Source organism: Manis pentadactyla, chromosome 6 (assembly GCF_030020395.1).
Source record: "Manis pentadactyla isolate mManPen7 chromosome 6, mManPen7.hap1, whole genome shotgun sequence".
In the NCBI taxonomy this organism is placed as follows: Eukaryota; Metazoa; Chordata; class Mammalia; order Pholidota; family Manidae; genus Manis; species Manis pentadactyla.
In genome coordinates this window covers 85,839,790-85,911,878 of record NC_080024.1, presented here as the reverse complement: position 1 = coordinate 85,911,878, position 72,089 = coordinate 85,839,790, and positions in this window count along the sequence as shown.

Genomic DNA, 72,089 nt, shown 5'->3' with positions numbered 1-72,089 from the left:
AAGGGATGGACGTGGACAGGTGGGAACGGAGGAAAATGTCAGGCGGAGCGGGGGCGAATGTGCACATTACCTTTGGCATGCATAAAGCAGAAGGGGGGCACGGGGAGGGACGTACGACACAGAGAAGACAACAAGGGATTCTACAGCATCTTAACATGCTCATGGACAGTGACTGCAATGAGGTATGTGGGGGCATCTCATTGTGGGGGGCAGTTTACTAAACTACATGAGACTCACGTAGATGAAGACTAATGATAAATAAATAAATAAATAACAGATATACCAGTGAGTAATGAACTAACTAAATATATTCATACATCCGGACATACAGAAATAAACACTAGAATACAGCAGCCCAGTTTAAAAAAGACCTGTGCACCCGTATAATTATCACAGCACTGTCCACAACAACAGACAAGGTAGGTGTCTATCAGAGGATGAAAAGTGGAATATTATTCTGCCATATGCAGAAACCAATCCTACCATGTGCAACAACATGGAGGGAGGTAGAGGGTATCATGCTCAGCGAAATAAGCCACGCAGAGAAAGACAAGTGTCAACTGATTTCACTCACCTGTGGAGTACCAGAAAAAAGAAAAGGAGTGATAGAAAAGGACAGTAGCAGCCGCACCGAACCCAAGAATGGACTCACACTTACCAAAGGGAATGGGACTGAGGAGGATGGCTTAGGAGGGAAGGGAGAGAGGGAAAATGGGGCATTATGAGTGGCACACAGGGTGTGGCCCGGCGGCAAGCTTAGGTAGGTCCGTATAACATAGCGATGATCAGCAGCACTTCTACAGCATATTCCTGGGCTGTTGGACAGCGACTCTTACGGGCTACGTGCTGGGGACTTGACAGTGGGGGTAGTCTTAGGAACCATAATGTTGTTCATGTAACTTTGAAGTAGTGACAACAAAATGAAAAGGAACACACAGTACCTTGGCTCTGGATTCCATTTAGCCTGATGCTGTCAAGTTGGTCAGTGTCCACCTCACCCGAATCACACCTGCTCCTCTCAGCATACACATTATGTCTCTAGGACAGAGGCACCACTGTGACATCGTGGAATCTCCAGGCAACAGTGCTGCGCTTACAAACTCCACCCACGGGGGGGGGGGGGCAGTGCCCAGCCTTGCGGAGCTGCATCATCTTAGCAAACATTAGAGTTACTTACCTACATACATACACATATATATATATAGATATAAATATCTATATATATATATATATGTATAATGATATCACTCATCATTACAGTATCAGAACAAACAAAAAACTGAAGAAGGAAACAGCAGCAGTCTCAGAAAACCCAAGAATGGACTAAAAGTTAACAGAGGGAAAGAGACTGAGGTGTATGGGTGGGAATGGAGGGATTAGGGAGGGGCGAAGTAAGGACACATTAGAAGAAGAATATATAATGTGGGAGGGGTGTCACAGACAGGGCGGAAAAACACAGAAAAGACAAGTAGGGATTCTACAGTATCTTACAATGCTCATGGACAGTGACTGCAATGGGGTATCTGGGGGCACGTGCGTGATGGGGGGAGTCTAGTAAACATAATGGAACTCATCTAATTGTGCATTAATGACAGAAACATCCATGGATAGATAGGTAGACAGATAATGAATGAATGAATGAATGAAAGAATGAATGAATGGATGCATGGATGGATGAATACATACATACACACATACATACATACAAACATACATACATAAGGAATGCAGCAACCCAGTTCTAGAAAGACATCTGCACCCCTAAATTTATGGCAGCACTATTCACAATAACCAGTCTACAATTACATAAGGAACATTAAGGTTACTAGACTGCCCAGATCATCAAGTCGCCCCCCAGACCCCATTACACTCACTGTTCACCAGCATAGTAAGAATCACTGCTTGAATTCTCTGAACTATACTGCCTTCCCTATAGAATTCCCCCCCCACATTATGTGAGCTAATCGTAATGCCCCCTTACCAGCCTGCAACCATCCTTCACAACCAGCCTTCTCAGTCCCTTAACCATTCCTACGTTGGTGATGGGGGGAGTGTAATAAACATGATGTGATCCACATAATTGTAGATTCATGATAAAAAAATAAATGAATAAACAGATGAATGAATGAATGAGACATTGCCGCCCCCAGTTTAAAAGCGACACGTGCATCCCTATGATTACCACAGCACTGTTCTCAATAGCCAAGCTCAGTGTCCATCAGTAGATGAACAATGGAATATTATTCAGTCATAGGAAAACAAATCACACCATTTGCAGAAACACGGATGGTGTGAGAGGGCATCATACTCAGTGTAATAAGGCAGGCAGGTGGAGAAACACAAGGATCAAATGATATCACTCGCCTGTGCAGGAGGGGAACCAAGAGACATCCGAAGAAGAAAAACGGCACCACAAGAGTGGACTCACAGTTACCAAACGGAAAGGGATGGACGTGGACAGGTGGGAACGGAGGAAAATGTCAGGCGGAGCGGGGGCGAATGTGCACATTACCTTTGGCATGCCTAAAGCAGAAGGGGGGCACGGGGAGGGACGTACGACACAGAGAAGACAACAAGGGATTCTACAGCATCTTAACATGCTCATGGACAGTGACTGCAATGAGGTATGTGGGGGCATCTCATTGTGGGGGGCAGTTTACTAAACTACATGAGACTCACGTAGATGAAGACTAATGATAAATAAATAAATAAATAACAGATATACCAGTGAGTAATGAACTAACTAAATATATTCATACATCCGGACATACAGAAATAAACACTAGAATACAGCAGCCCAGTTTAAAAAAGACCTGTGCACCCGTATAATTATCACAGCACTGTCCACAACAACAGACAAGGTAGGTGTCTATCAGAGGATGAAAAGTGGAATATTATTCTGCCATATGCAGAAACCAATCCTACCATGTGCAACAACATGGAGGGAGGTAGAGGGTATCATGCTCAGCGAAATAAGCCACGCAGAGAAAGACAAGTGTCAACTGATTTCACTCACCTGTGGAGTACCAGAAAAAAGAAAAGGAGTGATAGAAAAGGACAGTAGCAGCCGCACCGAACCCAAGAATGGACTCACACTTACCAAAGGGAATGGGACTGAGGAGGATGGCTTAGGAGGGAAGGGAGAGAGGGAAAATGGGGCATTATGAGTGGCACACAGGGTGTGGCCCGGCGGCAAGCTTAGGTAGGTCCGTATAACATAGCGATGATCAGCAGCACTTCTACAGCATATTCCTGGGCTGTTGGACAGCGACTCTTACGGGCTACGTGCTGGGGACTTGACAGTGGGGGTAGTCTTAGGAACCATAATGTTGTTCATGTAACTTTGAAGTAGTGACAACAAAATGAAAAGGAACACACAGTACCTTGGCTCTGGATTCCATTTAGCCTGATGCTGTCAAGTTGGTCAGTGTCCACCTCACCCGAATCACACCTGCTCCTCTCAGCATACACATTATGTCTCTAGGACAGAGGCACCACTGTGACATCGTGGAATCTCCAGGCAACAGTGCTGCGCTTACAAACTCCACCCACGGGGGGGGGGGGGCAGTGCCCAGCCTTGCGGAGCTGCATCATCTTAGCAAACATTAGAGTTACTTACCTACATACATACACATATATATATATAGATATAAATATCTATATATATATATATATATGTATAATGATATCACTCATCATTACAGTATCAGAACAAACAAAAAACTGAAGAAGGAAACAGCAGCAGTCTCAGAAAACCCAAGAATGGACTAAAAGTTAACACAGGGAAAGAGACTGAGGTGTATGGGTGGGAATGGAGGGATTAGGGAGGGGCGAAGTAAGGACACATTAGAAGAAGAATATATAATGTGGGAGGGGTGTCACAGACAGGGCGGAAAAACACAGAAAAGACAAGTAGGGATTCTACAGTATCTTACAATGCTCATGGACAGTGACTGCAATGGGGTATCTGGGGGCACGTGCGTGATGGGGGGAGTCTAGTAAACATAATGGAACTCATCTAATTGTGCATTAATGACAGAAACATCCATGGATAGATAGGTAGACAGATAATGAATGAATGAATGAATGAAAGAATGAATGAATGGATGCATGGATGGATGAATACATACATACACACATACATACATACAAACATACATACATAAGGAATGCAGCAACCCAGTTCTAGAAAGACATCTGCACCCCTAAATTTATGGCAGCACTATTCACAATAACCAGTCTACAATTACATAAGGAACATTAAGGTTACTAGACTGCCCAGATCATCAAGTCGCCCCCCAGACCCCATTACACTCACTGTTCACCAGCATAGTAAGAATCACTGCTTGAATTCTCTGAACTATACTGCCTTCCCTATAGAATTCCCCCCCCACATTATGTGAGCTAATCGTAATGCCCCCTTACCAGCCTGCAACCATCCTTCACAACCAGCCTTCTCAGTCCCTTAACCATTCCTACGTTGGTGATGGGGGGAGTGTAATAAACATGATGTGATCCACATAATTGTAGATTCATGATAAAAAAATAAATGAATAAACAGATGAATGAATGAATGAGACATTGCCGCCCCCAGTTTAAAAGCGACACGTGCATCCCTATGATTACCACAGCACTGTTCTCAATAGCCAAGCTCAGTGTCCATCAGTAGATGAACAATGGAATATTATTCAGTCATAGGAAAACAAATCACACCATTTGCAGAAACACGGATGGTGTGAGAGGGCATCATACTCAGTGTAATAAGGCAGGCAGGTGGAGAAACACAAGGATCAAATGATATCACTCGCCTGTGCAGGAGGGGAACCAAGAGACATCCGAAGAAGAAAAACGGCACCACAAGAGTGGACTCACAGTTACCAAACGGAAAGGGATGGACGTGGACAGGTGGGAACGGAGGAAAATGTCAGGCGGAGCGGGGGCGAATGTGCACATTACCTTTGGCATGCATAAAGCAGAAGGGGGGCACGGGGAGGGACGTACGACACAGAGAAGACAACAAGGGATTCTACAGCATCTTAACATGCTCATGGACAGTGACTGCAATGAGGTATGTGGGGGCATCTCATTGTGGGGGGCAGTTTACTAAACTACATGAGACTCACGTAGATGAAGACTAATGATAAATAAATAAATAAATAACAGATATACCAGTGAGTAATGAACTAACTAAATATATTCATACATCCGGACATACAGAAATAAACACTAGAATACAGCAGCCCAGTTTAAAAAAGACCTGTGCACCCGTATAATTATCACAGCACTGTCCACAACAACAGACAAGGTAAGTGTCTATCAGAGGATGAAAAGTGGAATATTATTCTGCCATATGCAGAAACCAATCCTACCATGTGCAACAACATGGAGGGAGGTAGAGGGTATCATGCTCAGCGAAATAAGCCACGCAGAGAAAGACAAGTGTCAACTGATTTCACTCACCTGTGGAGTACCAGAAAAAAGAAAAGGAGTGATAGAAAAGGACAGTAGCAGCCGCACCGAACCCAAGAATGGACTCACACTTACCAAAGGGAATGGGACTGAGGAGGATGGCTTAGGAGGGAAGGGAGAGAGGGAAAATGGGGCATTATGAGTGGCACACAGGGTGTGGCCCGGCGGCAAGCTTAGGTAGGTCCGTATAACATAGCGATGATCAGCAGCACTTCTACAGCATATTCCTGGGCTGTTGGACAGCGACTCTTACGGGCTACGTGCTGGGGACTTGACAGTGGGGGTAGTCTTAGGAACCATAATGTTGTTCATGTAACTTTGAAGTAGTGACAACAAAATGAAAAGGAACACACAGTACCTTGGCTCTGGATTCCATTTAGCCTGATGCTGTCAAGTTGGTCAGTGTCCACCTCACCCGAATCACACCTGCTCCTCTCAGCATACACATTATGTCTCTAGGACAGAGGCACCACTGTGACATCGTGGAATCTCCAGGCAACAGTGCTGCGCTTACAAACTCCACCCACGGGGGGGGGGGGGGCAGTGCCCAGCCTTGCGGAGCTGCATCATCTTAGCAAACATTAGAGTTACTTACCTACATACATACACATATATATATATAGATATAAATATCTATATATATATATATATATGTATAATGATATCACTCATCATTACAGTATCAGAACAAACAAAAAACTGAAGAAGGAAACAGCAGCAGTCTCAGAAAACCCAAGAATGGACTAAAAGTTAACAGAGGGAAAGAGACTGAGGTGTATGGGTGGGAATGGAGGGATTAGGGAGGGGCGAAGTAAGGACACATTAGAAGAAGAATATATAATGTGGGAGGGGTGTCACAGACAGGGCGGAAAAACACAGAAAAGACAAGTAGGGATTCTACAGTATCTTACAATGCTCATGGACAGTGACTGCAATGGGGTATCTGGGGGCACGTGCGTGATGGGGGGAGTCTAGTAAACATAATGGAACTCATCTAATTGTGCATTAATGACAGAAACATCCATGGATAGATAGGTAGACAGATAATGAATGAATGAATGAATGAAAGAATGAATGAATGGATGCATGGATGGATGAATACATACATACACACATACATACATACAAACATACATACATAAGGAATGCAGCAACCCAGTTCTAGAAAGACATCTGCACCCCTAAATTTATGGCAGCACTATTCACAATAACCAGTCTACAATTACATAAGGAACATTAAGGTTACTAGACTGCCCAGATCATCAAGTCGCCCCCCAGACCCCATTACACTCACTGTTCACCAGCATAGTAAGAATCACTGCTTGAATTCTCTGAACTATACTGCCTTCCCTATAGAATTCCCCCCCCACATTATGTGAGCTAATCGTAATGCCCCCTTACCAGCCTGCAACCATCCTTCACAACCAGCCTTCTCAGTCCCTTAACCATTCCTACGTTGGTGATGGGGGGAGTGTAATAAACATGATGTGATCCACATAATTGTAGATTCATGATAAAAAAATAAATGAATAAACAGATGAATGAATGAATGAGACATTGCCGCCCCCAGTTTAAAAGCGACACGTGCATCCCTATGATTACCACAGCACTGTTCTCAATAGCCAAGCTCAGTGTCCATCAGTAGATGAACAATGGAATATTATTCAGTCATAGGAAAACAAATCACACCATTTGCAGAAACACGGATGGTGTGAGAGGGCATCATACTCAGTGTAATAAGGCAGGCAGGTGGAGAAACACAAGGATCAAATGATATCACTCGCCTGTGCAGGAGGGGAACCAAGAGACATCCGAAGAAGAAAAACGGCACCACAAGAGTGGACTCACAGTTACCAAACGGAAAGGGATGGACGTGGACAGGTGGGAACGGAGGAAAATGTCAGGCGGAGCGGGGGCGAATGTGCACATTACCTTTGGCATGCATAAAGCAGAAGGGGGGCACGGGGAGGGACGTACGACACAGAGAAGACAACAAGGGATTCTACAGCATCTTAACATGCTCATGGACAGTGACTGCAATGAGGTATGTGGGGGCATCTCATTGTGGGGGGCAGTTTACTAAACTACATGAGACTCACGTAGATGAAGACTAATGATAAATAAATAAATAAATAACAGATATACCAGTGAGTAATGAACTAACTAAATATATTCATACATCCGGACATACAGAAATAAACACTAGAATACAGCAGCCCAGTTTAAAAAAGACCTGTGCACCCGTATAATTATCACAGCACTGTCCACAACAACAGACAAGGTAAGTGTCTATCAGAGGATGAAAAGTGGAATATTATTCTGCCATATGCAGAAACCAATCCTACCATGTGCAACAACATGGAGGGAGGTAGAGGGTATCATGCTCAGCGAAATAAGCCACGCAGAGAAAGACAAGTGTCAACTGATTTCACTCACCTGTGGAGTACCAGAAAAAAGAAAAGGAGTGATAGAAAAGGACAGTAGCAGCCGCACCGAACCCAAGAATGGACTCACACTTACCAAAGGGAATGGGACTGAGGAGGATGGCTTAGGAGGGAAGGGAGAGAGGGAAAATGGGGCATTATGAGTGGCACACAGGGTGTGGCCCGGCGGCAAGCTTAGGTAGGTCCGTATAACATAGCGATGATCAGCAGCACTTCTACAGCATATTCCTGGGCTGTTGGACAGCGACTCTTACGGGCTACGTGCTGGGGACTTGACAGTGGGGGTAGTCTTAGGAACCATAATGTTGTTCATGTAACTTTGAAGTAGTGACAACAAAATGAAAAGGAACACACAGTACCTTGGCTCTGGATTCCATTTAGCCTGATGCTGTCAAGTTGGTCAGTGTCCACCTCACCCGAATCACACCTGCTCCTCTCAGCATACACATTATGTCTCTAGGACAGAGGCACCACTGTGACATCGTGGAATCTCCAGGCAACAGTGCTGCGCTTACAAACTCCACCCACGGGGGGGGGGGGGGCAGTGCCCAGCCTTGCGGAGCTGCATCATCTTAGCAAACATTAGAGTTACTTACCTACATACATACACATATATATATATAGATATAAATATCTATATATATATATATATGTATAATGATATCACTCATCATTACAGTATCAGAACAAACAAAAAACTGAAGAAGGAAACAGCAGCAGTCTCAGAAAACCCAAGAATGGACTAAAAGTTAACAGAGGGAAAGAGACTGAGGTGTATGGGTGGGAATGGAGGGATTAGGGAGGGGCGAAGTAAGGACACATTAGAAGAAGAATATATAATGTGGGAGGGGTGTCACAGACAGGGCGGAAAAACACAGAAAAGACAAGTAGGGATTCTACAGTATCTTACAATGCTCATGGACAGTGACTGCAATGGGGTATCTGGGGGCACGTGCGTGATGGGGGGAGTCTAGTAAACATAATGGAACTCATCTAATTGTGCATTAATGACAGAAACATCCATGGATAGATAGGTAGACAGATAATGAATGAATGAATGAATGAAAGAATGAATGAATGGATGCATGGATGGATGAATACATACATACACACATACATACATACAAACATACATACATAAGGAATGCAGCAACCCAGTTCTAGAAAGACATCTGCACCCCTAAATTTATGGCAGCACTATTCACAATAACCAGTCTACAATTACATAAGGAACATTAAGGTTACTAGACTGCCCAGATCATCAAGTCGCCCCCCAGACCCCATTACACTCACTGTTCACCAGCATAGTAAGAATCACTGCTTGAATTCTCTGAACTATACTGCCTTCCCTATAGAATTCCCCCCCCACATTATGTGAGCTAATCGTAATGCCCCCTTACCAGCCTGCAACCATCCTTCACAACCAGCCTTCTCAGTCCCTTAACCATTCCTACGTTGGTGATGGGGGGAGTGTAATAAACATGATGTGATCCACATAATTGTAGATTCATGATAAAAAAATAAATGAATAAACAGATGAATGAATGAATGAGACATTGCCGCCCCCAGTTTAAAAGCGACACGTGCATCCCTATGATTACCACAGCACTGTTCTCAATAGCCAAGCTCAGTGTCCATCAGTAGATGAACAATGGAATATTATTCAGTCATAGGAAAACAAATCACACCATTTGCAGAAACACGGATGGTGTGAGAGGGCATCATACTCAGTGTAATAAGGCAGGCAGGTGGAGAAACACAAGGATCAAATGATATCACTCGCCTGTGCAGGAGGGGAACCAAGAGACATCCGAAGAAGAAAAACGGCACCACAAGAGTGGACTCACAGTTACCAAACGGAAAGGGATGGACGTGGACAGGTGGGAACGGAGGAAAATGTCAGGCGGAGCGGGGGCGAATGTGCACATTACCTTTGGCATGCATAAAGCAGAAGGGGGGCACGGGGAGGGACGTACGACACAGAGAAGACAACAAGGGATTCTACAGCATCTTAACATGCTCATGGACAGTGACTGCAATGAGGTATGTGGGGGCATCTCATTGTGGGGGGCAGTTTACTAAACTACATGAGACTCACGTAGATGAAGACTAATGATAAATAAATAAATAAATAACAGATATACCAGTGAGTAATGAACTAACTAAATATATTCATACATCCGGACATACAGAAATAAACACTAGAATACAGCAGCCCAGTTTAAAAAAGACCTGTGCACCCGTATAATTATCACAGCACTGTCCACAACAACAGACAAGGTAGGTGTCTATCAGAGGATGAAAAGTGGAATATTATTCTGCCATATGCAGAAACCAATCCTACCATGTGCAACAACATGGAGGGAGGTAGAGGGTATCATGCTCAGCGAAATAAGCCACGCAGAGAAAGACAAGTGTCAACTGATTTCACTCACCTGTGGAGTACCAGAAAAAAGAAAAGGAGTGATAGAAAAGGACAGTAGCAGCCGCACCGAACCCAAGAATGGACTCACACTTACCAAAGGGAATGGGACTGAGGAGGATGGCTTAGGAGGGAAGGGAGAGAGGGAAAATGGGGCATTATGAGTGGCACACAGGGTGTGGCCCGGCGGCAAGCTTAGGTAGGTCCGTATAACATAGCGATGATCAGCAGCACTTCTACAGCATATTCCTGGGCTGTTGGACAGCGACTCTTACGGGCTACGTGCTGGGGACTTGACAGTGGGGGTAGTCTTAGGAACCATAATGTTGTTCATGTAACTTTGAAGTAGTGACAACAAAATGAAAAGGAACACACAGTACCTTGGCTCTGGATTCCATTTAGCCTGATGCTGTCAAGTTGGTCAGTGTCCACCTCACCCGAATCACACCTGCTCCTCTCAGCATACACATTATGTCTCTAGGACAGAGGCAACACTGTGACATCGTGGAATCTCCAGGCAACAGTGCTGCGCTTACAAACTCCACCCACGGGGGGGGGGGGGCAGTGCCCAGCCTTGCGGAGCTGCATCATCTTAGCAAACATTAGAGTTACTTACCTACATACATACACATATATATATATAGATATAAATATCTATATATATATATATATATGTATAATGATATCACTCATCATTACAGTATCAGAACAAACAAAAAACTGAAGAAGGAAACAGCAGCAGTCTCAGAAAACCCAAGAATGGACTAAAAGTTAACACAGGGAAAGAGACTGAGGTGTATGGGTGGGAATGGAGGGATTAGGGAGGGGCGAAGTAAGGACACATTAGAAGAAGAATATATAATGTGGGAGGGGTGTCACAGACAGGGCGGAAAAACACAGAAAAGACAAGTAGGGATTCTACAGTATCTTACAATGCTCATGGACAGTGACTGCAATGGGGTATCTGGGGGCACGTGCGTGATGGGGGGAGTCTAGTAAACATAATGGAACTCATCTAATTGTGCATTAATGACAGAAACATCCATGGATAGATAGGTAGACAGATAATGAATGAATGAATGAATGAAAGAATGAATGAATGGATGCATGGATGGATGAATACATACATACACACATACATACATACAAACATACATACATAAGGAATGCAGCAACCCAGTTCTAGAAAGACATCTGCACCCCTAAATTTATGGCAGCACTATTCACAATAACCAGTCTACAATTACATAAGGAACATTAAGGTTACTAGACTGCCCAGATCATCAAGTCGCCCCCCAGACCCCATTACACTCACTGTTCACCAGCATAGTAAGAATCACTGCTTGAATTCTCTGAACTATACTGCCTTCCCTATAGAATTCCCCCCCCACATTATGTGAGCTAATCGTAATGCCCCCTTACCAGCCTGCAACCATCCTTCACAACCAGCCTTCTCAGTCCCTTAACCATTCCTACGTTGGTGATGGGGGGAGTGTAATAAACATGATGTGATCCACATAATTGTAGATTCATGATAAAAAAATAAATGAATAAACAGATGAATGAATGAATGAGACATTGCCGCCCCCAGTTTAAAAGCGACACGTGCATCCCTATGATTACCACAGCACTGTTCTCAATAGCCAAGCTCAGTGTCCATCAGTAGATGAACAATGGAATATTATTCAGTCATAGGAAAACAAATCACACCATTTGCAGAAACACGGATGGTGTGAGAGGGCATCATACTCAGTGTAATAAGGCAGGCAGGTGGAGAAACACAAGGATCAAATGATATCACTCGCCTGTGCAGGAGGGGAACCAAGAGACATCCGAAGAAGAAAAACGGCACCACAAGAGTGGACTCACAGTTACCAAACGGAAAGGGATGGACGTGGACAGGTGGGAACGGAGGAAAATGTCAGGCGGAGCGGGGGCGAATGTGCACATTACCTTTGGCATGCATAAAGCAGAAGGGGGGCACGGGGAGGGACGTACGACACAGAGAAGACAACAAGGGATTCTACAGCATCTTAACATGCTCATGGACAGTGACTGCAATGAGGTATGTGGGGGCATCTCATTGTGGGGGGCAGTTTACTAAACTACATGAGACTCACGTAGATGAAGACTAATGATAAATAAATAAATAAATAACAGATATACCAGTGAGTAATGAACTAACTAAATATATTCATACATCCGGACATACAGAAATAAACACTAGAATACAGCAGCCCAGTTTAAAAAAGACCTGTGCACCCGTATAATTATCACAGCACTGTCCACAACAACAGACAAGGTAAGTGTCTATCAGAGGATGAAAAGTGGAATATTATTCTGCCATATGCAGAAACCAATCCTACCATGTGCAACAACATGGAGGGAGGTAGAGGGTATCATGCTCAGCGAAATAAGCCACGCAGAGAAAGACAAGTGTCAACTGATTTCACTCACCTGTGGAGTACCAGAAAAAAGAAAAGGAGTGATAGAAAAGGACAGTAGCAGCCGCACCGAACCCAAGAATGGACTCACACTTACCAAAGGGAATGGGACTGAGGAGGATGGCTTAGGAGGGAAGGGAGAGAGGGAAAATGGGGCATTATGAGTGGCACACAGGGTGTGGCCCGGCGGCAAGCTTAGGTAGGTCCGTATAACATAGCGATGATCAGCAGCACTTCTACAGCATATTCCTGGGCTGTTGGACAGCGACTCTTACGGGCTACGTGCTGGGGACTTGACAGTGGGGGTAGTCTTAGGAACCATAATGTTGTTCATGTAACTTTGAAGTAGTGACAACAAAATGAAAAGGAACACACAGTACCTTGGCTCTGGATTCCATTTAGCCTGATGCTGTCAAGTTGGTCAGTGTCCACCTCACCCGAATCACACCTGCTCCTCTCAGCATACACATTATGTCTCTAGGACAGAGGCACCACTGTGACATCGTGGAATCTCCAGGCAACAGTGCTGCGCTTACAAACTCCACCCACGGGGGGGGGGGCAGTGCCCAGCCATGCGGAGCTGCATCATCTTAGCAAACATTAGAGTTACTTACCTACATACATACACATATATATATATAGATATAAATATCTATATATATATATATATATATGTATAATGATATCACTCATCATTACAGTATCAGAACAAACAAAAAACTGAAGAAGGAAACAGCAGCAGTCTCAGAAAACCCAAGAATGGACTAAAAGTTAACAGAGGGAAAGAGACTGAGGTGTATGGGTGGGAATGGAGGGATTAGGGAGGGGCGAAGTAAGGACACATTAGAAGAAGAATATATAATGTGGGAGGGGTGTCACAGACAGGGCGGAAAAACACAGAAAAGACAAGTAGGGATTCTACAGTATCTTACAATGCTCATGGACAGTGACTGCAATGGGGTATCTGGGGGCACGTGCGTGATGGGGGGAGTCTAGTAAACATAATGGAACTCATCTAATTGTGCATTAATGACAGAAACATCCATGGATAGATAGGTAGACAGATAATGAATGAATGAATGAATGAAAGAATGAATGAATGGATGCATGGATGGATGAATACATACATACACACATACATACATACAAACATACATACATAAGGAATGCAGCAACCCAGTTCTAGAAAGACATCTGCACCCCTAAATTTATGGCAGCACTATTCACAATAACCAGTCTACAATTACATAAGGAACATTAAGGTTACTAGACTGCCCAGATCATCAAGTCGCCCCCCAGACCCCATTACACTCACTGTTCACCAGCATAGTAAGAATCACTGCTTGAATTCTCTGAACTATACTGCCTTCCCTATAGAATTCCCCCCCCACATTATGTGAGCTAATCGTAATGCCCCCTTACCAGCCTGCAACCATCCTTCACAACCAGCCTTCTCAGTCCCTTAACCATTCCTACGTTGGTGATGGGGGGAGTGTAATAAACATGATGTGATCCACATAATTGTAGATTCATGATAAAAAAATAAATGAATAAACAGATGAATGAATGAATGAGACATTGCCGCCCCCAGTTTAAAAGCGACACGTGCATCCCTATGATTACCACAGCACTGTTCTCAATAGCCAAGCTCAGTGTCCATCAGTAGATGAACAATGGAATATTATTCAGTCATAGGAAAACAAATCACACCATTTGCAGAAACACGGATGGTGTGAGAGGGCATCATACTCAGTGTAATAAGGCAGGCAGGTGGAGAAACACAAGGATCAAATGATATCACTCGCCTGTGCAGGAGGGGAACCAAGAGACATCCGAAGAAGAAAAACGGCACCACAAGAGTGGACTCACAGTTACCAAACGGAAAGGGATGGACGTGGACAGGTGGGAACGGAGGAAAATGTCAGGCGGAGCGGGGGCGAATGTGCACATTACCTTTGGCATGCATAAAGCAGAAGGGGGGCACGGGGAGGGACGTACGACACAGAGAAGACAACAAGGGATTCTACAGCATCTTAACATGCTCATGGACAGTGACTGCAATGAGGTATGTGGGGGCATCTCATTGTGGGGGGCAGTTTACTAAACTACATGAGACTCACGTAGATGAAGACTAATGATAAATAAATAAATAAATAACAGATATACCAGTGAGTAATGAACTAACTAAATATATTCATACATCCGGACATACAGAAATAAACACTAGAATACAGCAGCCCAGTTTAAAAAAGACCTGTGCACCCGTATAATTATCACAGCACTGTCCACAACAACAGACAAGGTAGGTGTCTATCAGAGGATGAAAAGTGGAATATTATTCTGCCATATGCAGAAACCAATCCTACCATGTGCAACAACATGGAGGGAGGTAGAGGGTATCATGCTCAGCGAAATAAGCCACGCAGAGAAAGACAAGTGTCAACTGATTTCACTCACCTGTGGAGTACCAGAAAAAAGAAAAGGAGTGATAGAAAAGGACAGTAGCAGCCGCACCGAACCCAAGAATGGACTCACACTTACCAAAGGGAATGGGACTGAGGAGGATGGCTTAGGAGGGAAGGGAGAGAGGGAAAATGGGGCATTATGAGTGGCACACAGGGTGTGGCCCGGCGGCAAGCTTAGGTAGGTCCGTATAACATAGCGATGATCAGCAGCACTTCTACAGCATATTCCTGGGCTGTTGGACAGCGACTCTTACGGGCTACGTGCTGGGGACTTGACAGTGGGGGTAGTCTTAGGAACCATAATGTTGTTCATGTAACTTTGAAGTAGTGACAACAAAATGAAAAGGAACACACAGTACCTTGGCTCTGGATTCCATTTAGCCTGATGCTGTCAAGTTGGTCAGTGTCCACCTCACCCGAATCACACCTGCTCCTCTCAGCATACACATTATGTCTCTAGGACAGAGGCACCACTGTGACATCGTGGAATCTCCAGGCAACAGTGCTGCGCTTACAAACTCCACCCACGGGGGGGGGGGGCAGTGCCCAGCCTTGCGGAGCTGCATCATCTTAGCAAACATTAGAGTTACTTACCTACATACATACACATATATATATATAGATATAAATATCTATATATATATATATATATATATGTATAATGATATCACTCATCATTACAGTATCAGAACAAACAAAAAACTGAAGAAGGAAACAGCAGCAGTCTCAGAAAACCCAAGAATGGACTAAAAGTTAACAGAGGGAAAGAGACTGAGGTGTATGGGTGGGAATGGAGGGATTAGGGAGGGGCGAAGTAAGGACACATTAGAAGAAGAATATATAATGTGGGAGGGGTGTCACAGACAGGGCGGAAAAACACAGAAAAGACAAGTAGGGATTCTACAGTATCTTACAATGCTCATGGACAGTGACTGCAATGGGGTATCTGGGGGCACGTGCGTGATGGGGGGAGTCTAGTAAACATAATGGAACTCATCTAATTGTGCATTAATGACAGAAACATCCATGGATAGATAGGTAGACAGATAATGAATGAATGAATGAATGAAAGAATGAATGAATGGATGCATGGATGGATGAATACATACATACACACATACATACATACAAACATACATACATAAGGAATGCAGCAACCCAGTTCTAGAAAGACATCTGCACCCCTAAATTTATGGCAGCACTATTCACAATAACCAGTCTACAATTACATAAGGAACATTAAGGTTACTAGACTGCCCAGATCATCAAGTCGCCCCCCAGACCCCATTACACTCACTGTTCACCAGCATAGTAAGAATCACTGCTTGAATTCTCTGAACTATACTGCCTTCCCTATAGAATTCCCCCCCCACATTATGTGAGCTAATCGTAATGCCCCCTTACCAGCCTGCAACCATCCTTCACAACCAGCCTTCTCAGTCCCTTAACCATTCCTACGTTGGTGATGGGGGGAGTGTAATAAACATGATGTGATCCACATAATTGTAGATTCATGATAAAAAAATAAATGAATAAACAGATGAATGAATGAATGAGACATTGCCGCCCCCAGTTTAAAAGCGACACGTGCATCCCTATGATTACCACAGCACTGTTCTCAATAGCCAAGCTCAGTGTCCATCAGTAGATGAACAATGGAATATTATTCAGTCATAGGAAAACAAATCACACCATTTGCAGAAACACGGATGGTGTGAGAGGGCATCATACTCAGTGTAATAAGGCAGGCAGGTGGAGAAACACAAGGATCAAATGATATCACTCGCCTGTGCAGGAGGGGAACCAAGAGACATCCGAAGAAGAAAAACGGCACCACAAGAGTGGACTCACAGTTACCAAACGGAAAGGGATGGACGTGGACAGGTGGGAACGGAGGAAAATGTCAGGCGGAGCGGGGGCGAATGTGCACATTACCTTTGGCATGCATAAAGCAGAAGGGGGGCACGGGGAGGGACGTACGACACAGAGAAGACAACAAGGGATTCTACAGCATCTTAACATGCTCATGGACAGTGACTGCAATGAGGTATGTGGGGGCATCTCATTGTGGGGGGCAGTTTACTAAACTACATGAGACTCACGTAGATGAAGACTAATGATAAATAAATAAATAAATAACAGATATACCAGTGAGTAATGAACTAACTAAATATATTCATACATCCGGACATACAGAAATAAACACTAGAATACAGCAGCCCAGTTTAAAAAAGACCTGTGCACCCGTATAATTATCACAGCACTGTCCACAACAACAGACAAGGTAGGTGTCTATCAGAGGATGAAAAGTGGAATATTATTCTGCCATATGCAGAAACCAATCCTACCATGTGCAACAACATGGAGGGAGGTAGAGGGTATCATGCTCAGCGAAATAAGCCACGCAGAGAAAGACAAGTGTCAACTGATTTCACTCACCTGTGGAGTACCAGAAAAAAGAAAAGGAGTGATAGAAAAGGACAGTAGCAGCCGCACCGAACCCAAGAATGGACTCACACTTACCAAAGGGAATGGGACTGAGGAGGATGGCTTAGGAGGGAAGGGAGAGAGGGAAAATGGGGCATTATGAGTGGCACACAGGGTGTGGCCCGGCGGCAAGCTTAGGTAGGTCCGTATAACATAGCGATGATCAGCAGCACTTCTACAGCATATTCCTGGGCTGTTGGACAGCGACTCTTACGGGCTACGTGCTGGGGACTTGACAGTGGGGGTAGTCTTAGGAACCATAATGTTGTTCATGTAACTTTGAAGTAGTGACAACAAAATGAAAAGGAACACACAGTACCTTGGCTCTGGATTCCATTTAGCCTGATGCTGTCAAGTTGGTCAGTGTCCACCTCACCCGAATCACACCTGCTCCTCTCAGCATACACATTATGTCTCTAGGACAGAGGCACCACTGTGACATCGTGGAATCTCCAGGCAACAGTGCTGCGCTTACAAACTCCACCCACGGGGGGGGGGGGCAGTGCCCAGCCTTGCGGAGCTGCATCATCTTAGCAAACATTAGAGTTACTTACCTACATACATACACATATATATATATAGATATAAATATCTATATATATATATATATATATATGTATAATGATATCACTCATCATTACAGTATCAGAACAAACAAAAAACTGAAGAAGGAAACAGCAGCAGTCTCAGAAAACCCAAGAATGGACTAAAAGTTAACAGAGGGAAAGAGACTGAGGTGTATGGGTGGGAATGGAGGGATTAGGGAGGGGCGAAGTAAGGACACATTAGAAGAAGAATATATAATGTGGGAGGGGTGTCACAGACAGGGCGGAAAAACACAGAAAAGACAAGTAGGGATTCTACAGTATCTTACAATGCTCATGGACAGTGACTGCAATGGGGTATCTGGGGGCACGTGCGTGATGGGGGGAGTCTAGTAAACATAATGGAACTCATCTAATTGTGCATTAATGACAGAAACATCCATGGATAGATAGGTAGACAGATAATGAATGAATGAATGAATGAAAGAATGAATGAATGGATGCATGGATGGATGAATACATACATACACACATACATACATACAAACATACATACATAAGGAATGCAGCAACCCAGTTCTAGAAAGACATCTGCACCCCTAAATTTATGGCAGCACTATTCACAATAACCAGTCTACAATTACATAAGGAACATTAAGGTTACTAGACTGCCCAGATCATCAAGTCGCCCCCCAGACCCCATTACACTCACTGTTCACCAGCATAGTAAGAATCACTGCTTGAATTCTCTGAACTATACTGCCTTCCCTATAGAATTCCCCCCCCACATTATGTGAGCTAATCGTAATGCCCCCTTACCAGCCTGCAACCATCCTTCACAACCAGCCTTCTCAGTCCCTTAACCATTCCTACGTTGGTGATGGGGGGAGTGTAATAAACATGATGTGATCCACATAATTGTAGATTCATGATAAAAAAATAAATGAATAAACAGATGAATGAATGAATGAGACATTGCCGCCCCCAGTTTAAAAGCGACACGTGCATCCCTATGATTACCACAGCACTGTTCTCAATAGCCAAGCTCAGTGTCCATCAGTAGATGAACAATGGAATATTATTCAGTCATAGGAAAACAAATCACACCATTTGCAGAAACACGGATGGTGTGAGAGGGCATCATACTCAGTGTAATAAGGCAGGCAGGTGGAGAAACACAAGGATCAAATGATATCACTCGCCTGTGCAGGAGGGGAACCAAGAGACATCCGAAGAAGAAAAACGGCACCACAAGAGTGGACTCACAGTTACCAAACGGAAAGGGATGGACGTGGACAGGTGGGAACGGAGGAAAATGTCAGGCGGAGCGGGGGCGAATGTGCACATTACCTTTGGCATGCATAAAGCAGAAGGGGGGCACGGGGAGGGACGTACGACACAGAGAAGACAACAAGGGATTCTACAGCATCTTAACATGCTCATGGACAGTGACTGCAATGAGGTATGTGGGGGCATCTCATTGTGGGGGGCAGTTTACTAAACTACATGAGACTCACGTAGATGAAGACTAATGATAAATAAATAAATAAATAACAGATATACCAGTGAGTAATGAACTAACTAAATATATTCATACATCCGGACATACAGAAATAAACACTAGAATACAGCAGCCCAGTTTAAAAAAGACCTGTGCACCCGTATAATTATCACAGCACTGTCCACAACAACAGACAAGGTAGGTGTCTATCAGAGGATGAAAAGTGGAATATTATTCTGCCATATGCAGAAACCAATCCTACCATGTGCAACAACATGGAGGGAGGTAGAGGGTATCATGCTCAGCGAAATAAGCCACGCAGAGAAAGACAAGTGTCAACTGATTTCACTCACCTGTGGAGTACCAGAAAAAAGAAAAGGAGTGATAGAAAAGGACAGTAGCAGCCGCACCGAACCCAAGAATGGACTCACACTTACCAAAGGGAATGGGACTGAGGAGGATGGCTTAGGAGGGAAGGGAGAGAGGGAAAATGGGGCATTATGAGTGGCACACAGGGTGTGGCCCGGCGGCAAGCTTAGGTAGGTCCGTATAACATAGCGATGATCAGCAGCACTTCTACAGCATATTCCTGGGCTGTTGGACAGCGACTCTTACGGGCTACGTGCTGGGGACTTGACAGTGGGGGTAGTCTTAGGAACCATAATGTTGTTCATGTAACTTTGAAGTAGTGACAACAAAATGAAAAGGAACACACAGTACCTTGGCTCTGGATTCCATTTAGCCTGATGCTGTCAAGTTGGTCAGTGTCCACCTCACCCGAATCACACCTGCTCCTCTCAGCATACACATTATGTCTCTAGGACAGAGGCACCACTGTGACATCGTGGAATCTCCAGGCAACAGTGCTGCGCTTACAAACTCCACCCACGGGGGGGGGGGGGCAGTGCCCAGCCTTGCGGAGCTGCATCATCTTAGCAAACATTAGAGTTACTTACCTACATACATACACATATATATATATAGATATAAATATCTATATATATATATATATGTATAATGATATCACTCATCATTACAGTATCAGAACAAACAAAAAACTGAAGAAGGAAACAGCAGCAGTCTCAGAAAACCCAAGAATGGACTAAAAGTTAACAGAGGGAAAGAGACTGAGGTGTATGGGTGGGAATGGAGGGATTAGGGAGGGGCGAAGTAAGGACACATTAGAAGAAGAATATATAATGTGGGAGGGGTGTCACAGACAGGGCGGAAAAACACAGAAAAGACAAGTAGGGATTCTACAGTATCTTACAATGCTCATGGACAGTGACTGCAATGGGGTATCTGGGGGCACGTGCGTGATGGGGGGAGTCTAGTAAACATAATGGAACTCATCTAATTGTGCATTAATGACAGAAACATCCATGGATAGATAGGTAGACAGATAATGAATGAATGAATGAATGAAAGAATGAATGAATGGATGCATGGATGGATGAATACATACATACACACATACATACATACAAACATACATACATAAGGAATGCAGCAACCCAGTTCTAGAAAGACATCTGCACCCCTAAATTTATGGCAGCACTATTCACAATAACCAGTCTACAATTACATAAGGAACATTAAGGTTACTAGACTGCCCAGATCATCAAGTCGCCCCCCAGACCCCATTACACTCACTGTTCACCAGCATAGTAAGAATCACTGCTTGAATTCTCTGAACTATACTGCCTTCCCTATAGAATTCCCCCCCCACATTATGTGAGCTAATCGTAATGCCCCCTTACCAGCCTGCAACCATCCTTCACAACCAGCCTTCTCAGTCCCTTAACCATTCCTACGTTGGTGATGGGGGGAGTGTAATAAACATGATGTGATCCACATAATTGTAGATTCATGATAAAAAAATAAATGAATAAACAGATGAATGAATGAATGAGACATTGCCGCCCCCAGTTTAAAAGCGACACGTGCATCCCTATGATTACCACAGCACTGTTCTCAATAGCCAAGCTCAGTGTCCATCAGTAGATGAACAATGGAATATTATTCAGTCATAGGAAAACAAATCACACCATTTGCAGAAACACGGATGGTGTGAGAGGGCATCATACTCAGTGTAATAAGGCAGGCAGGTGGAGAAACACAAGGATCAAATGATATCACTCGCCTGTGCAGGAGGGGAACCAAGAGACATCCGAAGAAGAAAAACAGCACCACAAGAGTGGACTCACAGTTACCAAACGGAAAGGGATGGACGTGGACAGGTGGGAACGGAGGAAAATGTCAGGCGGAGCGGGGGCGAATGTGCACATTACCTTTGGCATGCATAAAGCAGAAGGGGGGCACGGGGAGGGACGTACGACACAGAGAAGACAACAAGGGATTCTACAGCATCTTAACATGCTCATGGACAGTGACTGCAATGAGGTATGTGGGGGCATCTCATTGTGGGGGGCAGTTTACTAAACTACATGAGACTCACGTAGATGAAGACTAATGATAAATAAATAAATAAATAACAGATATACCAGTGAGTAATGAACTAACTAAATATATTCATACATCCGGACATACAGAAATAAACACTAGAATACAGCAGCCCAGTTTAAAAAAGACCTGTGCACCCGTATAATTATCACAGCACTGTCCACAACAACAGACAAGGTAGGTGTCTATCAGAGGATGAAAAGTGGAATATTATTCTGCCATATGCAGAAACCAATCCTACCATGTGCAACAACATGGAGGGAGGTAGAGGGTATCATGCTCAGCGAAATAAGCCACGCAGAGAAAGACAAGTGTCAACTGATTTCACTCACCTGTGGAGTACCAGAAAAAAGAAAAGGAGTGATAGAAAAGGACAGTAGCAGCCGCACCGAACCCAAGAATGGACTCACACTTACCAAAGGGAATGGGACTGAGGAGGATGGCTTAGGAGGGAAGGGAGAGAGGGAAAATGGGGCATTATGAGTGGCACACAGGGTGTGGCCCGGCGGCAAGCTTAGGTAGGTCCGTATAACATAGCGATGATCAGCAGCACTTCTACAGCATATTCCTGGGCTGTTGGACAGCGACTCTTACGGGCTACGTGCTGGGGACTTGACAGTGGGGGTAGTCTTAGGAACCATAATGTTGTTCATGTAACTTTGAAGTAGTGACAACAAAATGAAAAGGAACACACAGTACCTTGGCTCTGGATTCCATTTAGCCTGATGCTGTCAAGTTGGTCAGTGTCCACCTCACCCGAATCACACCTGCTCCTCTCAGCATACACATTATGTCTCTAGGACAGAGGCACCACTGTGACATCGTGGAATCTCCAGGCAACAGTGCTGCGCTTACAAACTCCACCCACGGGGGGGGGGGGCAGTGCCCAGCCTTGCGGAGCTGCATCATCTTAGCAAACATTAGAGTTACTTACCTACATACATACACATATATATATATAGATATAAATATCTATATATATATATATATGTATAATGATATCACTCATCATTACAGTATCAGAACAAACAAAAAACTGAAGAAGGAAACAGCAGCAGTCTCAGAAAACCCAAGAATGGACTAAAAGTTAACAGAGGGAAAGAGACTGAGGTGTATGGGTGGGAATGGAGGGATTAGGGAGGGGCGAAGTAAGGACACATTAGAAGAAGAATATATAATGTGGGAGGGGTGTCACAGACAGGGCGGAAAAACACAGAAAAGACAAGTAGGGATTCTACAGTATCTTACAATGCTCATGGACAGTGACTGCAATGGGGTATCTGGGGGCACGTGCGTGATGGGGGGAGTCTAGTAAACATAATGGAACTCATCTAATTGTGCATTAATGACAGAAACATCCATGGATAGATAGGTAGACAGATAATGAATGAATGAATGAATGAAAGAATGAATGAATGGATGCATGGATGGATGAATACATACATACACACATACATACATACAAACATACATACATAAGGAATGCAGCAACCCAGTTCTAGAAAGACATCTGCACCCCTAAATTTATGGCAGCACTATTCACAATAACCAGTCTACAATTACATAAGGAACATTAAGGTTACTAGACTGCCCAGATCATCAAGTCGCCCCCCAGACCCCATTACACTCACTGTTCACCAGCATAGTAAGAATCACTGCTTGAATTCTCTGAACTATACTGCCTTCCCTATAGAATTCCCCCCCCACATTATGTGAGCTAATCGTAATGCCCCCTTACCAGCCTGCAACCATCCTTCACAACCAGCCTTCTCAGTCCCTTAACCATTCCTACGTTGGTGATGGGGGGAGTGTAATAAACATGATGTGATCCACATAATTGTAGATTCATGATAAAAAAATAAATGAATAAACAGATGAATGAATGAATGAGACATTGCCGCCCCCAGTTTAAAAGCGACACGTGCATCCCTATGATTACCACAGCACTGTTCTCAATAGCCAAGCTCAGTGTCCATCAGTAGATGAACAATGGAATATTATTCAGTCATAGGAAAACAAATCACACCATTTGCAGAAACACGGATGGTGTGAGAGGGCATCATACTCAGTGTAATAAGGCAGGCAGGTGGAGAAACACAAGGATCAAATGATATCACTCGCCTGTGCAGGAGGGGAACCAAGAGACATCCGAAGAAGAAAAACGGCACCACAAGAGTGGACTCACAGTTACCAAACGGAAAGGGATGGACGTGGACAGGTGGGAACGGAGGAAAATGTCAGGCGGAGCGGGGGCGAATGTGCACATTACCTTTGGCATGCATAAAGCAGAAGGGGGGCACGGGGAGGGACGTACGACACAGAGAAGACAACAAGGGATTCTACAGCATCTTAACATGCTCATGGACAGTGACTGCAATGAGGTATGTGGGGGCATCTCATTGTGGGGGGCAGTTTACTAAACTACATGAGACTCACGTAGATGAAGACTAATGATAAATAAATAAATAAATAACAGATATACCAGTGAGTAATGAACTAACTAAATATATTCATACATCCGGACATACAGAAATAAACACTAGAATACAGCAGCCCAGTTTAAAAAAGACCTGTGCACCCGTATAATTATCACAGCACTGTCCACAACAACAGACAAGGTAGGTGTCTATCAGAGGATGAAAAGTGGAATATTATTCTGCCATATGCAGAAACCAATCCTACCATGTGCAACAACATGGAGGGAGGTAGAGGGTATCATGCTCAGCGAAATAAGCCACGCAGAGAAAGACAAGTGTCAACTGATTTCACTCACCTGTGGAGTACCAGAAAAAAGAAAAGGAGTGATAGAAAAGGACAGTAGCAGCCGCACCGAACCCAAGAATGGACTCACACTTACCAAAGGGAATGGGACTGAGGAGGATGGCTTAGGAGGGAAGGGAGAGAGGGAAAATGGGGCATTATGAGTGGCACACAGGGTGTGGCCCGGCGGCAAGCTTAGGTAGGTCCGTATAACATAGCGATGATCAGCAGCACTTCTACAGCATATTCCTGGGCTGTTGGACAGCGACTCTTACGGGCTACGTGCTGGGGACTTGACAGTGGGGGTAGTCTTAGGAACCATAATGTTGTTCATGTAACTTTGAAGTAGTGACAACAAAATGAAAAGGAACACACAGTACCTTGGCTCTGGATTCCATTTAGCCTGATGCTGTCAAGTTGGTCAGTGTCCACCTCACCCGAATCACACCTGCTCCTCTCAGCATACACATTATGTCTCTAGGACAGAGGCACCACTGTGACATCGTGGAATCTCCAGGCAACAGTGCTGCGCTTACAAACTCCACCCACGGGGGGGGGGGGCAGTGCCCAGCCTTGCGGAGCTGCATCATCTTAGCAAACATTAGAGTTACTTACCTACATACATACACATATATATATATAGATATAAATATCTATATATATATATATATATATATGTATAATGATATCACTCATCATTACAGTATCAGAACAAACAAAAAACTGAAGAAGGAAACAGCAGCAGTCTCAGAAAACCCAAGAATGGACTAAAAGTTAACAGAGGGAAAGAGACTGAGGTGTATGGGTGGGAATGGAGGGATTAGGGAGGGGCGAAGTAAGGACACATTAGAAGAAGAATATATAATGTGGGAGGGGTGTCACAGACAGGGCGGAAAAACACAGAAAAGACAAGTAGGGATTCTACAGTATCTTACAATGCTCATGGACAGTGACTGCAATGGGGTATCTGGGGGCACGTGCGTGATGGGGGGAGTCTAGTAAACATAATGGAACTCATCTAATTGTGCATTAATGACAGAAACATCCATGGATAGATAGGTAGACAGATAATGAATGAATGAATGAATGAAAGAATGAATGAATGGATGCATGGATGGATGAATACATACATACACACATACATACATACAAACATACATACATAAGGAATGCAGCAACCCAGTTCTAGAAAGACATCTGCACCCCTAAATTTATGGCAGCACTATTCACAATAACCAGTCTACAATTACATAAGGAACATTAAGGTTACTAGACTGCCCAGATCATCAAGTCGCCCCCCAGACCCCATTACACTCACTGTTCACCAGCATAGTAAGAATCACTGCTTGAATTCTCTGAACTATACTGCCTTCCCTATAGAATTCCCCCCCCACATTATGTGAGCTAATCGTAATGCCCCCTTACCAGCCTGCAACCATCCTTCACAACCAGCCTTCTCAGTCCCTTAACCATTCCTACGTTGGTGATGGGGGGAGTGTAATAAACATGATGTGATCCACATAATTGTAGATTCATGATAAAAAAATAAATGAATAAACAGATGAATGAATGAATGAGACATTGCCGCCCCCAGTTTAAAAGCGACACGTGCATCCCTATGATTACCACAGCACTGTTCTCAATAGCCAAGCTCAGTGTCCATCAGTAGATGAACAATGGAATATTATTCAGTCATAGGAAAACAAATCACACCATTTGCAGAAACACGGATGGTGTGAGAGGGCATCATACTCAGTGTAATAAGGCAGGCAGGTGGAGAAACACAAGGATCAAATGATATCACTCGCCTGTGCAGGAGGGGAACCAAGAGACATCCGAAGAAGAAAAACGGCACCACAAGAGTGGACTCACAGTTACCAAACGGAAAGGGATGGACGTGGACAGGTGGGAACGGAGGAAAATGTCAGGCGGAGCGGGGGCGAATGTGCACATTACCTTTGGCATGCATAAAGCAGAAGGGGGGCACGGGGAGGGACGTACGACACAGAGAAGACAACAAGGGATTCTACAGCATCTTAACATGCTCATGGACAGTGACTGCAATGAGGTATGTGGGGGCATCTCATTGTGGGGGGCAGTTTACTAAACTACATGAGACTCACGTAGATGAAGACTAATGATAAATAAATAAATAAATAACAGATATACCAGTGAGTAATGAACTAACTAAATATATTCATACATCCGGACATACAGAAATAAACACTAGAATACAGCAGCCCAGTTTAAAAAAGACCTGTGCACCCGTATAATTATCACAGCACTGTCCACAACAACAGACAAGGTAGGTGTCTATCAGAGGATGAAAAGTGGAATATTATTCTGCCATATGCAGAAACCAATCCTACCATGTGCAACAACATGGAGGGAGGTAGAGGGTATCATGCTCAGCGAAATAAGCCACGCAGAGAAAGACAAGTGTCAACTGATTTCACTCACCTGTGGAGTACCAGAAAAAAGAAAAGGAGTGATAGAAAAGGACAGTAGCAGCCGCACCGAACCCAAGAATGGACTCACACTTACCAAAGGGAATGGGACTGAGGAGGATGGCTTAGGAGGGAAGGGAGAGAGGGAAAATGGGGCATTATGAGTGGCACACAGGGTGTGGCCCGGCGGCAAGCTTAGGTAGGTCCGTATAACATAGCGATGATCAGCAGCACTTCTACAGCATATTCCTGGGCTGTTGGACAGCGACTCTTACGGGCTACGTGCTGGGGACTTGACAGTGGGGGTAGTCTTAGGAACCATAATGTTGTTCATGTAACTTTGAAGTAGTGACAACAAAATGAAAAGGAACACACAGTACCTTGGCTCTGGATTCCATTTAGCCTGATGCTGTCAAGTTGGTCAGTGTCCACCTCACCCGAATCACACCTGCTCCTCTCAGCATACACATTATGTCTCTAGGACAGAGGCACCACTGTGACATCGTGGAATCTCCAGGCAACAGTGCTGCGCTTACAAACTCCACCCACGGGGGGGGGGGGGCAGTGCCCAGCCTTGCGGAGCTGCATCATCTTAGCAAACATTAGAGTTACTTACCTACATACATACACATATATATATATAGATATAAATATCTATATATATATATATATGTATAATGATATCACTCATCATTACAGTATCAGAACAAACAAAAAACTGAAGAAGGAAACAGCAGCAGTCTCAGAAAACCCAAGAATGGACTAAAAGTTAACAGAGGGAAAGAGACTGAGGTGTATGGGTGGGAATGGAGGGATTAGGGAGGGGCGAAGTAAGGACACATTAGAAGAAGAATATATAATGTGGGAGGGGTGTCACAGACAGGGCGGAAAAACACAGAAAAGACAAGTAGGGATTCTACAGTATCTTACAATGCTCATGGACAGTGACTGCAATGGGGTATCTGGGGGCACGTGCGTGATGGGGGGAGTCTAGTAAACATAATGGAACTCATCTAATTGTGCATTAATGACAGAAACATCCATGGATAGATAGGTAGACAGATAATGAATGAATGAATGAATGAAAGAATGAATGAATGGATGCATGGATGGATGAATACATACATACACACATACATACATACAAACATACATACATAAGGAATGCAGCAACCCAGTTCTAGAAAGACATCTGCACCCCTAAATTTATGGCAGCACTATTCACAATAACCAGTCTACAATTACATAAGGAACATTAAGGTTACTAGACTGCCCAGATCATCAAGTCGCCCCCCAGACCCCATTACACTCACTGTTCACCAGCATAGTAAGAATCACTGCTTGAATTCTCTGAACTATACTGCCTTCCCTATAGAATTCCCCCCCCACATTATGTGAGCTAATCGTAATGCCCCCTTACCAGCCTGCAACCATCCTTCACAACCAGCCTTCTCAGTCCCTTAACCATTCCTACGTTGGTGATGGGGGGAGTGTAATAAACATGATGTGATCCACATAATTGTAGATTCATGATAAAAAAATAAATGAATAAACAGATGAATGAATGAATGAGACATTGCCGCCCCCAGTTTAAAAGCGACACGTGCATCCCTATGATTACCACAGCACTGTTCTCAATAGCCAAGCTCAGTGTCCATCAGTAGATGAACAATGGAATATTATTCAGTCATAGGAAAACAAATCACACCATTTGCAGAAACACGGATGGTGTGAGAGGGCATCATACTCAGTGTAATAAGGCAGGCAGGTGGAGAAACACAAGGATCAAATGATATCACTCGCCTGTGCAGGAGGGGAACCAAGAGACATCCGAAGAAGAAAAACGGCACCACAAGAGTGGACTCACAGTTACCAAACGGAAAGGGATGGACGTGGACAGGTGGGAACGGAGGAAAATGTCAGGCGGAGCGGGGGCGAATGTGCACATTACCTTTGGCATGCATAAAGCAGAAGGGGGGCACGGGGAGGGACGTACGACACAGAGAAGACAACAAGGGATTCTACAGCATCTTAACATGCTCATGGACAGTGACTGCAATGAGGTATGTGGGGGCATCTCATTGTGGGGGGCAGTTTACTAAACTACATGAGACTCACGTAGATGAAGACTAATGATAAATAAATAAATAAATAACAGATATACCAGTGAGTAATGAACTAACTAAATATATTCATACATCCGGACATACAGAAATAAACACTAGAATACAGCAGCCCAGTTTAAAAAAGACCTGTGCACCCGTATAATTATCACAGCACTGTCCACAACAACAGACAAGGTAGGTGTCTATCAGAGGATGAAAAGTGGAATATTATTCTGCCATATGCAGAAACCAATCCTACCATGTGCAACAACATGGAGGGAGGTAGAGGGTATCATGCTCAGCGAAATAAGCCACGCAGAGAAAGACAAGTGTCAACTGATTTCACTCACCTGTGGAGTACCAGAAAAAAGAAAAGGAGTGATAGAAAAGGACAGTAGCAGCCGCACCGAACCCAAGAATGGACTCACACTTACCAAAGGGAATGGGACTGAGGAGGATGGCTTAGGAGGGAAGGGAGAGAGGGAAAATGGGGCATTATGAGTGGCACACAGGGTGTGGCCCGGCGGCAAGCTTAGGTAGGTCCGTATAACATAGCGATGATCAGCAGCACTTCTACAGCATATTCCTGGGCTGTTGGACAGCGACTCTTACGGGCTACGTGCTGGGGACTTGACAGTGGGGGTAGTCTTAGGAACCATAATGTTGTTCATGTAACTTTGAAGTAGTGACAACAAAATGAAAAGGAACACACAGTACCTTGGCTCTGGATTCCATTTAGCCTGATGCTGTCAAGTTGGTCAGTGTCCACCTCACCCGAATCACACCTGCTCCTCTCAGCATACACATTATGTCTCTAGGACAGAGGCACCACTGTGACATCGTGGAATCTCCAGGCAACAGTGCTGCGCTTACAAACTCCACCCACGGGGGGGGGGGGCAGTGCCCAGCCTTGCGGAGCTGCATCATCTTAGCAAACATTAGAGTTACTTACCTACATACATACACATATATATATATAGATATAAATATCTATATATATATATATATGTATAATGATATCACTCATCATTACAGTATCAGAACAAACAAAAAACTGAAGAAGGAAACAGCAGCAGTCTCAGAAAACCCAAGAATGGACTAAAAGTTAACAGAGGGAAAGAGACTGAGGTGTATGGGTGGGAATGGAGGGATTAGGGAGGGGCGAAGTAAGGACACATTAGAAGAAGAATATATAATGTGGGAGGGGTGTCACAGACAGGGCGGAAAAACACAGAAAAGACAAGTAGGGATTCTACAGTATCTTACAATGCTCATGGACAGTGACTGCAATGGGGTATCTGGGGGCACGTGCGTGATGGGGGGAGTCTAGTAAACATAATGGAACTCATCTAATTGTGCATTAATGACAGAAACATCCATGGATAGATAGGTAGACAGATAATGAATGAATGAATGAATGAAAGAATGAATGAATGGATGCATGGATGGATGAATACATACATACACACATACATACATACAAACATACATACATAAGGAATGCAGCAACCCAGTTCTAGAAAGACATCTGCACCCCTAAATTTATGGCAGCACTATTCACAATAACCAGTCTACAATTACATAAGGAACATTAAGGTTACTAGACTGCCCAGATCATCAAGTCGCCCCCCAGACCCCATTACACTCACTGTTCACCAGCATAGTAAGAATCACTGCTTGAATTCTCTGAACTATACTGCCTTCCCTATAGAATTCCCCCCCCACATTATGTGAGCTAATCGTAATGCCCCCTTACCAGCCTGCAACCATCCTTCACAACCAGCCTTCTCAGTCCCTTAACCATTCCTACGTTGGTGATGGGGGGAGTGTAATAAACATGATGTGATCCACATAATTGTAGATTCATGATAAAAAAATAAATGAATAAACAGATGAATGAATGAATGAGACATTGCCGCCCCCAGTTTAAAAGCGACACGTGCATCCCTATGATTACCACAGCACTGTTCTCAATAGCCAAGCTCAGTGTCCATCAGTAGATGAACAATGGAATATTATTCAGTCATAGGAAAACAAATCACACCATTTGCAGAAACACGGATGGTGTGAGAGGGCATCATACTCAGTGTAATAAGGCAGGCAGGTGGAGAAACACAAGGATCAAATGATATCACTCGCCTGTGCAGGAGGGGAACCAAGAGACATCCGAAGAAGAAAAACGGCACCACAAGAGTGGACTCACAGTTACCAAACGGAAAGGGATGGACGTGGACAGGTGGGAACGGAGGAAAATGTCAGGCGGAGCGGGGGCGAATGTGCACATTACCTTTGGCATGCATAAAGCAGAAGGGGGGCACGGGGAGGGACGTACGACACAGAGAAGACAACAAGGGATTCTACAGCATCTTAACATGCTCATGGACAGTGACTGCAATGAGGTATGTGGGGGCATCTCATTGTGGGGGGCAGTTTACTAAACTACATGAGACTCACGTAGATGAAGACTAATGATAAATAAATAAATAAATAACAGATATACCAGTGAGTAATGAACTAACTAAATATATTCATACATCCGGACATACAGAAATAAACACTAGAATACAGCAGCCCAGTTTAAAAAAGACCTGTGCACCCGTATAATTATCACAGCACTGTCCACAACAACAGACAAGGTAAGTGTCTATCAGAGGATGAAAAGTGGAATATTATTCTGCCATATGCAGAAACCAATCCTACCATGTGCAACAACATGGAGGGAGGTAGAGGGTATCATGCTCAGCGAAATAAGCCACGCAGAGAAAGACAAGTGTCAACTGATTTCACTCACCTGTGGAGTACCAGAAAAAAGAAAAGGAGTGATAGAAAAGGACAGTAGCAGCCGCACCGAACCCAAGAATGGACTCACACTTACCAAAGGGAATGGGACTGAGGAGGATGGCTTAGGAGGGAAGGGAGAGAGGGAAAATGGGGCATTATGAGTGGCACACAGGGTGTGGCCCGGCGGCAAGCTTAGGTAGGTCCGTATAACATAGCGATGATCAGCAGCACTTCTACAGCATATTCCTGGGCTGTTGGACAGCGACTCTTACGGGCTACGTGCTGGGGACTTGACAGTGGGGGTAGTCTTAGGAACCATAATGTTGTTCATGTAACTTTGAAGTAGTGACAACAAAATGAAAAGGAACACACAGTACCTTGGCTCTGGATTCCATTTAGCCTGATGCTGTCAAGTTGGTCAGTGTCCACCTCACCCGAATCACACCTGCTCCTCTCAGCATACACATTATGTCTCTAGGACAGAGGCACCACTGTGACATCGTGGAATCTCCAGGCAACAGTGCTGCGCTTACAAACTCCACCCACGGGGGGGGGGCAGTGCCCAGCCTTGCGGAGCTGCATCATCTTAGCAAACATTAGAGTTACTTACCTACATACATACACATATATATATATAGATATAAATATCTATATATATATATATATGTATAATGATATCACTCATCATTACAGTATCAGAACAAACAAAAAACTGAAGAAGGAAACAGCAGCAGTCTCAGAAAACCCAAGAATGGACTAAAAGTTAACAGAGGGAAAGAGACTGAGGTGTATGGGTGGGAATGGAGGGATTAGGGAGGGGCGAAGTAAGGACACATTAGAAGAAGAATATATAATGTGGGAGGGGTGTCACAGACAGGGCGGAAAAACACAGAAAAGACAAGTAGGGATTCTACAGTATCTTACAATGCTCATGGACAGTGACTGCAATGGGGTATCTGGGGGCACGTGCGTGATGGGGGGAGTCTAGTAAACATAATGGAACTCATCTAATTGTGCATTAATGACAGAAACATCCATGGATAGATAGGTAGACAGATAATGAATGAATGAATGAATGAAAGAATGAATGAATGGATGCATGGATGGATGAATACATACATACACACATACATACATACAAACATACATACATAAGGAATGCAGCAACCCAGTTCTAGAAAGACATCTGCACCCCTAAATTTATGGCAGCACTATTCACAATAACCAGTCTACAATTACATAAGGAACATTAAGGTTACTAGACTGCCCAGATCATCAAGTCGCCCCCCAGACCCCATTACACTCACTGTTCACCAGCATAGTAAGAATCACTGCTTGAATTCTCTGAACTATACTGCCTTCCCTATAGAATTCCCCCCCCACATTATGTGAGCTAATCGTAATGCCCCCTTACCAGCCTGCAACCATCCTTCACAACCAGCCTTCTCAGTCCCTTAACCATTCCTACGTTGGTGATGGGGGGAGTGTAATAAACATGATGTGATCCACATAATTGTAGATTCATGATAAAAAAATAAATGAATAAACAGATGAATGAATGAATGAGACATTGCCGCCCCCAGTTTAAAAGCGACACGTGCATCCCTATGATTACCACAGCACTGTTCTCAATAGCCAAGCTCAGTGTCCATCAGTAGATGAACAATGGAATATTATTCAGTCATAGGAAAACAAATCACACCATTTGCAGAAACACGGATGGTGTGAGAGGGCATCATACTCAGTGTAATAAGGCAGGCAGGTGGAGAAACACAAGGATCAAATGATATCACTCGCCTGTGCAGGAGGGGAACCAAGAGACATCCGAAGAAGAAAAACGGCACCACAAGAGTGGACTCACAGTTACCAAACGGAAAGGGATGGACGTGGACAGGTGGGAACGGAGGAAAATGTCAGGCGGAGCGGGGGCGAATGTGCACATTACCTTTGGCATGCATAAAGCAGAAGGGGGGCACGGGGAGGGACGTACGACACAGAGAAGACAACAAGGGATTCTACAGCATCTTAACATGCTCATGGACAGTGACTGCAATGAGGTATGTGGGGGCATCTCATTGTGGGGGGCAGTTTACTAAACTACATGAGACTCACGTAGATGAAGACTAATGATAAATAAATAAATAAATAACAGATATACCAGTGAGTAATGAACTAACTAAATATATTCATACATCCGGACATACAGAAATAAACACTAGAATACAGCAGCCCAGTTTAAAAAAGACCTGTGCACCCGTATAATTATCACAGCACTGTCCACAACAACAGACAAGGTAAGTGTCTATCAGAGGATGAAAAGTGGAATATTATTCTGCCATATGCAGAAACCAATCCTACCATGTGCAACAACATGGAGGGAGGTAGAGGGTATCATGCTCAGCGAAATAAGCCACGCAGAGAAAGACAAGTGTCAACTGATTTCACTCACCTGTGGAGTACCAGAAAAAAGAAAAGGAGTGATAGAAAAGGACAGTAGCAGCCGCACCGAACCCAAGAATGGACTCACACTTACCAAAGGGAATGGGACTGAGGAGGATGGCTTAGGAGGGAAGGGAGAGAGGGAAAATGGGGCATTATGAGTGGCACACAGGGTGTGGCCCGGCGGCAAGCTTAGGTAGGTCCGTATAACATAGCGATGATCAGCAGCACTTCTACAGCATATTCCTGGGCTGTTGGACAGCGACTCTTACGGGCTACGTGCTGGGGACTTGACAGTGGGGGTAGTCTTAGGAACCATAATGTTGTTCATGTAACTTTGAAGTAGTGACAACAAAATGAAAAGGAACACACAGTACCTTGGCTCTGGATTCCATTTAGCCTGATGCTGTCAAGTTGGTCAGTGTCCACCTCACCCGAATCACACCTGCTCCTCTCAGCATACACATTATGTCTCTAGGACAGAGGCACCACTGTGACATCGTGGAATCTCCAGGCAACAGTGCTGCGCTTACAAACTCCACCCACGGGGGGGGGGGGCAGTGCCCAGCCTTGCGGAGCTGCATCATCTTAGCAAACATTAGAGTTACTTACCTACATACATACACATATATATATATAGATATAAATATCTATATATATATATATATGTATAATGATATCACTCATCATTACAGTATCAGAACAAACAAAAAACTGAAGAAGGAAACAGCAGCAGTCTCAGAAAACCCAAGAATGGACTAAAAGTTAACAGAGGGAAAGAGACTGAGGTGTATGGGTGGGAATGGAGGGATTAGGGAGGGGCGAAGTAAGGACACATTAGAAGAAGAATATATAATGTGGGAGGGGTGTCACAGACAGGGCGGAAAAACACAGAAAAGACAAGTAGGGATTCTACAGTATCTTACAATGCTCATGGACAGTGACTGCAATGGGGTATCTGGGGGCACGTGCGTGATGGGGGGAGTCTAGTAAACATAATGGAACTCATCTAATTGTGCATTAATGACAGAAACATCCATGGATAGATAGGTAGACAGATAATGAATGAATGAATGAATGAAAGAATGAATGAATGGATGCATGGATGGATGAATACATACATACACACATACATACATACAAACATACATACATAAGGAATGCAGCAACCCAGTTCTAGAAAGACATCTGCACCCCTAAATTTATGGCAGCACTATTCACAATAACCAGTCTACAATTACATAAGGAACATTAAGGTTACTAGACTGCCCAGATCATCAAGTCGCCCCCCAGACCCCATTACACTCACTGTTCACCAGCATAGTAAGAATCACTGCTTGAATTCTCTGAACTATACTGCCTTCCCTATAGAATTCCCCCCCCACATTATGTGAGCTAATCGTAATGCCCCCTTACCAGCCTGCAACCATCCTTCACAACCAGCCTTCTCAGTCCCTTAACCATTCCTACGTTGGTGATGGGGGGAGTGTAATAAACATGATGTGATCCACATAATTGTAGATTCATGATAAAAAAATAAATGAATAAACAGATGAATGAATGAATGAGACATTGCCGCCCCCAATTTAAAAGCGACACGTGCATCCCTATGATTACCACAGCACTGTTCTCAATAGCCAAGCTCAGTGTCCATCAGTAGATGAACAATGGAATATTATTCAGTCATAGGAAAACAAATCACACCATTTGCAGAAACACGGATGGTGTGAGAGGGCATCATACTCAGTGTAATAAGGCAGGCAGGTGGAGAAACACAAGGATCAAATGATATCACTCGCCTGTGCAGGAGGGGAACCAAGAGACATCCGAAGAAGAAAAACGGCACCACAAGAGTGGACTCACAGTTACCAAACGGAAAGGGATGGACGTGGACAGGTGGGAACGGAGGAAAATGTCAGGCGGAGCGGGGGCGAATGTGCACATTACCTTTGGCATGCATAAAGCAGAAGGGGGGCACGGGGAGGGACGTACGACACAGAGAAGACAACAAGGGATTCTACAGCATCTTAACATGCTCATGGACAGTGACTGCAATGAGGTATGTGGGGGCATCTCATTGTGGGGGGCAGTTTACTAAACTACATGAGACTCACGTAGATGAAGACTAATGATAAATAAATAAATAAATAACAGATATACCAGTGAGTAATGAACTAACTAAATATATTCATACATCCGGACATACAGAAATAAACACTAGAATACAGCAGCCCAGTTTAAAAAAGACCTGTGCACCCGTATAATTATCACAGCACTGTCCACAACAACAGACAAGGTAAGTGTCTATCAGAGGATGAAAAGTGGAATATTATTCTGCCATATGCAGAAACCAATCCTACCATGTGCAACAACATGGAGGGAGGTAGAGGGTATCATGCTCAGCGAAATAAGCCACGCAGAGAAAGACAAGTGTCAACTGATTTCACTCACCTGTGGAGTACCAGAAAAAAGAAAAGGAGTGATAGAAAAGGACAGTAGCAGCCGCACCGAACCCAAGAATGGACTCACACTTACCAAAGGGAATGGGACTGAGGAGGATGGCTTAGGAGGGAAGGGAGAGAGGGAAAATGGGGCATTATGAGTGGCACACAGGGTGTGGCCCGGCGGCAAGCTTAGGTAGGTCCGTATAACATAGCGATGATCAGCAGCACTTCTACAGCATATTCCTGGGCTGTTGGACAGCGACTCTTACGGGCTACGTGCTGGGGACTTGACAGTGGGGGTAGTCTTAGGAACCATAATGTTGTTCATGTAACTTTGAAGTAGTGACAACAAAATGAAAAGGAACACACAGTACCTTGGCTCTGGATTCCATTTAGCCTGATGCTGTCAAGTTGGTCAGTGTCCACCTCACCCGAATCACACCTGCTCCTCTCAGCATACACATTATGTCTCTAGGACAGAGGCACCACTGTGACATCGTGGAATCTCCAGGCAACAGTGCTGCGCTTACAAACTCCACCCACGGGGGGGGGGGGCAGTGCCCAGCCTTGCGGAGCTGCATCATCTTAGCAAACATTAGAGTTACTTACCTACATACATACACATATATATATATAGATATAAATATCTATATATATATATATGTATAATGATATCACTCATCATTACAGTATCAGAACAAACAAAAAACTGAAGAAGGAAACAGCAGCAGTCTCAGAAAACCCAAGAATGGACTAAAAGTTAACAGAGGGAAAGAGACTGAGGTGTATGGGTGGGAATGGAGGGATTAGGGAGGGGCGAAGTAAGGACACATTAAAAGAAGAATATATAATGTGGGAGGGGTGTCACAGACAGGGCGGAAAAACACAGAAAAGACAAGTAGGGATTCTACAGTATCTTACAATGCTCATGGACAGTGACTGCAATGGGGTATCTGGGGGCACGTGCGTGATGGGGGGAGTCTAGTAAACATAATGGAACTCATCTAATTGTGCATTAATGACAGAAACATCCATGGATAGATAGGTAGACAGATAATGAATGAATGAATGAATGAAAGAATGAATGAATGGATGCATGGATGGATGAATACATACATACACACATACATACATACAAACATACATACATAAGGAATGCAGCAACCCAGTTCTAGAAAGACATCTGCACCCCTAAATTTATGGCAGCACTATTCACAATAACCAGTCTACAATTACATAAGGAACATTAAGGTTACTAGACTGCCCAGATCATCAAGTCGCCCCCCAGACCCCATTACACTCACTGTTCACCAGCATAGTAAGAATCACTGCTTGAATTCTCTGAACTATACTGCCTTCCCTATAGAATTCCCCCCCCACATTATGTGAGCTAATCGTAATGCCCCCTTACCAGCCTGCAACCATCCTTCACAACCAGCCTTCTCAGTCCCTTAACCATTCCTACGTTGGTGATGGGGGGAGTGTAATAAACATGATGTGATCCACATAATTGTAGATTCATGATAAAAAAATAAATGAATAAACAGATGAATGAATGAATGAGACATTGCCGCCCCCAGTTTAAAAGCGACACGTGCATCCCTATGATTACCACAGCACTGTTCTCAATAGCCAAGCTCAGTGTCCATCAGTAGATGAACAATGGAATATTATTCAGTCATAGGAAAACAAATCACACCATTTGCAGAAACACGGATGGTGTGAGAGGGCATCATACTCAGTGTAATAAGGCAGGCAGGTGGAGAAACACAAGGATCAAATGATATCACTCGCCTGTGCAGGAGGGGAACCAAGAGACATCCGAAGAAGAAAAACGGCACCACAAGAGTGGACTCACAGTTACCAAACGGAAAGGGATGGACGTGGACAGGTGGGAACGGAGGAAAATGTCAGGCGGAGCGGGGGCGAATGTGCACATTACCTTTGGCATGCATAAAGCAGAAGGGGGGCACGGGGAGGGACGTACGACACAGAGAAGACAACAAGGGATTCTACAGCATCTTAACATGCTCATGGACAGTGACTGCAATGAGGTATGTGGGGGCATCTCATTGTGGGGGGCAGTTTACTAAACTACATGAGACTCACGTAGATGAAGACTAATGATAAATAAATAAATAAATAACAGATATACCAGTGAGTAATGAACTAACTAAATATATTCATACATCCGGACATACAGAAATAAACACTAGAATACAGCAGCCCAGTTTAAAAAAGACCTGTGCACCCGTATAATTATCACAGCACTGTCCACAACAACAGACAAGGTAAGTGTCTATCAGAGGATGAAAAGTGGAATATTATTCTGCCATATGCAGAAACCAATCCTACCATGTGCAACAACATGGAGGGAGGTAGAGGGTATCATGCTCAGCGAAATAAGCCACGCAGAGAAAGACAAGTGTCAACTGATTTCACTCACCTGTGGAGTACCAGAAAAAAGAAAAGGAGTGATAGAAAAGGACAGTAGCAGCCGCACCGAACCCAAGAATGGACTCACACTTACCAAAGGGAATGGGACTGAGGAGGATGGCTTAGGAGGGAAGGGAGAGAGGGAAAATGGGGCATTATGAGTGGCACACAGGGTGTGGCCCGGCGGCAAGCTTAGGTAGGTCCGTATAACATAGCGATGATCAGCAGCACTTCTACAGCATATTCCTGGGCTGTTGGACAGCGACTCTTACGGGCTACGTGCTGGGGACTTGACAGTGGGGGTAGTCTTAGGAACCATAATGTTGTTCATGTAACTTTGAAGTAGTGACAACAAAATGAAAAGGAACACACAGTACCTTGGCTCTGGATTCCATTTAGCCTGATGCTGTCAAGTTGGTCAGTGTCCACCTCACCCGAATCACACCTGCTCCTCTCAGCATACACATTATGTCTCTAGGACAGAGGCACCACTGTGACATCGTGGAATCTCCAGGCAACAGTGCTGCGCTTACAAACTCCACCCACGGGGGGGGGGGGCAGTGCCCAGCCTTGCGGAGCTGCATCATCTTAGCAAACATTAGAGTTACTTACCTACATACATACACATATATATATATAGATATAAATATCTATATATATATATATATATGTATAATGATATCACTCATCATTACAGTATCAGAACAAACAAAAAACTGAAGAAGGAAACAGCAGCAGTCTCAGAAAACCCAAGAATGGACTAAAAGTTAACAGAGGGAAAGAGACTGAGGTGTATGGGTGGGAATGGAGGGATTAGGGAGGGGCGAAGTAAGGACACATTAGAAGAAGAATATATAATGTGGGAGGGGTGTCACAGACAGGGCGGAAAAACACAGAAAAGACAAGTAGGGATTCTACAGTATCTTACAATGCTCATGGACAGTGACTGCAATGGGGTATCTGGGGGCACGTGCGTGATGGGGGGAGTCTAGTAAACATAATGGAACTCATCTAATTGTGCATTAATGACAGAAACATCCATGGATAGATAGGTAGACAGATAATGAATGAATGAATGAATGAAAGAATGAATGAATGGATGCATGGATGGATGAATACATACATACACACATACATACATACAAACATACATACATAAGGAATGCAGCAACCCAGTTCTAGAAAGACATCTGCACCCCTAAATTTATGGCAGCACTATTCACAATAACCAGTCTACAATTACATAAGGAACATTAAGGTTACTAGACTGCCCAGATCATCAAGTCGCCCCCCAGACCCCATTACACTCACTGTTCACCAGCATAGTAAGAATCACTGCTTGAATTCTCTGAACTATACTGCCTTCCCTATAGAATTCCCCCCCCACATTATGTGAGCTAATCGTAATGCCCCCTTACCAGCCTGCAACCATCCTTCACAACCAGCCTTCTCAGTCCCTTAACCATTCCTACGTTGGTGATGGGGGGAGTGTAATAAACATGATGTGATCCACATAATTGTAGATTCATGATAAAAAAATAAATGAATAAACAGATGAATGAATGAATGAGACATTGCCGCCCCCAGTTTAAAAGCGACACGTGCATCCCTATGATTACCACAGCACTGTTCTCAATAGCCAAGCTCAGTGTCCATCAGTAGATGAACAATGGAATATTATTCAGTCATAGGAAAACAAATCACACCATTTGCAGAAACACGGATGGTGTGAGAGGGCATCATACTCAGTGTAATAAGGCAGGCAGGTGGAGAAACACAAGGATCAAATGATATCACTCGCCTGTGCAGGAGGGGAACCAAGAGACATCCGAAGAAGAAAAACGGCACCACAAGAGTGGACTCACAGTTACCAAACGGAAAGGGATGGACGTGGACAGGTGGGAACGGAGGAAAATGTCAGGCGGAGCGGGGGTGAATGTGCACATTACCTTTGGCATGCATAAAGCAGAAGGGGGGCACGGGGAGGGACGTACGACACAGAGAAGACAACAAGGGATTCTACAGCATCTTAACATGCTCATGGACAGTGACTGCAATGAGGTATGTGGGGGCATCTCATTGTGGGGGGCAGTTTACTAAACTACATGAGACTCACGTAGATGAAGACTAATGATAAATAAATAAATAAATAACAGATATACCAGTGAGTAATGAACTAACTAAATATATTCATACATCCGGACATACAGAAATAAACACTAGAATACAGCAGCCCAGTTTAAAAAAGACCTGTGCACCCGTATAATTATCACAGCACTGTCCACAACAACAGACAAGGTAGGTGTCTATCAGAGGATGAAAAGTGGAATATTATTCTGCCATATGCAGAAACCAATCCTACCATGTGCAACAACATGGAGGGAGGTAGAGGGTATCATGCTCAGCGAAATAAGCCACGCAGAGAAAGACAAGTGTCAACTGATTTCACTCACCTGTGGAGTACCAGAAAAAAGAAAAGGAGTGATAGAAAAGGACAGTAGCAGCCGCACCGAACCCAAGAATGGACTCACACTTACCAAAGGGAATGGGACTGAGGAGGATGGCTTAGGAGGGAAGGGAGAGAGGGAAAATGGGGCATTATGAGTGGCACACAGGGTGTGGCCCGGCGGCAAGCTTAGGTAGGTCCGTATAACATAGCGATGATCAGCAGCACTTCTACAGCATATTCCTGGGCTGTTGGACAGCGACTCTTACGGGCTACGTGCTGGGGACTTGACAGTGGGGGTAGTCTTAGGAACCATAATGTTGTTCATGTAACTTTGAAGTAGTGACAACAAAATGAAAAGGAACACACAGTACCTTGGCTCTGGATTCCATTTAGCCTGATGCTGTCAAGTTGGTCAGTGTCCACCTCACCCGAATCACACCTGCTCCTCTCAGCATACACATTATGTCTCTAGGACAGAGGCACCACTGTGACATCGTGGAATCTCCAGGCAACAGTGCTGCGCTTACAAACTCCACCCACGGGGGGGGGGGCAGTGCCCAGCCTTGCGGAGCTGCATCATCTTAGCAAACATTAGAGTTACTTACCTACATACATACACATATATATATATAGATATAAATATCTATATATATATATATATGTATAATGATATCACTCATCATTACAGTATCAGAACAAACAAAAAACTGAAGAAGGAAACAGCAGCAGTCTCAGAAAACCCAAGAATGGACTAAAAGTTAACAGAGGGAAAGAGACTGAGGTGTATGGGTGGGAATGGAGGGATTAGGGAGGGGCGAAGTAAGGACACATTAGAAGAAGAATATATAATGTGGGAGGGGTGTCACAGACAGGGCGGAAAAACACAGAAAAGACAAGTAGGGATTCTACAGTATCTTACAATGCTCATGGACAGTGACTGCAATGGGGTATCTGGGGGCACGTGCGTGATGCGGGGAGTCTAGTAAACATAATGGAACTCATCTAATTGTGCATTAATGACAGAAACATCCATGGATAGATAGGTAGACAGATAATGAATGAATGAATGAATGAAAGAATGAATGAATGGATGCATGGATGGATGAATACATACATACACACATACATACATACAAACATACATACATAAGGAATGCAGCAACCCAGTTCTAGAAAGACATCTGCACCCCTAAATTTATGGCAGCACTATTCACAATAACCAGTCTACAATTACATAAGGAACATTAAGGTTACTAGACTGCCCAGATCATCAAGTCGCCCCCCAGACCCCATTACACTCACTGTTCACCAGCATAGTAAGAATCACTGCTTGAATTCTCTGAACTATACTGCCTTCCCTATAGAATTCCCCCCCCACATTATGTGAGCTAATCGTAATGCCCCCTTACCAGCCTGCAACCATCCTTCACAACCAGCCTTCTCAGTCCCTTAACCATTCCTACGTTGGTGATGGGGGGAGTGTAATAAACATGATGTGATCCACATAATTGTAGATTCATGATAAAAAAATAAATGAATAAACAGATGAATGAATGAATGAGACATTGCCGCCCCCAGTTTAAAAGCGACACGTGCATCCCTATGATTACCACAGCACTGTTCTCAATAGCCAAGCTCAGTGTCCATCAGTAGATGAACAATGGAATATTATTCAGTCATAGGAAAACAAATCACACCATTTGCAGAAACACGGATGGTGTGAGAGGGCATCATACTCAGTGTAATAAGGCAGGCAGGTGGAGAAACACAAGGATCAAATGATATCACTCGCCTGTGCAGGAGGGGAACCAAGAGACATCCGAAGAAGAAAAACGGCACCACAAGAGTGGACTCACAGTTACCAAACGGAAAGGGATGGACGTGGACAGGTGGGAACGGAGGAAAATGTCAGGCGGAGCGGGGGCGAATGTGCACATTACCTTTGGCATGCATAAAGCAGAAGGGGGGCACGGGGAGGGACGTACGACACAGAGAAGACAACAAGGGATTCTACAGCATCTTAACATGCTCATGGACAGTGACTGCAATGAGGTATGTGGGGGCATCTCATTGTGGGGGGCAGTTTACTAAACTACATGAGACTCACGTAGATGAAGACTAATGATAAATAAATAAATAAATAACAGATATACCAGTGAGTAATGAACTAACTAAATATATTCATACATCCGGACATACAGAAATAAACACTAGAATACAGCAGCCCAGTTTAAAAAAGACCTGTGCACCCGTATAATTATCACAGCACTGTCCACAACAACAGACAAGGTAAGTGTCTATCAGAGGATGAAAAGTGGAATATTATTCTGCCATATGCAGAAACCAATCCTACCATGTGCAACAACATGGAGGGAGGTAGAGGGTATCATGCTCAGCGAAATAAGCCACGCAGAGAAAGACAAGTGTCAACTGATTTCACTCACCTGTGGAGTACCAGAAAAAAGAAAAGGAGTGATAGAAAAGGACAGTAGCAGCCGCACCGAACCCAAGAATGGACTCACACTTACCAAAGGGAATGGGACTGAGGAGGATGGCTTAGGAGGGAAGGGAGAGAGGGAAAATGGGGCATTATGAGTGGCACACAGGGTGTGGCCCGGCGGCAAGCTTAGGTAGGTCCGTATAACATAGCGATGATCAGCAGCACTTCTACAGCATATTCCTGGGCTGTTGGACAGCGACTCTTACGGGCTACGTGCTGGGGACTTGACAGTGGGGGTAGTCTTAGGAACCATAATGTTGTTCATGTAACTTTGAAGTAGTGACAACAAAATGAAAAGGAACACACAGTACCTTGGCTCTGGATTCCATTTAGCCTGATGCTGTCAAGTTGGTCAGTGTCCACCTCACCCGAATCACACCTGCTCCTCTCAGCATACACATTATGTCTCTAGGACAGAGGCACCACTGTGACATCGTGGAATCTCCAGGCAACAGTGCTGCGCTTACAAACTCCACCCACGGGGGGGGGGGGGCAGTGCCCAGCCTTGCGGAGCTGCATCATCTTAGCAAACATTAGAGTTACTTACCTACATACATACACATATATATATATAGATATAAATATCTATATATATATATATATGTATAATGATATCACTCATCATTACAGTATCAGAACAAACAAAAAACTGAAGAAGGAAACAGCAGCAGTCTCAGAAAACCCAAGAATGGACTAAAAGTTAACAGAGGGAAAGAGACTGAGGTGTATGGGTGGGAATGGAGGGATTAGGGAGGGGCGAAGTAAGGACACATTAGAAGAAGAATATATAATGTGGGAGGGGTGTCACAGACAGGGCGGAAAAACACAGAAAAGACAAGTAGGGATTCTACAGTATCTTACAATGCTCATGGACAGTGACTGCAATGGGGTATCTGGGGGCACGTGCGTGATGGGGGGAGTCTAGTAAACATAATGGAACTCATCTAATTGTGCATTAATGACAGAAACATCCATGGATAGATAGGTAGACAGATAATGAATGAATGAATGAATGAAAGAATGAATGAATGGATGCATGGATGGATGAATACATACATACACACATACATACATACAAACATACATACATAAGGAATGCAGCAACCCAGTTCTAGAAAGACATCTGCACCCCTAAATTTATGGCAGCACTATTCACAATAACCAGTCTACAATTACATAAGGAACATTAAGGTTACTAGACTGCCCAGATCATCAAGTCGCCCCCCAGACCCCATTACACTCACTGTTCACCAGCATAGTAAGAATCACTGCTTGAATTCTCTGAACTATACTGCCTTCCCTATAGAATTCCCCCCCCACATTATGTGAGCTAATCGTAATGCCCCCTTACCAGCCTGCAACCATCCTTCACAACCAGCCTTCTCAGTCCCTTAACCATTCCTACGTTGGTGATGGGGGGAGTGTAATAAACATGATGTGATCCACATAATTGTAGATTCATGATAAAAAAATAAATGAATAAACAGATGAATGAATGAATGAGACATTGCCGCCCCCAGTTTAAAAGCGACACGTGCATCCCTATGATTACCACAGCACTGTTCTCAATAGCCAAGCTCAGTGTCCATCAGTAGATGAACAATGGAATATTATTCAGTCATAGGAAAACAAATCACACCATTTGCAGAAACACGGATGGTGTGAGAGGGCATCATACTCAGTGTAATAAGGCAGGCAGGTGGAGAAACACAAGGATCAAATGATATCACTCGCCTGTGCAGGAGGGGAACCAAGAGACATCCGAAGAAGAAAAACGGCACCACAAGAGTGGACTCACAGTTACCAAACGGAAAGGGATGGACGTGGACAGGTGGGAACGGAGGAAAATGTCAGGCGGAGCGGGGGCGAATGTGCACATTACCTTTGGCATGCATAAAGCAGAAGGGGGGCACGGGGAGGGACGTACGACACAGAGAAGACAACAAGGGATTCTACAGCATCTTAACATGCTCATGGACAGTGACTGCAATGAGGTATGTGGGGGCATCTCATTGTGGGGGGCAGTTTACTAAACTACATGAGACTCACGTAGATGAAGACTAATGATAAATAAATAAATAAATAACAGATATACCAGTGAGTAATGAACTAACTAAATATATTCATACATCCGGACATACAGAAATAAACACTAGAATACAGCAGCCCAGTTTAAAAAAGACCTGTGCACCCGTATAATTATCACAGCACTGTCCACAACAACAGACAAGGTAAGTGTCTATCAGAGGATGAAAAGTGGAATATTATTCTGCCATATGCAGAAACCAATCCTACCATGTGCAACAACATGGAGGGAGGTAGAGGGTATCATGCTCAGCGAAATAAGCCACGCAGAGAAAGACAAGTGTCAACTGATTTCACTCACCTGTGGAGTACCAGAAAAAAGAAAAGGAGTGATAGAAAAGGACAGTAGCAGCCGCACCGAACCCAAGAATGGACTCACACTTACCAAAGGGAATGGGACTGAGGAGGATGGCTTAGGAGGGAAGGGAGAGAGGGAAAATGGGGCATTATGAGTGGCACACAGGGTGTGGCCCGGCGGCAAGCTTAGGTAGGTCCGTATAACATAGCGATGATCAGCAGCACTTCTACAGCATATTCCTGGGCTGTTGGACAGCGACTCTTACGGGCTACGTGCTGGGGACTTGACAGTGGGGGTAGTCTTAGGAACCATAATGTTGTTCATGTAACTTTGAAGTAGTGACAACAAAATGAAAAGGAACACACAGTACCTTGGCTCTGGATTCCATTTAGCCTGATGCTGTCAAGTTGGTCAGTGTCCACCTCACCCGAATCACACCTGCTCCTCTCAGCATACACATTATGTCTCTAGGACAGAGGCACCACTGTGACATCGTGGAATCTCCAGGCAACAGTGCTGCGCTTACAAACTCCACCCACGGGGGGGGGGGGCAGTGCCCAGCCTTGCGGAGCTGCATCATCTTAGCAAACATTAGAGTTACTTACCTACATACATACACATATATATATATAGATATAAATATCTATATATATATATATATGTATAATGATATCACTCATCATTACAGTATCAGAACAAACAAAAAACTGAAGAAGGAAACAGCAGCAGTCTCAGAAAACCCAAGAATGGACTAAAAGTTAACAGAGGGAAAGAGACTGAGGTGTATGGGTGGGAATGGAGGGATTAGGGAGGGGCGAAGTAAGGACACATTAGAAGAAGAATATATAATGTGGGAGGGGTGTCACAGACAGGGCGGAAAAACACAGAAAAGACAAGTAGGGATTCTACAGTATCTTACAATGCTCATGGACAGTGACTGCAATGGGGTATCTGGGGGCACGTGCGTGATGGGGGGAGTCTAGTAAACATAATGGAACTCATCTAATTGTGCATTAATGACAGAAACATCCATGGATAGATAGGTAGACAGATAATGAATGAATGAATGAATGAAAGAATGAATGAATGGATGCATGGATGGATGAATACATACATACACACATACATACATACAAACATACATACATAAGGAATGCAGCAACCCAGTTCTAGAAAGACATCTGCACCCCTAAATTTATGGCAGCACTATTCACAATAACCAGTCTACAATTACATAAGGAACATTAAGGTTACTAGACTGCCCAGATCATCAAGTCGCCCCCCAGACCCCATTACACTCACTGTTCACCAGCATAGTAAGAATCACTGCTTGAATTCTCTGAACTATACTGCCTTCCCTATAGAATTCCCCCCCCACATTATGTGAGCTAATCGTAATGCCCCCTTACCAGCCTGCAACCATCCTTCACAACCAGCCTTCTCAGTCCCTTAACCATTCCTACGTTGGTGATGGGGGGAGTGTAATAAACATGATGTGATCCACATAATTGTAGATTCATGATAAAAAAATAAATGAATAAACAGATGAATGAATGAATGAGACATTGCCGCCCCCAGTTTAAAAGCGACACGTGCATCCCTATGATTACCACAGCACTGTTCTCAATAGCCAAGCTCAGTGTCCATCAGTAGATGAACAATGGAATATTATTCAGTCATAGGAAAACAAATCACACCATTTGCAGAAACACGGATGGTGTGAGAGGGCATCATACTCAGTGTAATAAGGCAGGCAGGTGGAGAAACACAAGGATCAAATGATATCACTCGCCTGTGCAGGAGGGGAACCAAGAGACATCCGAAGAAGAAAAACGGCACCACAAGAGTGGACTCACAGTTACCAAACGGAAAGGGATGGACGTGGACAGGTGGGAACGGAGGAAAATGTCAGGCGGAGCGGGGGCGAATGTGCACATTACCTTTGGCATGCATAAAGCAGAAGGGGGGCACGGGGAGGGACGTACGACACAGAGAAGACAACAAGGGATTCTACAGCATCTTAACATGCTCATGGACAGTGACTGCAATGAGGTATGTGGGGGCATCTCATTGTGGGGGGCAGTTTACGAAACTACATGAGACTCACGTAGATGAAGACTAATGATAAATAAATAAATAAATAACAGATATACCAGTGAGTAATGAACTAACTAAATATATTCATACATCCGGACATACAGAAATAAACACTAGAATACAGCAGCCCAGTTTAAAAAAGACCTGTGCACCCGTATAATTATCACAGCACTGTCCACAACAACAGACAAGGTAAGTGTCTATCAGAGGATGAAAAGTGGAATATTATTCTGCCATATGCAGAAACCAATCCTACCATGTGCAACAACATGGAGGGAGGTAGAGGGTATCATGCTCAGCGAAATAAGCCACGCAGAGAAAGACAAGTGTCAACTGATTTCACTCACCTGTGGAGTACCAGAAAAAAGAAAAGGAGTGATAGAAAAGGACAGTAGCAGCCGCACCGAACCCAAGAATGGACTCACACTTACCAAAGGGAATGGGACTGAGGAGGATGGCTTAGGAGGGAAGGGAGAGAGGGAAAATGGGGCATTATGAGTGGCACACAGGGTGTGGCCCGGCGGCAAGCTTAGGTAGGTCCGTATAACATAGCGATGATCAGCAGCACTTCTACAGCATATTCCTGGGCTGTTGGACAGCGACTCTTACGGGCTACGTGCTGGGGACTTGACAGTGGGGGTAGTCTTAGGAACCATAATGTTGTTCATGTAACTTTGAAGTAGTGACAACAAAATGAAAAGGAACACACAGTACCTTGGCTCTGGATTCCATTTAGCCTGATGCTGTCAAGTTGGTCAGTGTCCACCTCACCCGAATCACACCTGCTCCTCTCAGCATACACATTATGTCTCTAGGACAGAGGCACCACTGTGACATCGTGGAATCTCCAGGCAACAGTGCTGCGCTTACAAACTCCACCCACGGGGGGGGGGGGGCAGTGCCCAGCCTTGCGGAGCTGCATCATCTTAGCAAACATTAGAGTTACTTACCTACATACATACACATATATATATATTGATATAAATATCTATATATATGTATATATGTATAATGATATCACTCATCATTACAGTATCAGAACAAACAAAAAACTGAAGAAGGAAACAGCAGCAGTCTCAGAAAACCCAAGAATGGACTAAAAGTTAACAGAGGGAAAGAGACTGAGGTGTATGGGTGGGAATGGAGGGATTAGGGAGGGGCGAAGTAAGGACACATTAGAAGAAGAATATATAATGTGGGAGGGGTGTCACAGACAGGGCGGAAAAACACAGAAAAGACAAGTAGGGATTCTACAGTATCTTACAATGCTCATGGACAGTGACTGCAATGGGGTATCTGGGGGCACGTGCGTGATGGGGGGAGTCTAGTAAACATAATGGAACTCATCTAATTGTGCATTAATGACAGAAACATCCATGGATAGATAGGTAGACAGATAATGAATGAATGAATGAATGAAAGAATGAATGAATGGATGCATGGATGGATGAATACATACATACACACATACATACATACAAACATACATACATAAGGAATGCAGCAACCCAGTTCTAGAAAGACATCTGCACCCCTAAATTTATGGCAGCACTATTCACAATAACCAGTCTACAATTACATAAGGAACATTAAGGTTACTAGACTGCCCAGATCATCAAGTCGCCCCCCAGACCCCATTACACTCACTGTTCACCAGCATAGTAAGAATCACTGCTTGAATTCTCTGAACTATACTGCCTTCCCTATAGAATTCCCCCCCCACATTATGTGAGCTAATCGTAATGCCCCCTTACCAGCCTGCAACCATCCTTCACAACCAGCCTTCTCAGTCCCTTAACCATTCCTACGTTGGTGATGGGGGGAGTGTAATAAACATGATGTGATCCACATAATTGTAGATTCATGATAAAAAAATAAATGAATAAACAGATGAATGAATGAATGAGACATTGCCGCCCCCAGTTTAAAAGCGACACGTGCATCCCTATGATTACCACAGCACTGTTCTCAATAGCCAAGCTCAGTGTCCATCAGTAGATGAACAATGGAATATTATTCAGTCATAGGAAAACAAATCACACCATTTGCAGAAACACGGATGGTGTGAGAGGGCATCATACTCAGTGTAATAAGGCAGGCAGGTGGAGAAACACAAGGATCAAATGATATCACTCGCCTGTGCAGGAGGGGAACCAAGAGACATCCGAAGAAGAAAAACGGCACCACAAGAGTGGACTCACAGTTACCAAACGGAAAGGGATGGACGTGGACAGGTGGGAACGGAGGAAAATGTCAGGCGGAGCGGGGGCGAATGTGCACATTACCTTTGGCATGCATAAAGCAGAAGGGGGGCACGGGGAGGGACGTACGACACAGAGAAGACAACAAGGGATTCTACAGCATCTTAACATGCTCATGGACAGTGACTGCAATGAGGTATGTGGGGGCATCTCATTGTGGGGGGCAGTTTACTAAACTACATGAGACTCACGTAGATGAAGACTAATGATAAATAAATAAATAAATAACAGATATACCAGTGAGTAATGAACTAACTAAATATATTCATACATCCGGACATACAGAAATAAACACTAGAATACAGCAGCCCAGTTTAAAAAAGACCTGTGCACCCGTATAATTATCACAGCACTGTCCACAACAACAGACAAGGTAGGTGTCTATCAGAGGATGAAAAGTGGAATATTATTCTGCCATATGCAGAAACCAATCCTACCATGTGCAACAACATGGAGGGAGGTAGAGGGTATCATGCTCAGCGAAATAAGCCACGCAGAGAAAGACAAGTGTCAACTGATTTCACTCACCTGTGGAGTACCAGAAAAAAGAAAAGGAGTGATAGAAAAGGACAGTAGCAGCCGCACCGAACCCAAGAATGGACTCACACTTACCAAAGGGAATGGGACTGAGGAGGATGGCTTAGGAGGGAAGGGAGAGAGGGAAAATGGGGCATTATGAGTGGCACACAGGGTGTGGCCCGGCGGCAAGCTTAGGTAGGTCCGTATAACATAGCGATGATCAGCAGCACTTCTACAGCATATTCCTGGGCTGTTGGACAGCGACTCTTACGGGCTACGTGCTGGGGACTTGACAGTGGGGGTAGTCTTAGGAACCATAATGTTGTTCATGTAACTTTGAAGTAGTGACAACAAAATGAAAAGGAACACACAGTACCTTGGCTCTGGATTCCATTTAGCCTGATGCTGTCAAGTTGGTCAGTGTCCACCTCACCCGAATCACACCTGCTCCTCTCAGCATACACATTATGTCTCTAGGACAGAGGCACCACTGTGACATCGTGGAATCTCCAGGCAACAGTGCTGCGCTTACAAACTCCACCCACGGGGGGGGGGGGGCAGTGCCCAGCCTTGCGGAGCTGCATCATCTTAGCAAACATTAGAGTTACTTACCTACATACATACACATATATATATATAGATATAAATATCTATATATATATATATATGTATAATGATATCACTCATCATTACAGTATCAGAACAAACAAAAAACTGAAGAAGGAAACAGCAGCAGTCTCAGAAAACCCAAGAATGGACTAAAAGTTAACAGAGGGAAAGAGACTGAGGTGTATGGGTGGGAATGGAGGGATTAGGGAGGGGCGAAGTAAGGACACATTAGAAGAAGAATATATAATGTGGGAGGGGTGTCACAGACAGGGCGGAAAAACACAGAAAAGACAAGTAGGGATTCTACAGTATCTTACAATGCTCATGGACAGTGACTGCAATGGGGTATCTGGGGGCACGTGCGTGATGGGGGGAGTCTAGTAAACATAATGGAACTCATCTAATTGTGCATTAATGACAGAAACATCCATGGATAGATAGGTAGACAGATAATGAATGAATGAATGAATGAAAGAATGAATGAATGGATGCATGGATGGATGAATACATACATACACACATACATACATACAAACATACATACATAAGGAATGCAGCAACCCAGTTCTAGAAAGACATCTGCACCCCTAAATTTATGGCAGCACTATTCACAATAACCAGTCTACAATTACATAAGGAACATTAAGGTTACTAGACTGCCCAGATCATCAAGTCGCCCCCCAGACCCCATTACACTCACTGTTCACCAGCATAGTAAGAATCACTGCTTGAATTCTCTGAACTATACTGCCTTCCCTATAGAATTCCCCCCCCACATTATGTGAGCTAATCGTAATGCCCCCTTACCAGCCTGCAACCATCCTTCACAACCAGCCTTCTCAGTCCCTTAACCATTCCTACGTTGGTGATGGGGGGAGTGTAATAAACATGATGTGATCCACATAATTGTAGATTCATGATAAAAAAATAAATGAATAAACAGATGAATGAATGAATGAGACATTGCCGCCCCCAGTTTAAAAGCGACACGTGCATCCCTATGATTACCACAGCACTGTTCTCAATAGCCAAGCTCAGTGTCCATCAGTAGATGAACAATGGAATATTATTCAGTCATAGGAAAACAAATCACACCATTTGCAGAAACACGGATGGTGTGAGAGGGCATCATACTCAGTGTAATAAGGCAGGCAGGTGGAGAAACACAAGGATCAAATGATATCACTCGCCTGTGCAGGAGGGGAACCAAGAGACATCCGAAGAAGAAAAACGGCACCACAAGAGTGGACTCACAGTTACCAAACGGAAAGGGATGGACGTGGACAGGTGGGAACGGAGGAAAATGTCAGGCGGAGCGGGGGCGAATGTGCACATTACCTTTGGCATGCATAAAGCAGAAGGGGGGCACGGGGAGGGACGTACGACACAGAGAAGACAACAAGGGATTCTACAGCATCTTAACATGCTCATGGACAGTGACTGCAATGAGGTATGTGGGGGCATCTCATTGTGGGGGGCAGTTTACGAAACTACATGAGACTCACGTAGATGAAGACTAATGATAAATAAATAAATAAATAACAGATATACCAGTGAGTAATGAACTAACTAAATATATTCATACATCCGGACATACAGAAATAAACACTAGAATACAGCAGCCCAGTTTAAAAAAGACCTGTGCACCCGTATAATTATCACAGCACTGTCCACAACAACAGACAAGGTAAGTGTCTATCAGAGGATGAAAAGTGGAATATTATTCTGCCATATGCAGAAACCAATCCTACCATGTGCAACAACATGGAGGGAGGTAGAGGGTATCATGCTCAGCGAAATAAGCCACGCAGAGAAAGACAAGTGTCAACTGATTTCACTCACCTGTGGAGTACCAGAAAAAAGAAAAGGAGTGATAGAAAAGGACAGTAGCAGCCGCACCGAACCCAAGAATGGACTCACACTTACCAAAGGGAATGGGACTGAGGAGGATGGCTTAGGAGGGAAGGGAGAGAGGGAAAATGGGGCATTATGAGTGGCACACAGGGTGTGGCCCGGCGGCAAGCTTAGGTAGGTCCGTATAACATAGCGATGATCAGCAGCACTTCTACAGCATATTCCTGGGCTGTTGGACAGCGACTCTTACGGGCTACGTGCTGGGGACTTGACAGTGGGGGTAGTCTTAGGAACCATAATGTTGTTCATGTAACTTTGAAGTAGTGACAACAAAATGAAAAGGAACACACAGTACCTTGGCTCTGGATTCCATTTAGCCTGATGCTGTCAAGTTGGTCAGTGTCCACCTCACCCGAATCACACCTGCTCCTCTCAGCATACACATTATGTCTCTAGGACAGAGGCACCACTGTGACATCGTGGAATCTCCAGGCAACAGTGCTGCGCTTACAAACTCCACCCACGGGGGGGGGGGGGCAGTGCCCAGCCTTGCGGAGCTGCATCATCTTAGCAAACATTAGAGTTACTTACCTACATACATACACATATATATATATAGATATAAATATCTATATATATATATATATGTATAATGATATCACTCATCATTACAGTATCAGAACAAACAAAAAACTGAAGAAGGAAACAGCAGCAGTCTCAGAAAACCCAAGAATGGACTAAAAGTTAACAGAGGGAAAGAGACTGAGGTGTATGGGTGGGAATGGAGGGATTAGGGAGGGGCGAAGTAAGGACACATTAGAAGAAGAATATATAATGTGGGAGGGGTGTCACAGACAGGGCGGAAAAACACAGAAAAGACAAGTAGGGATTCTACAGTATCTTACTATGCTCATGGACAGTGACTGCAATGGGGTATCTGGGGGCACGTGCGTGATGGGGGGAGTCTAGTAAACATAATGGAACTCATCTAATTGTGCATTAATGACAGAAACATCCATGGATAGATAGGTAGACAGATAATGAATGAATGAATGAATGAAAGAATGAATGAATGGATGCATGGATGGATGAATACATACATACACACATACATACATACAAACATACATACATAAGGAATGCAGCAACCCAGTTCTAGAAAGACATCTGCACCCCTAAATTTATGGCAGCACTATTCACAATAACCAGTCTACAATTACATAAGGAACATTAAGGTTACTAGACTGCCCAGATCATCAAGTCGCCCCCCAGACCCCATTACACTCACTGTTCACCAGCATAGTAAGAATCACTGCTTGAATTCTCTGAACTATACTGCCTTCCCTATAGAATTCCCCCCCCACATTATGTGAGCTAATCGCAATGCCCCCTTACCAGCCTGCAACCATCCTTCACAACCAGCCTTCTCAGTCCCTTAACCATTCCTACGTTGGTGATGGGGGGAGTGTAATAAACATGATGTGATCCACATAATTGTAGATTCATGATAAAAAAATAAATGAATAAACAGATGAATGAATGAATGAGACATTGCCGCCCCCAGTTTAAAAGCGACACGTGCATCCCTATGATTACCACAGCACTGTTCTCAATAGCCAAGCTCAGTGTCCATCAGTAGATGAACAATGGAATATTATTCAGTCATAGGAAAACAAATCACACCATTTGCAGAAACACGGATGGTGTGAGAGGGCATCATACTCAGTGTAATAAGGCAGGCAGGTGGAGAAACACAAGGATCAAATGATATCACTCGCCTGTGCAGGAGGGGAACCAAGAGACATCCGAAGAAGAAAAACGGCACCACAAGAGTGGACTCACAGTTACCAAACGGAAAGGGATGGACGTGGACAGGTGGGAACGGAGGAAAATGTCAGGCGGAGCGGGGGCGAATGTGCACATTACCTTTGGCATGCATAAAGCAGAAGGGGGGCACGGGGAGGGACGTACGACACAGAGAAGACAACAAGGGATTCTACAGCATCTTAACATGCTCATGGACAGTGACTGCAATGAGGTATGTGGGGGCATCTCATTGTGGGGGGCAGTTTACGAAACTACATGAGACTCACGTAGATGAAGACTAATGATAAATAAATAAATAAATAACAGATATACCAGTGAGTAATGAACTAACTAAATATATTCATACATCCGGACATACAGAAATAAACACTAGAATACAGCAGCCCAGTTTAAAAAAGACCTGTGCACCCGTATAATTATCACAGCACTGTCCACAACAACAGACAAGGTAAGTGTCTATCAGAGGATGAAAAGTGGAATATTATTCTGCCATATGCAGAAACCAATCCTACCATGTGCAACAACATGGAGGGAGGTAGAGGGTATCATGCTCAGCGAAATAAGCCACGCAGAGAAAGACAAGTGTCAACTGATTTCACTCACCTGTGGAGTACCAGAAAAAAGAAAAGGAGTGATAGAAAAGGACAGTAGCAGCCGCACCGAACCCAAGAATGGACTCACACTTACCAAAGGGAATGGGACTGAGGAGGATGGCTTAGGAGGGAAGGGAGAGAGGGAAAATGGGGCATTATGAGTGGCACACAGGGTGTGGCCCGGCGGCAAGCTTAGGTAGGTCCGTATAACATAGCGATGATCAGCAGCACTTCTACAGCATATTCCTGGGCTGTTGGACAGCGACTCTTACGGGCTACGTGCTGGGGACTTGACAGTGGGGGTAGTCTTAGGAACCATAATGTTGTTCATGTAACTTTGAAGTAGTGACAACAAAATGAAAAGGAACACACAGTACCTTGGCTCTGGATTCCATTTAGCCTGATGCTGTCAAGTTGGTCAGTGTCCACCTCACCCGAATCACACCTGCTCCTCTCAGCATACACATTATGTCTCTAGGACAGAGGCACCACTGTGACATCGTGGAATCTCCAGGCAACAGTGCTGCGCTTACAAACTCCACCCACGGGGGGGGGGGGCAGTGCCCAGCCTTGCGGAGCTGCATCATCTTAGCAAACATTAGAGTTACTTACCTACATACATACACATATATATATATAGATATAAATATCTATATATATATATATATGTATAATGATATCACTCATCATTACAGTATCAGAACAAACAAAAAACTGAAGAAGGAAACAGCAGCAGTCTCAGAAAACCCAAGAATGGACTAAAAGTTAACAGAGGGAAAGAGACTGAGGTGTATGGGTGGGAATGGAGGGATTAGGGAGGGGCGAAGTAAGGACACATTAGAAGAAGAATATATAATGTGGGAGGGGTGTCACAGACAGGGCGGAAAAACACAGAAAAGACAAGTAGGGATTCTACAGTATCTTACAATGCTCATGGACAGTGACTGCAATGGGGTATCTGGGGGCACGTGCGTGATGGGGGGAGTCTAGTAAACATAATGGAACTCATCTAATTGTGCATTAATGACAGAAACATCCATGGATAGATAGGTAGACAGATAATGAATGAATGAATGAATGAAAGAATGAATGAATGGATGCATGGATGGATGAATACATACATACACACATACATACATACAAACATACATACATAAGGAATGCAGCAACCCAGTTCTAGAAAGACATCTGCACCCCTAAATTTATGGCAGCACTATTCACAATAACCAGTCTACAATTACATAAGGAACATTAAGGTTACTAGACTGCCCAGATCATCAAGTCGCCCCCCAGACCCCATTACACTCACTGTTCACCAGCATAGTAAGAATCACTGCTTGAATTCTCTGAACTATACTGCCTTCCCTATAGAATTCCCCCCCCACATTATGTGAGCTAATCGTAATGCCCCCTTACCAGCCTGCAACCATCCTTCACAACCAGCCTTCTCAGTCCCTTAACCATTCCTACGTTGGTGATGGGGGGAGTGTAATAAACATGATGTGATCCACATAATTGTAGATTCATGATAAAAAAATAAATGAATAAACAGATGAATGAATGAATGAGACATTGCCGCCCCCAGTTTAAAAGCGACACGTGCATCCCTATGATTACCACAGCACTGTTCTCAATAGCCAAGCTCAGTGTCCATCAGTAGATGAACAATGGAATATTATTCAGTCATAGGAAAACAAATCACACCATTTGCAGAAACACGGATGGTGTGAGAGGGCATCATACTCAGTGTAATAAGGCAGGCAGGTGGAGAAACACAAGGATCAAATGATATCACTCGCCTGTGCAGGAGGGGAACCAAGAGACATCCGAAGAAGAAAAACGGCACCACAAGAGTGGACTCACAGTTACCAAACGGAAAGGGATGGACGTGGACAGGTGGGAACGGAGGAAAATGTCAGGCGGAGCGGGGGCGAATGTGCACATTACCTTTGGCATGCATAAAGCAGAAGGGGGGCACGGGGAGGGACGTACGACACAGAGAAGACAACAAGGGATTCTACAGCATCTTAACATGCTCATGGACAGTGACTGCAATGAGGTATGTGGGGGCATCTCATTGTGGGGGGCAGTTTACTAAACTACATGAGACTCACGTAGATGAAGACTAATGATAAATAAATAAATAAATAACAGATATACCAGTGAGTAATGAACTAACTAAATATATTCATACATCCGGACATACAGAAATAAACACTAGAATACAGCAGCCCAGTTTAAAAAAGACCTGTGCACCCGTATAATTATCACAGCACTGTCCACAACAACAGACAAGGTAAGTGTCTATCAGAGGATGAAAAGTGGAATATTATTCTGCCATATGCAGAAACCAATCCTACCATGTGCAACAACATGGAGGGAGGTAGAGGGTATCATGCTCAGCGAAATAAGCCACGCAGAGAAAGACAAGTGTCAACTGATTTCACTCACCTGTGGAGTACCAGAAAAAAGAAAAGGAGTGATAGAAAAGGACAGTAGCAGCCGCACCGAACCCAAGAATGGACTCACACTTACCAAAGGGAATGGGACTGAGGAGGATGGCTTAGGAGGGAAGGGAGAGAGGGAAAATGGGGCATTATGAGTGGCACACAGGGTGTGGCCCGGCGGCAAGCTTAGGTAGGTCCGTATAACATAGCGATGATCAGCAGCACTTCTACAGCATATTCCTGGGCTGTTGGACAGCGACTCTTACGGGCTACGTGCTGGGGACTTGACAGTGGGGGTAGTCTTAGGAACCATAATGTTGTTCATGTAACTTTGAAGTAGTGACAACAAAATGAAAAGGAACACACAGTACCTTGGCTCTGGATTCCATTTAGCCTGATGCTGTCAAGTTGGTCAGTGTCCACCTCACCCGAATCACACCTGCTCCTCTCAGCATACACATTATGTCTCTAGGACAGAGGCACCACTGTGACATCGTGGAATCTCCAGGCAACAGTGCTGCGCTTACAAACTCCACCCACGGGGGGGGGGGGGGCAGTGCCCAGCCTTGCGGAGCTGCATCATCTTAGCAAACATTAGAGTTACTTACCTACATACATACACATATATATATATAGATATAAATATCTATATATATATATATATGTATAATGATATCACTCATCATTACAGTATCAGAACAAACAAAAAACTGAAGAAGGAAACAGCAGCAGTCTCAGAAAACCCAAGAATGGACTAAAAGTTAACAGAGGGAAAGAGACTGAGGTGTATGGGTGGGAATGGAGGGATTAGGGAGGGGCGAAGTAAGGACACATTAGAAGAAGAATATATAATGTGGGAGGGGTGTCACAGACAGGGCGGAAAAACACAGAAAAGACAAGTAGGGATTCTACAGTATCTTACAATGCTCATGGACAGTGACTGCAATGGGGTATCTGGGGGCACGTGCGTGATGGGGGGAGTCTAGTAAACATAATGGAACTCATCTAATTGTGCATTAATGACAGAAACATCCATGGATAGATAGGTAGACAGATAATGAATGAATGAATGAATGAAAGAATGAATGAATGGATGCATGGATGGATGAATACATACATACACACATACATACATACAAACATACATACATAAGGAATGCAGCAACCCAGTTCTAGAAAGACATCTGCACCCCTAAATTTATGGCAGCACTATTCACAATAACCAGTCTACAATTACATAAGGAACATTAAGGTTACTAGACTGCCCAGATCATCAAGTCGCCCCCCAGACCCCATTACACTCACTGTTCACCAGCATAGTAAGAATCACTGCTTGAATTCTCTGAACTATACTGCCTTCCCTATAGAATTCCCCCCCCACATTATGTGAGCTAATCGTAATGCCCCCTTACCAGCCTGCAACCATCCTTCACAACCAGCCTTCTCAGTCCCTTAACCATTCCTACGTTGGTGATGGGGGGAGTGTAATAAACATGATGTGATCCACATAATTGTAGATTCATGATAAAAAAATAAATGAATAAACAGATGAATGAATGAATGAGACATTGCCGCCCCCAGTTTAAAAGCGACACGTGCATCCCTATGATTACCACAGCACTGTTCTCAATAGCCAAGCTCAGTGTCCATCAGTAGATGAACAATGGAATATTATTCAGTCATAGGAAAACAAATCACACCATTTGCAGAAACACGGATGGTGTGAGAGGGCATCATACTCAGTGTAATAAGGCAGGCAGGTGGAGAAACACAAGGATCAAATGATATCACTCGCCTGTGCAGGAGGGGAACCAAGAGACATCCGAAGAAGAAAAACGGCACCACAAGAGTGGACTCACAGTTACCAAACGGAAAGGGATGGACGTGGACAGGTGGGAACGGAGGAAAATGTCAGGCGGAGCGGGGGCGAATGTGCACATTACCTTTGGCATGCATAAAGCAGAAGGGGGGCACGGGGAGGGACGTACGACACAGAGAAGACAACAAGGGATTCTACAGCATCTTAACATGCTCATGGACAGTGACTGCAATGAGGTATGTGGGGGCATCTCATTGTGGGGGGCAGTTTACTAAACTACATGAGACTCACGTAGATGAAGACTAATGATAAATAAATAAATAAATAACAGATATACCAGTGAGTAATGAACTAACTAAATATATTCATACATCCGGACATACAGAAATAAACACTAGAATACAGCAGCCCAGTTTAAAAAAGACCTGTGCACCCGTATAATTATCACAGCACTGTCCACAACAACAGACAAGGTAAGTGTCTATCAGAGGATGAAAAGTGGAATATTATTCTGCCATATGCAGAAACCAATCCTACCATGTGCAACAACATGGAGGGAGGTAGAGGGTATCATGCTCAGCGAAATAAGCCACGCAGAGAAAGACAAGTGTCAACTGATTTCACTCACCTGTGGAGTACCAGAAAAAAGAAAAGGAGTGATAGAAAAGGACAGTAGCAGCCGCACCGAACCCAAGAATGGACTCACACTTACCAAAGGGAATGGGACTGAGGAGGATGGCTTAGGAGGGAAGGGAGAGAGGGAAAATGGGGCATTATGAGTGGCACACAGGGTGTGGCCCGGCGGCAAGCTTAGGTAGGTCCGTATAACATAGCGATGATCAGCAGCACTTCTACAGCATATTCCTGGGCTGTTGGACAGCGACTCTTACGGGCTACGTGCTGGGGACTTGACAGTGGGGGTAGTCTTAGGAACCATAATGTTGTTCATGTAACTTTGAAGTAGTGACAACAAAATGAAAAGGAACACACAGTACCTTGGCTCTGGATTCCATTTAGCCTGATGCTGTCAAGTTGGTCAGTGTCCACCTCACCCGAATCACACCTGCTCCTCTCAGCATACACATTATGTCTCTAGGACAGAGGCACCACTGTGACATCGTGGAATCTCCAGGCAACAGTGCTGCGCTTACAAACTCCACCCACGGGGGGGGGGGGCAGTGCCCAGCCTTGCGGAGCTGCATCATCTTAGCAAACATTAGAGTTACTTACCTACATACATACACATATATATATATAGATATAAATATCTATATATATATATATATGTATAATGATATCACTCATCATTACAGTATCAGAACAAACAAAAAACTGAAGAAGGAAACAGCAGCAGTCTCAGAAAACCCAAGAATGGACTAAAAGTTAACAGAGGGAAAGAGACTGAGGTGTATGGGTGGGAATGGAGGGATTAGGGAGGGGCGAAGTAAGGACACATTAGAAGAAGAATATATAATGTGGGAGGGGTGTCACAGACAGGGCGGAAAAACACAGAAAAGACAAGTAGGGATTCTACAGTATCTTACAATGCTCATGGACAGTGACTGCAATGGGGTATCTGGGGGCACGTGCGTGATGGGGGGAGTCTAGTAAACATAATGGAACTCATCTAATTGTGCATTAATGACAGAAACATCCATGGATAGATAGGTAGACAGATAATGAATGAATGAATGAATGAAAGAATGAATGAATGGATGCATGGATGGATGAATACATACATACACACATACATACATACAAACATACATACATAAGGAATGCAGCAACCCAGTTCTAGAAAGACATCTGCACCCCTAAATTTATGGCAGCACTATTCACAATAACCAGTCTACAATTACATAAGGAACATTAAGGTTACTAGACTGCCCAGATCATCAAGTCGCCCCCCAGACCCCATTACACTCACTGTTCACCAGCATAGTAAGAATCACTGCTTGAATTCTCTGAACTATACTGCCTTCCCTATAGAATTCCCCCCCCACATTATGTGAGCTAATCGTAATGCCCCCTTACCAGCCTGCAACCATCCTTCACAACCAGCCTTCTCAGTCCCTTAACCATTCCTACGTTGGTGATGGGGGGAGTGTAATAAACATGATGTGATCCACATAATTGTAGATTCATGATAAAAAAATAAATGAATAAACAGATGAATGAATGAATGAGACATTGCCGCCCCCAGTTTAAAAGCGACACGTGCATCCCTATGATTACCACAGCACTGTTCTCAATAGCCAAGCTCAGTGTCCATCAGTAGATGAACAATGGAATATTATTCAGTCATAGGAAAACAAATCACACCATTTGCAGAAACACGGATGGTGTGAGAGGGCATCATACTCAGTGTAATAAGGCAGGCAGGTGGAGAAACACAAGGATCAAATGATATCACTCGCCTGTGCAGGAGGGGAACCAAGAGACATCCGAAGAAGAAAAACGGCACCACAAGAGTGGACTCACAGTTACCAAACGGAAAGGGATGGACGTGGACAGGTGGGAACGGAGGAAAATGTCAGGCGGAGCGGGGGCGAATGTGCACATTACCTTTGGCATGCATAAAGCAGAAGGGGGGCACGGGGAGGGACGTACGACACAGAGAAGACAACAAGGGATTCTACAGCATCTTAACATGCTCATGGACAGTGACTGCAATGAGGTATGTGGGGGCATCTCATTGTGGGGGGCAGTTTACTAAACTACATGAGACTCACGTAGATGAAGACTAATGATAAATAAATAAATAAATAACAGATATACCAGTGAGTAATGAACTAACTAAATATATTCATACATCCGGACATACAGAAATAAACACTAGAATACAGCAGCCCAGTTTAAAAAAGACCTGTGCACCCGTATAATTATCACAGCACTGTCCACAACAACAGACAAGGTAAGTGTCTATCAGAGGATGAAAAGTGGAATATTATTCTGCCATATGCAGAAACCAATCCTACCATGTGCAACAACATGGAGGGAGGTAGAGGGTATCATGCTCAGCGAAATAAGCCACGCAGAGAAAGACAAGTGTCAACTGATTTCACTCACCTGTGGAGTACCAGAAAAAAGAAAAGGAGTGATAGAAAAGGACAGTAGCAGCCGCACCGAACCCAAGAATGGACTCACACTTACCAAAGGGAATGGGACTGAGGAGGATGGCTTAGGAGGGAAGGGAGAGAGGGAAAATGGGGCATTATGAGTGGCACACAGGGTGTGGCCCGGCGGCAAGCTTAGGTAGGTCCGTATAACATAGCGATGATCAGCAGCACTTCTACAGCATATTCCTGGGCTGTTGGACAGCGACTCTTACGGGCTACGTGCTGGGGACTTGACAGTGGGGGTAGTCTTAGGAACCATAATGTTGTTCATGTAACTTTGAAGTAGTGACAACAAAATGAAAAGGAACACACAGTACCTTGGCTCTGGATTCCATTTAGCCTGATGCTGTCAAGTTGGTCAGTGTCCACCTCACCCGAATCACACCTGCTCCTCTCAGCATACACATTATGTCTCTAGGACAGAGGCACCACTGTGACATCGTGGAATCTCCAGGCAACAGTGCTGCGCTTACAAACTCCACCCACGGGGGGGGGGGCAGTGCCCAGCCATGCGGAGCTGCATCATCTTAGCAAACATTAGAGTTACTTACCTACATACATACACATATATATATATAGATATAAATATCTATATATATATATATGTATAATGATATCACTCATCATTACAGTATCAGAACAAACAAAAAACTGAAGAAGGAAACAGCAGCAGTCTCAGAAAACCCAAGAATGGACTAAAAGTTAACAGAGGGAAAGAGACTGAGGTGTATGGGTGGGAATGGAGGGATTAGGGAGGGGCGAAGTAAGGACACATTAGAAGAATATATAATGTGGGAGGGGTGTCACAGACAGGGCGGAAAAACACAGAAAAGACAAGTAGGGCTTCAACAGTATCTTACTATGCTCATGGACAGTGACTGCAATGGGGTATCTGGGGGCACGTGCGTGATGGGGGGAGTCTAGTAAACATAATGGAACTCATCTAATTGTGCATTAATGACAGAAACATCCATGGATAGATAGGTAGACAGATAATGAATGAATGAATGAATGAAAGAATGAATGAATGGATGCATGGATGGATGAATACATACATACACACATACATACATACAAACATACATACATAAGGAATGCAGCAACCCAGTTCTAGAAAGACATCTGCACCCCTAAATTTATGGCAGCACTATTCACAATAACCAGTCTACAATTACATAAGGAACATTAAGGTTACTAGACTGCCCAGATCATCAAGTCGCCCCCCAGACCCCATTACACTCACTGTTCACCAGCATAGTAAGAATCACTGCTTGAATTCTCTGAACTATACTGCCTTCCCTATAGAATTTCCCCCCCACATTATGTGAGCTAATCGCAATGCCCCCTTACCAGCCTGCAACCATCCTTCACAACCAGCCTTCTCAGTCCCTTAACCATTCCTACGTTGGTGATGAGGGGAGTGTAATAAACATGATGTGATCCACATAATTGTAGATTCATGATAAAAAAATAAATGAATAAACAGATGAATGAATGAATGAGACATTGCCGCCCCCAGTTTAAAAGCGACACGTGCATCCCTATGATTACCACAGCACTGTTCTCAATAGCCAAGCTCAGTGTCCATCAGTAGATGAACAATGGAATATTATTCAGTCATAGGAAAACAAATCACACCATTTGCAGAAACACGGATGGTGTGAGAGGGCATCATACTCAGTGTAATAAGGCAGGCAGGTGGAGAAACACAAGGATCAAATGATATCACTCGCCTGTGCAGGAGGGGAACCAAGAGACATCCGAAGAAGAAAAACGGCACCACAAGAGTGGACTCACAGTTACCAAACGGAAAGGGATGGACGTGGACAGGTGGGAACGGAGGAAAATGTCAGGCGGAGCGGGGGCGAATGTGCACATTACCTTTGGCATGCATAAAGCAGAAGGGGGGCACGGGGAGGGACGTACGACACAGAGAAGACAACAAGGGATTCTACAGCACCTTAATATGCTCATGGACAGTGACTGCAATGAGGTATGTGGGGGCATCTCATTGTGGGGGGCAGTTTACTAAACTACATGAGACTCACGTAGATGAAGACTAATGATAAATAAATAAATAAATAACAGATATACAAGTGAGTAAAGAACTAACTAAATATATTCATACATCCGGACATACAGAAATAAACACTAGAATACAGCAGCCCAGTTTAAAAAAGACCTGTGCACCCGTATAATTATCACAGCACTGTCCACAACAACAGAGAAGGTAAGTGTCTATCAGAGGATGAAAAGTGGAATATTATTCTGCCATATGCAGAAACCAATCCTACCATGTGCAACAACATGGAGGGAGGTAGAGGGTATCATGCTCAGCGAAATAAGCCACGCAGAGAAAGACAAGTGTCAACTGATTTCACTCACCTGTGGAGTACCAGAAAAAAGAAAAGGAGTGATAGAAAAGGACAGTAGCAGCCGCACCGAACCCAAGAATGGACTCACACTTACCAAAGGGAATGGGACTGAGGAGGATGGCTTAGGAGGGAAGGGAGAGAGGGAAAATGGGGCATTATGAGTGGCACACAGGGTGTGGCCCGGCGGCAAGCTTAGGTAGGTCCGTATAACATAGCGATGATCAGCAGCACTTCTACAGCATATTCCTGGGCTGTTGGACAGCGACTCTTACGGGCTACGTGCTGGGGACTTGACAGTGGGGGTAGTCTTAGGAACCATAATGTTGTTCATGTAACTTTGAAGTAGTGACAACAAAATGAAAAGGAACACACAGTACCTTGGCTCTGGATTCCATTTAGCCTGATGCTGTCAAGTTGGTCAGTGTCCACCTCACCCGAATCACACCTGCTCCTCTCAGCATACACATTATGTCTCTAGGACAGAGGCACCACTGTGACATCGTGGAATCTCCAGGCAACAGTGCTGCGCTTACAAACTCCACCCACGGGGGGGGGCAGTGCCCAGCCTTGCGGAGCTGCATCATCTTAGCAAACATTAGAGTTACTTACCTACATACATACACATATATATATATAGATATAAATATCTATATATATATATATGTATAATGATATCACTCATCATTACAGTATCAGAACAAACAAAAAACTGAAGAAGGAAACAGCAGCAGTCTCAGAAAACCCAAGAATGGACTAAAAGTTAACACAGGGAAAGAGACTGAGGTGTATGGGTGGGAATGGAGGGATTAGGGAGGGGCGAAGTAAGGACACATTAGAAGAAGAATATATAATGTGGGAGGGGTGTCACAGACAGGGCGGAAAAACACAGAAAAGACAAGTAGGGATTCTACAGTATCTTACAATGCTCATGGACAGTGACTGCAATGGGGTATCTGGGGGCACGTGCGTGATGGGGGGAGTCTAGTAAACATAATGGAACTCATCTAATTGTGCATTAATGACAGAAACATCCATGGATAGATAGGTAGACAGATAATGAATGAATGAATGAATGAAAGAATGAATGAATGGATGCATGGATGGATGAATACATACATACACACATACATACATACAAACATACATACATAAGGAATGCAGCAACCCAGTTCTAGAAAGACATCTGCACCCCTAAATTTATGGCAGCACTATTCACAATAACCAGTCTACAATTACATAAGGAACATTAAGGTTACTAGACTGCCCAGATCATCAAGTCGCCCCCCAGACCCCATTACACTCACTGTTCACCAGCATAGTAAGAATCACTGCTTGAATTCTCTGAACTATACTGCCTTCCCTATAGAATTCCCCCCCCACATTATGTGAGCTAATCGTAATGCCCCCTTACCAGCCTGCAACCATCCTTCACAACCAGCCTTCTCAGTCCCTTAACCATTCCTACGTTGGTGATGGGGGGAGTGTAATAAACATGATGTGATCCACATAATTGTAGATTCATGATAAAAAAATAAATGAATAAACAGATGAATGAATGAATGAGACATTGCCGCCCCCAGTTTAAAAGCGACACGTGCATCCCTATGATTACCACAGCACTGTTCTCAATAGCCAAGCTCAGTGTCCATCAGTAGATGAACAATGGAATATTATTCAGTCATAGGAAAACAAATCACACCATTTGCAGAAACACGGATGGTGTGAGAGGGCATCATACTCAGTGTAATAAGGCAGGCAGGTGGAGAAACACAAGGATCAAATGATATCACTCGCCTGTGCAGGAGGGGAACCAAGAGACATCCGAAGAAGAAAAACGGCACCACAAGAGTGGACTCACAGTTACCAAACGGAAAGGGATGGACGTGGACAGGTGGGAACGGAGGAAAATGTCAGGCGGAGCGGGGGCGAATGTGCACATTACCTTTGGCATGCATAAAGCAGAAGGGGGGCACGGGGAGGGACGTACGACACAGAGAAGACAACAAGGGATTCTACAGCATCTTAACATGCTCATGGACAGTGACTGCAATGAGGTATGTGGGGGCATCTCATTGTGGGGGGCAGTTTACTAAACTACATGAGACTCACGTAGATGAAGACTAATGATAAATAAATAAATAAATAACAGATATACCAGTGAGTAATGAACTAACTAAATATATTCATACATCCGGACATACAGAAATAAACACTAGAATACAGCAGCCCAGTTTAAAAAAGACCTGTGCACCCGTATAATTATCACAGCACTGTCCACAACAACAGACAAGGTAAGTGTCTATCAGAGGATGAAAAGTGGAATATTATTCTGCCATATGCAGAAACCAATCCTACCATGTGCAACAACATGGAGGGAGGTAGAGGGTATCATGCTCAGCGAAATAAGCCACGCAGAGAAAGACAAGTGTCAACTGATTTCACTCACCTGTGGAGTACCAGAAAAAAGAAAAGGAGTGATAGAAAAGGACAGTAGCAGCCGCACCGAACCCAAGAATGGACTCACACTTACCAAAGGGAATGGGACTGAGGAGGATGGCTTAGGAGGGAAGGGAGAGAGGGAAAATGGGGCATTATGAGTGGCACACAGGGTGTGGCCCGGCGGCAAGCTTAGGTAGGTCCGTATAACATAGCGATGATCAGCAGCACTTCTACAGCATATTCCTGGGCTGTTGGACAGCGACTCTTACGGGCTACGTGCTGGGGACTTGACAGTGGGGGTAGTCTTAGGAACCATAATGTTGTTCATGTAACTTTGAAGTAGTGACAACAAAATGAAAAGGAACACACAGTACCTTGGCTCTGGATTCCATTTAGCCTGATGCTGTCAAGTTGGTCAGTGTCCACCTCACCCGAATCACACCTGTTCCTCTCAGCATACACATTATGTCTCTAGGACAGAGGCACCACTGTGACATCGTGGAATCTCCAGGCAACAGTGCTGCGCTTACAAACTCCACCCACGGGGGGGGGGGCAGTGCCCAGCCTTGCGGAGCTGCATCATCTTAGCAAACATTAGAGTTACTTACCTACATACATACACATATATATATATAGATATAAATATCTATATATATATATATATATATATATATGTATAATGATATCACTCATCATTACAGTATCAGAACAAACAAAAAACTGAAGAAGTTTCCTTCTTCATATCTATATATATATATATATGTATAATGATATCACTCATCATTACAGTATCAGAACAAACAAAAAACTGAAGAAGGAAACAGCAGCAGTCTCAGAAAACCCAAGAATGGACTAAAAGTTAACAGAGGGAAAGAGACTGAGGTGTATGGGTGGGAATGGATGGATTAGGGAGGGGCGAAGTAAGGACACATTAGAAGAAGAATATATAATGTGGGAGGGGTGTCACAGACAGGGCGGAAAAACACAGAAAAGACAAGTAGGGATTCTACAGTATCTTACAATGCTCATGGACAGTGACTGCAATGGGGTATCTGGGGGCACGTGCGTGATGGGGGGAGTCTAGTAAACATAATGGAACTCATCTAATTGTGCATTAATGACAGAAACATCCATGGATAGATAGGTAGACAGATAATGAATGAATGAATGAATGAAAGAATGAATGAATGGATGCATGGATGGATGAATACATACATACACACATACATACATACAAACATACATACATAAGGAATGCAGCAACCCAGTTCTAGAAAGACATCTGCACCCCTAAATTTATGGCAGCACTATTCACAATAACCAGTCTACAATTACATAAGGAACATTAAGGTTACTAGACTGCCCAGATCATCAAGTCGCCCCCCAGACCCCATTACACTCACTGTTCACCAGCATAGTAAGAATCACTGCTTGAATTCTCTGAACTATACTGCCTTCCCTATAGAATTTCCCCCCCACATTATGTGAGCTAATCGCAATGCCCCCTTACCAGCCTGCAACCATCCTTCACAACCAGCCTTCTCAGTCCCTTAACCATTCCTACGTTGGTGATGAGGGGAGTGTAATAAACATGATGTGATCCACATAATTGTAGATTCATGATAAAAAAATAAATGAATAAACAGATGAATGAATGAATGAGACATTGCCGCCCCCAGTTTAAAAGCGACACGTGCATCCCTATGATTACCACAGCACTGTTCTCAATAGCCAAGCTCAGTGTTCATCAGTAGATGAACAATGGAATATTATTCAGTCATAGGAAAACAAATCACACCATTTGCAGAAACACGGATGGTGTGAGAGGGCATCATACTCAGTGTAATAAGGCAGGCAGGTGGAGAAACACAAGGATCAAATGATATCACTCGCCTGTGCAGGAGGGGAACCAAGAGACATCCGAAGAAGGAAAACGGCACCACAAGAGTGGACTCACAGTTACCAAACGGAAAGGGATGGACGTGGACAGGTGGGAACGGAGGAAAATGTCAGGCGGAGCGGGGGCGAATGTGCACATTACCTTTGGCATGCATAAAGCAGAAGGGGGGCACGGGGAGGGACGTACGACACAGAGAAGACAAGGGATTCTACAGCATCTTAACATGCTCATGGACAGTGACTGCAATGAGGTATGTGGGGGCATCTCATTGTGGGGGGCAGTTTACGAAACTACATGAGACTCACGTAGATGAAGACTAATGATAAATAAATAAATAAATAACAGATATACAAGTGAGTAATGAACTAACTAAATATATTCATACATCCGGACATACAGAAATAAACACTAGAATACAGCAGCCCAGTTTAAAAAAGACCTGTGCACCCGTATAATTATCACAGCACTGTCCACAACAACAGACAAGGTAAGTGTCTATCTGAGGATGAAAAGTGGAATATTATTCTGCCATATGCAGAAACCAATCCTACCATGTGCAACAACATGGAGGGAGGTAGAGGGTATCATGCTCAGCGAAATAAGCCACGCAGAGAAAGACAAGTGTCAACTGATTTCACTCACCTGTGGAGTACCAGAAAAAAGAAAAGGAGTGATAGAAAAGGACAGTAGCAGCCGCACCGAACCCAAGAATGGACTCACACTTACCAAAGGGAATGGGACTGAGGAGGATGGCTTAGGAGGGAAGGGAGAGAGGGAAAATGGGGCATTATGAGTGGCACACAGGGTGTGGCCCGGCGGCAAGCTTAGGTAGGTCCGTATAACATAGCGATGATCAGCAGCACTTCTACAGCATATTCCTGGGCTGTTGGACAGCGACTCTTACGGGCTACGTGCTGGGGACTTGACAGTGGGGGTAGTCTTAGGAACCATAATGTTGTTCATGTAACTTTGAAGTAGTGACAACAAAATGAAAAGGAACACACAGTACCTTGGCTCTGGATTCCATTTAGCCTGATGCTGTCAAGTTGGTCAGTGTCCACCTCACCCGAATCACACCTGCTCCTCTCAGCATACACATTATGTCTCTAGGACAGAGGCACCACTGTGACATCGTGGAATCTCCAGGCAACAGTGCTGCGCTTACAAACTCCACCCAAGGGGGGGGCAGTGCCCAGCCTTGCGGAGCTGCATCATCTTAGCAAACATTAGAGTTACTTACCTACAT